The sequence below is a fragment of the Spinacia oleracea genome, chromosome 6 (assembly GCF_020520425.1).
Source record: "Spinacia oleracea cultivar Varoflay chromosome 6, BTI_SOV_V1, whole genome shotgun sequence".
Taxonomy (NCBI): Eukaryota; Viridiplantae; Streptophyta; class Magnoliopsida; order Caryophyllales; family Amaranthaceae; genus Spinacia; species Spinacia oleracea.
The window spans coordinates 88,123,886-88,195,974 of record NC_079492.1 but is presented as its reverse complement, the minus strand read 5'-3'; the positions used below and the strand labels follow the sequence as shown (position 1 = coordinate 88,195,974).

General features: G+C 36.6%; 1 protein-coding gene across 1 annotated transcript; it reads right to left on the bottom strand.

Moving 5' to 3' along the window:
- Positions 1-28,322: 28,322 nt before the first annotated feature.
- LOC110788079 (imidazole glycerol phosphate synthase hisHF, chloroplastic) lies at positions 28,323-56,244 on the bottom strand. Its single transcript, XM_056830605.1, has 19 exons — positions 55,453-56,244; positions 55,273-55,355; positions 54,136-54,230; positions 53,263-53,366; positions 51,926-52,095; positions 51,725-51,839; positions 49,886-49,941; positions 49,751-49,789; positions 49,323-49,421; positions 48,887-48,949; positions 48,740-48,802; positions 48,425-48,507; positions 47,201-47,309; positions 47,062-47,115; positions 40,910-40,997; positions 36,824-36,861; positions 31,690-31,795; positions 30,806-30,972; positions 28,323-28,663 (listed from the first exon to the last, which is right to left on the bottom strand). The coding sequence occupies exons 1-19, from the start codon at positions 55,637-55,639 to the stop codon at positions 28,604-28,606; spliced, it is 1,779 nt and encodes a 592-aa protein (XP_056686583.1). The 5' UTR covers positions 55,640-56,244; the 3' UTR covers positions 28,323-28,603.
- Positions 56,245-72,089: the final 15,845 nt, after the last annotated feature.

The window sequence follows — 72,089 nt, the reverse complement described above, 5'->3', positions numbered from 1 at the left end:
GATCTGGCTCGAGTCGAAAGATTCGAGACTCATAGACAAATTCTTGACACCAAACTCAAGAAAGGCGAGCCCGTAAGTCCACATGTTCTCAAGATGATTGGATTAATTGAGAATATTAGTCGGCTGGATCAACAATTCTCTCAGGAAATGGTTGTAGACACCATCCTCCATTCTCTTTATAGCGGGTATGATCAGTTCAAGCTGAAGTACAACATGAATAGTCTCGACAAAACGCTCACTGAGCTTCACGGTATGCTGAAGACCGCTGAAAAGACGCTCAAAAGTGATAAGAAAGATGTACTTATGGTGCGTGGGGGCAAGTTCAAGAAATCTGGCAAGAAGAGGAATGCTAAGAAAGGTGGCAAGAGGGCCAGCCCAACTAAGCAAACTGGCGACACCAAGTCTGAAAAGAAGAAGGTGAGCCAGCCCACTTCTAAATCTGAATGCTTCTACTGTAAGAAGAAGGGGCAGTGGAAGAGAGATTGCTTGAAGCTTAAGGAAGATTAGAAGAACGGAACGGTCGTTCCATCTTCAGGTATTTTCATTATAGACTGTATACTTGCAAATTCAACTTCTTGCGTATTAGATACAGGTTGTGGCTCACACTTATGTTCCAGTTCACAGGGACTAAGAAGAAGTAGAAGGTTAAGCAAGGGTGAAGTCGACCTACGAGCGGGAAATGGAGCAAGGATTGCTGCATTAGCTGTTGGAACTTATTATTTGTCGTTGCCCTCTGGGCTAGTTTTGGAACAGGAAGAGTGTTTCCATGTTCCAAGTCTTACTAAAAACATCATTTCTGTTTCTTAGATGCTAAGGGATTTACCTTTTTAATAAAAGATAATAGTTTCTCGTTTTATTTAAAAGAGACGTTTTATGGATCTGCTAGATTAGTCAATTGACTTTATTTACTAGATCACGGCAAACAAGTTTATAACATAAATACCAAAAAAGGCCAAAAAGAATGATTCAGATCTCACCTATCTGTGACATTGTCGATTAGGCCATATTAAAATGAAGCACATAGAAAGACTTCAAAAGGAAGGAATTCTAGAACCATTTGACTTTAAGGATTACGGTAAATGTGAATCATGCTTACTTGGCAAAATGACAAAGCAACCTTTCTCTAAAGTTGCAGAAAGAGAAACTGCTCTATTGGGTTTAATCCATACAGATGTATGTGGACCAATGAGTTCAAATGCTAGAGGTTGTTTCAGCTACTTTATCACTTTCACTAATGACTTCAGTAGATATGGTTATGTCTACCTAATGAAGAATAAGTCTGAATCCTTTGACAAATTCAAGGATATTCAGAGTGAAGTAGAGAATCAATTAGGCAAGAAGATTAAAGCACTGCGGTCTGATAGAGGCGGTGAATATCTAAGCTATGAATTTGATGACCATTTGAAAGAATGTGGAATCTTGTCAGAATTGACTCCTCCCGGAACACCTCAATGGAACGGTGTGTCAGAACGGAGGAACAGGACCTTGCTAGACATGGTTCGATCAATGATGGGTCAAGCCGAACATCCAGTAAAATTTTGGGGATATGCACTAAACACAGCTGCACTCACACAAAATAGAGCTCAGTCTAAAGCTGTCGAAAAGACTCCATATGAGTTATGGTTTGGAAAGCCTCCAAATGTGTCTTTTCTTAATATTTGGGTTTGTGAAGTATACGTCAAATGATTAATTTCAGACAAAATTCAACCAAAATCTGACAAATGTATCCTTGTGGGCTACCCAAAGGAGACAAAGGGGTATTACTTCTACAATACATCTGAGGACAAGGTGTTTGTTGCTCGAGATGGTATCTTTTTGGAAAGAGATCACATTTCCAAAATGACAAGTGGGAGAAAAGTAGACCTCGGAGAAATTCGAGTCGAACAACAAACTCTAGAGAATGCTCAAAATGACATTCAGGTTGAAACTCAAATATCTTTAGAAGTATCTGGTGAGAATCAAGAACCAACCAGAAATGTAACCCAGCGTAGATCGCAGAGATATAGGTCTCAACCGAAAAGATACATAGGTATTTTGACAAACGAGAGCCATGAAGTTCTATTGCTGGAAAGCGATGAACCTGCTACTTACAAACAAGCTATGACGAGCCCTAGCTCCAAGCAATTGCAAGAAGCCATGCAATCTGAATTAGACTCCATGTCTGAAAATCAAGTTTGGGATTTGGTCGATTTTCCAGATGGCTACCAAGCCATAGGAAGCAAATGGGTTTTCAAACTGAAAAAGGACAAGGATGGGAAACTAGAAGTTTTCAAAGCTAGATTGGTTGCAAAAGGTTACAGGCAAGTCCACGGTGTGGATTACGATGAAACCTTTTCACCAGTTGCAATGCTAAAGTCTATTCGGATAATGTTAGCAATCGCTGCATATTACAATTACGGAATATGGCAGATGGAGGTCTAAACCTCTTTCTTAAACGGCATTTTAACAGAAACTGTGTATATGGCACAACCTGAGGGTTTTGAGGATCCAAAGAATGCTAAAAAGGTATGCAAGCTTAAGAAATCCATTTATGGATTGAAGCAAGCATCAAGGAGCTGGAATATACGTTTTGATGAAGCAGTCAGTGACTTTGGCTTCGTTAAGAACGCAGACGAATCTTTTGTATACAAGAAGGTCAGTGGGAGAAAAACTGTTTTTCTAGTATTATATGTTGACGACATATTAATTATCAGAAATGACATTCCTATGTTGAACTCTATCAAGATTTGGCTTGGGAAATGTTTTTCGATGAAGGATCTAGAAGAAGCACAGTACATACTGGGCATCAAGATCTACAGAGATAGAACTAAAAATATGATTGGACTTAGTCAAAGAACTTATATCAATAAGGTGCTTCAAAGGTTCAATATGGCAGACTCAAAGCGAGGCTACCTACCCATGTCTCATGGAATGACTCTAAGCAAGACTCAGTGCCCAAAAACACTGGATGAGCGTAGATGAATGAGTGGGACTCTATATGCATCATTGATTGGTTCAATAATGTATACTATGATATGTACACGCCCGGATGTTGCGTACGCACTCAGTGCTACGAGAAGATACCAGTCAGACCCAGGAGAGGCACATTGGACTACTGCCAAGAATATTCTGAAGTACTTGAAAAGGCACAAAGATGATTTCCTGGTCTATGGTGGAGATGATGAAGTAATTGTTAAAGTCTATACGGACGCAAGTTTCTAAACCGACAAAGATGATTTCAGATCACAGTCAGGGGTTGTCTTCTGCCTCAACGGAGGTGCAGTAAGCTGGAAAAGTGCTAAACAGAGCACCATTGCGGATTCTACAACTGAAGCGGAGTACATTGTTGTACCTGAAGCAGCAACGGAATCTATTTGGCTAAGGAAGTTCATAGGTGAACTTGGTGTAGTCCCCTCCATTAAAGGACCAATAGCTCTATATTGTGACAATAACGGAGCTATTGCACAGGCAAAGGAGCCTAGACACCACCAGAGAGTCAAGCATGTACTTCGTAGATTTCACCTTCTACGAGAGTTCGTTGAAAGAAAAGAAGTCGAGATAAGCAAGATTGGAACTGACGACAATATCTCAGATCCATTAACTAAACCTCTACCGCAAGCGAAGCACAACTCGCACACTGCAGCTGTGGGAATCAAGCATGTTGGAGAATGGCTTTAATGTCCTTAATAAATGTTTTAAAGTTTTAGAGTTTAATACTTTGTAAAACGTTATTGGTTAACCATTCATATAAATGAATAGAAGTTAATTTTTCCATTTAATTTTGTGGTTTATTAAATGATGAGTCCTTTGAATTTGACGATATATTCAAGATAGACTGTCAGGACCAGTCTTGTGACTAAGAAATGTCTATCAGGTGAACTTGAATATCAAAAGTCGAAAATGGTCCCTAGTCAGAAGTTTTCTATAAAGGTGGACACATAGAAAACGCTAGACGACTAGTATGCAAGATGACTAGTAGTTCTGTTTCTTGAACTATGTGGACATGGCAATGTCGCAATCATTTGCGTAGATACTTACTTGAGAATATTAGTATTGGACAGACCTATGAAACTTTACTGTAAGAGATGAAAATGTTTAATAAGTAAATTTCATTACATTATTAGACACTAATCCTCAATACCTGAGTGATTAGAGAATACTTGTTTGAGAACTGGTTAGTTTGACGTTGTCAAGCGTCGCACCGTAAAAGGAGACTATAACGGCAACACTCAGGTAATCACCTATCAAACGAAGTCTAACCTCAAGATCACAAGATTAGGATTGTCCTCCCATAAATTGGGATGAGATGCAGAAAGTTGTACAAGGCCACTCGGAGAGCTAGAAACCGAAAAATGCATGGCCGTGCCCAGATGAATCATAGGCTATGATTATCTGTTTATTTGATCAGTTGAACTTGAAACCGAGAAATACCTCTGGACATAATAAGGATGACTACTCTTATGTTCATGAGCAGGCATCAAACGACAAAGGAATTAGGAAATGCACACTTGTCCCTAAGGACAAGTGGGAGACTGAAGGAAATAATTCCCTTGGTCCAAGTATGCATTCAATGCTAAGTCTAATAAATGCGGTTCATTATTAAATAAACAAGTTAATAATCTAGTGATATCAAGTGAGCTGAATGCCTAGCTAGAGGCCGCTTTAGTTCAAGTGGAATTGATAATATTAATCCACAACTTACTCTTCACTGAACTCGTAGGGTCACACAAATAGTACGTGAACGGATCAAGTATTTGAGTGAATATATTATTTATTAAATACTCTATTTATGAACATTCGGAAACGACGGATCTCGGTTCTAGTGGGAGCTGAAATCGTCAAAATGCAAAATATAGAATGCCCCGGAAATGATGATATTGCCGGAAACGGAAATATGGATCATGACGGAAATATAAATATTATCAAAGTCGTAGATGTTGCCGGAAATGAAAACATGGCTCGTATCGGAAAATATTATCGGAAATAGAAATATTGCCGGAAACGGAAATATTGTCGGAATCAGAAATACTATCGGAATCGGAAATAAATTCCGGAAACGAAAATATTAAATATTTGTTCGAATCGGAAATAAATTCTGGAATCGGAAATATTAAATATTTGTTCGAATCGGAAAACAAATCGGAAGCGCGATGTGCTTAAATATTTTCAGATTGTTTATAAGCTTTAAAAAGTTGGTTTTTAATGGTTTAAAAGCTAAAAAGTCTATGTTTTTATGTTAGGGCTTGAGTTGACTATTTGAGACTATTAAATTAATGATTAATGAATGATTTCTAATTATACTAAGAGTTTTAGTTTCTTAAATAGTTGCTGGAAATTTAGTAAACATGGATAATAATTTAGTTTCTCCTTTTGTGTTTATAGGAGTTGATTTCTAGTGAGTCGTGATTCGCACAGTGGCCCCCGTACTTAGGTATTTCAGGTACGTACAAGACTAGGGTGACCACCCATCCCTTGAGGACTTTGTGAAGTGTATTGAATGCGAATCATGTGAACTTATATGTTGTTGTGAATTCATGTTTGATTTTGAGAACGAGCATGTGATTATTATTATTGAATCTATGTGAACGAGCATGTTATGAATTGAATTATGCCTTATAGATTCTATTGAACTATCATGTTATGGACTTTTATAATCGTTGAATTATGTCAAACATGTTGTTCAAGTTGGTTTGCATGTATGAGTATTGCGCATGCAAGTTGTTATTATTATTATGCTATAGTACAGGATGTCTAGCATAATTATTGAGCCAGTCGAATATTGCCAGTGAGCAATATATATTCTACCAAGGGGTAGAATATGTTAGAGAATCTATGTGAATTGAATTAAGGACAATTCGTACTAAGGGCACACCCCGATTGTTAATAGACAATGTCGGGTTATCTCAAACAGTGTTTTTGAGAAGGAACAATGGGAGTAATTTCACTTGAGTCTATGTTTGATCACAAGTCCTAAAGAGGTAAAATAATGAAGTGTAATTGTTGAATTGTTTAGTTGTTCAATTGTTTGTATGTTGTGTCTTGAGTAGAGTCTTGAGTCGCCTTGAACATAATATACTAATTAACGTAAAGTGGAACCCAAAGAGCTTCAAAACTCTTGGAACGTATATACCTTGAGTATGAACAATGGGGGGAGTCTTGCCGGAAAACTTGTACTCCTAGAATGATACAAGACGTTGTTTCATTCTCTTTTATGCCGTTGTGCATTGGAATTCCTGTCGGTATGGCCCGACTGTCGGTAGTAGCCCGACTTATTTTGGTGTATGGTTGGCTCCCATCACCCTTTCTTTCCTTTTGAGGATACTTTACTTTACCCGTTCGAAGCTACTTTTTATAAATCTGTGAGTCAAGAGTCGTGTCAAGTGTCGAGTCTTGTCTCCATGTTTATCTGTTTATTATATGGCTTTTGCATGTGGATTAGTTAATTTGTCGAGTGAAGCCTGTTAGGATAGAATGTTATTCTAGCTTGTTTGTACTCAGCTTTCGCTGACCTCGTGCTTCATGTCTTCTGGTCATGGCCTTTTCCTTAATGACCCTATGATGATCCATCAATTGCATTTGCGTTGTTGGGGAGTAGATTTTTATAAAGCATGTTTGTAGAGATAACTTGCGGGAGAGGTTATCATGGGATTCGAGTTGAGTGTTTTATTCTTTCGTATTTATAAACTCTATTTTTATTTACAGTCATGACTAATACTATTTATAGTTAATGAATTTTAAATGATTTAATACTTTGGATTTGGGCCTCAACGGTTCCAACTTGTTTTAATAACCATTAACTATTTATTTAACGTGTTTTAAAAGTTAGTTAATTCCGCTGCGTAATTCTGGTAAATAGCCTTAGCCGTTATCACGGTGGCGGTAATATCTTGGTAATTCCTGTGTTTTAAGTCGGAAAATGTTTTATAAAAAGCAAGGAATCATTAGGGTGTTACAAAGTGGTTATCAGACGCTTTAGGTTATCACGTAAAAAGTGGTATACTAAGAGCTAAGTTCAGTCCTTCTTTGTAGTAAGTAATACTACAAAGTGGTATTTGCAGAGCTCTAGTTTGAGAGCTGCTTTGCATTAATTAATAGTGCAAAGTGGTAAATCCTTAAACTACGATTGCGGAACTTTAGGATTTTCGAAAATTATTTTCCTAAAGTCAAAATGTTGTTTTTGAGTACTCAAAATTTTGAAAAGCCAAATACCAATTATTTCAAGTATTTGAAAGTCATTTTAATCATTCGAGTTTTATTAAAATTTGAATTACTTTTTTATTTATTTCCGAAATACTTTCGGATTTTTCAAAAAAAAAAAAATTAAAATTAATTTTAATTTCGGATTTTTCCAAATTTAAAAAAATAAATAAATAAATAAATAAATAAAATAAATATCGGAATTTTTAATTATTTATTTACTTATTTATTTATTTATTTATTTAAATTATTTTGAAAATAATCGAATTAATTAATTAAATTATTCGATTACTTATTTTTAAATTTTCGATTTTAATTTTAATAATTTCGTGTATATTTGAAGTTATTTATTTAAATTAATTTCAAAAAATTTTATTTACTCTAAGTGAGGAAAGGGTAGATTAAGAAGGGCATAGTTAGACTAAGTATGCATTTAAGTTAAGTATGCATTGTAAATCAAGTGTTTGTGTGATTATGCCTTGACTATGTGATCTTTTATTTAAAGTTTGATCATGTCTTGTTTTGCTTTATGTGATTAATTGCATCATGATTCATGATTAAGCATGTACTTGTGCATTGAAATTGTATGGCTCAACGAACTTACTATGTTTTTGGAACACTTTAGTAAGACTTTGTAGTTGTTAATTTTCAGGATTTAAGATGTTGATTTCAAAGTACGCAAACCTAGGAAACCTAGAGAAGTTAGACTGTGAAACCCCACACATTTATGTGAAGAAGATCGAATTTGCTTGCAATTATTTTGCTACAGTGAAGAACCTACCTAAACTAAGGAAGAAAGATGTTATGGCAGAGATGGTTATTCATTGCTTACCTTCCAAGAACCCATACATAGAGCTTAAGAATCGATTTCCTGATATGCATATGGAAAATGGTATTCCTAATTACTACAAGTATGGCACTCTAGATGGTAGATGGAGATATGATTTGGAGATTATGACCACAGTTATAGAGCTGGCGGAGGAATGTTTTGTGGATGGTAAGATAGTGTCAAGTGTTCAAAATCAGGATTAGATAATGAGACAGAAACTCAAATGGATGAGGATAGTGATGATGATGTTGTTGAGATTGAGATTGAGAACCCTAATCCTATCATTCCTGAGCCTACTATTGAGATCCCCAGTGATACAGAAATTGAGCCTGAGACTAACAATGATGAAGTGAACAGTGAGCTACAACAGAATAATGAGGATATGGAGTATGAGTCTGATCTAGAGGAAGATTTTGATGACTTTGAAGGCCATGAGCACTCTTCACCAATTTGTGAAGGAGGTTGGATAGTAGAGTAGCAATTTAGAGACTTTACTAATGTAATAGCTAATGCTTAAATTTTAGTGAAGTAATAAAGTAGTAAACTACTATTTATGGTTTTAGTAGTTCAGTTTTGTGGTTTTTCGAATAAAGTACGATCCAAAGGATGTATTATTTTCCCATTGAAGTAATAAAGCTTAGTATTCTTTCTTTTGCCTCTAATTCTAAGTTATGTTCTCTTTGAGCGATTAACGCAAAAGAATTTCGTGTATTTCTTCAATTAAATTATACTTGCAACGTGGTTCAATTTTCACCACTTGAACTTTGTGATGCGGACTAAGGGAGAAAACGGCCATAATAGGTGCCTATCTTGCTTAGGGTCCGAAAATTTCATGTATGTGTACTAATTGTATGGCTAGCTAGTGCAATGTTTTAGCAAGGCAGTGTCCAAACTCAGTTGTTAAAGTCAGTCTTTTGTTTTATTCAGGAGAAGGGAAATGACTACCCAAGGGATTGCCGATGTGGTTAGGCAACTAGCTGAAGTAGTGCAGAACTTAGCACAGAATAGGAATAACCAGGGAGTTGATCCAGCTGGTGAGATGTTTAAGAATGTGGCCCAAATTAAACCTCCTTTGTATCAAGGGGAGATAGACCCAACTGTACTTGATAACTGGCTAAGGGAGTTCGATAGGCTTATTGTAGCTGTCAATTGCCCAGAAAACCTTAGGGTTAATAGTGTTGTGTATTACCTTAGGGGAGAAGCTGATTTGAGGTGGCAGAGGTGTGAGAATGCTTTGAGAGCTACACCTGGATTTGGATGGGAATCATTCAAGGTAGCCTTAAGGAACAAGTTTTACCCACCATACCTGAAGAAGCAGAAAGCCCAAGAGTTCATCGAGTTGAAAATGGAAGGAATGTCTGTAACAGAGTACTATTCCAAGTTTATACAGTTGTCTAGATTTGCACCGGAAGTGGTGGCAACGAAGGAGCTTAGAGCTCAGAGATTTGAGAGTGGATTGACTATGGATTTACAATTGATGCTTGCTGGAGAGACTTTTACATCTCTTGAGACCCTGTATGGAAAAGCTTCCCATTTGTATGGCCTGCAGCAAAGGAAGAATGGAATTGGTGAAAAGAGGAAGGATGTTGGTAACCAAAACCAAGGTGGTGGCCCACAGAATCAGGGGAACTTTAAGAAAAACAAGGGAAACAACCATTTCCAGTTCAGGGAAAATTAGGGTGGAAACAGAAACAACTTCCAAAATAACAATGGAGATAAGAATCAGTCTGCAGGGAATGGAACGAGAGTCTATGAGTGTAGATGTTGCCATACTAATCACCTAGGCCGAGACTGTAATGGAAACCAAGTTGTCTGTAGGTTTTGTGAGAAGCTAGGCCATAGAGAATTTGAGTGTTGGGCCAAGAATGGGAAACCCAACCAAGTCAACCAAGGCAACCGCCAGAACAACAATCGGAATAACCAAAACCGGAATGGGGGGAACAATGGTGGAAACCAAAAGGGTTACCAGAATGCTAACAATGGCAATATTGGTCAGGGTAATGGAAAGCCCGGAGGGAACTATCAGCAGAATGGGAACCGTAATGCTAATGGAAATGCCAATGGAAGTGGCTATAACAAGGGAGTTGCCCAAGAGAAGCTGAATGTGATCACTAGGCAGGAAGCCGAAAACTCGTCTGACGTCATAGCTGGTACTTTTTCTATAAACTCCATTTTAGTTAAAGTACTATTTGATTCTGGTGCGACTTATTCATTTATATCAAAGGGTATCTTAGAGAAGTTAGGATTGAGAGAACCTGAAGAGATTGAAGTACCCATAGTGATACCAATCGGTGAGATTGTGAAATGCACTAAGATCCATAGGGATGTACCTTTAACCATAGCCAAGACCATATTCTTGTCTAGCCTAATTGAGTTTGAGTTAGGAGATTTAGATGTGATTTTGGGAATGGACTGGTTGGCAATGTTCAAAGTTAAGATTGAATGTGAGAAGCAGAAGATTCACTTGAAGTCTAGTCTAGGAAAAGTTGTATCGTATCGCCGTTTTGGGAAACCTAGGAGTGTAGGAATCGTCACGACAATGGAGCTTGTGAAGTTAATACACAAAGGGAACCATGTTTTCTTATGCAACGTAAGAGACCTAGACCATGTGATGAAAGAGCAACCAGGATATATTGCAGTGGTGACTGAATTTCTGGACGTGTTTCCGGAAGAGAGCCCGGGAATGCCGCCCAATCGACCAATTGATTTTACCATAGACCTAACACCTGGAACTGCACCTATCTCGAAAGCCCCATACCGGATGGCTCCAGCAGAAATGAGTGAGTTAAAAGGTCAACTTCAAGAATTACTAGGGAAAGGCTATATCAGACCAAGTGCATCGCCTTGGGGAGCGCCAGTCTTGTTTGTGAAGAAGAAGGACGGAAGTATGAGACTTTGTATAGACTACAGGGAGCTCAATAAGGTCACAATCAAGAATAAGTATCCTTTGCCTAGGATAGATGATCTATTTGACCAGTTGAAAGGAGCGGGAATGTTTTCAAAGATTGACTTGAGGTCAGGTTATCATCAATTGAGAATCGCAGAGCACGATATACCAAAGACTGCATTTAGGACTAGATACGGTCATTATGAGTTCACAGTTATGCCTTTTGGGTTAACCAATGCACCTGCAATCTTTATGGACGTAATGAACCGAGTATTCCATGCATTCTTGGACAAGTTTGTAGTGGTTTTCATAGATGATATTCTGGTCTACTCTAAGAATAAGGAGGATCATGCGGAACACTTAAGGTCAATGTTGAGTACCCTAAGAGACAACCAGTTGTATGCCAAATTCTCAAAGTGTGAATTCTGGCTGGAGAGAGTTGCGTTCTTAGGACATTTTGTATCCAAGGAAGGAGTTGCAGTGGATCCTGCAAAGATAAAAGCTGTTAGTGAGTGGCCTACACCTAAGAGTGTAACCGATATTCGGAGTTTTCTTGGTTTAGCGGGTTATTATAGACGCTTTGTGCAAGACTTTTCTAGAATCGCTAAACCAATGACAACCTTGATGAAGAAAGAAGCGAAGTTTGAGTGGAATGACCAGTGTGAGGAGGCGTTCCAAGCTTAAAGACGCGATTGACAACCGCGCCGGTGTTAACTTTGCCAGATGAGAGCGGTACTTATGATGTATATAGTGATGCCTCTAAGAATGGTTTAGGGTGTGTGTTGATGCAGAACGGGAAAGTGATTGCGTATGCATCGAGGCAGTTGAAGCCATATGAATCCTATTACCCTACCCATGATTTAGAGTTAGCCGCCATAGTGTTTGCATTAAAGATATGGAGACACTATCTGTATGGTGTGAAATGTAGGATATTCACGGACCATAAGAGTTTGAAGTACATTTTCACACAGAAGGATTTAAATATGCGCCAACGAAGGTGGTTGGAGTTCATCAAGGACTATGATCTGGATATTCAATACCATGAGGGAAAAGCCAATGTAGTCGCAGATGCCTTGAGTAGGAAATCAAGCCATAGTGTGAATGTGTTAGTAGTTGCTAACGAGCTGTGTAAGGACATGCAGCGATTGAATTTAGAGATAGTGAGTGGAGAATGCCTTGAGGGTATAATGAATGCCTTAACCATCCAGTCGTCGGTGTTTGATGAAATCCGAGAGAATCAGGCTGGTGATGTTAAGTTAGAGCGAATCAAGGAAAAGATTTCGCAAGGGAAGGAGATTGATTTTAAGATCCACGAAGATGGAAGCTTGATGTATAAAGGAAGGTGGTGTGTACCCCAAAAGTATAGTGAACTAAAGGAAAAGTTAATGAGAGAAGGTCACGATACACCATATTCTGTTCACCCGGGAGGTGAAAAGCTGCATAAGGATCTGAAGAAGGTCTATTGGTGGCCAAGGATGAAGAATGAAGTGGCTGAATTCGTGGCAAGATGTTTGACCTGTCAGAAGGTTAAGATTGAGCATAGGAGACCTCAGCGAAAGGTCCAACCTTTAGATATTCCGAGTTGGAAGTGGGATTGTATCTCAATGGACTTTGTCACTTGTTTACCCAAGTCGAAAAGTGGAAATGACACCATTTGGGTAGTGGTGGATAGGTTGACTAAGTCGGCAGTGTTCATACCAATGAAAGAAGCCTGGAAAATGGAACAACTTGCCAAAGCTTACATCAAACATGTAGTGAGATTACATGGAGTTCCTAAGGATATCGTATCAGATAGAGATTCTAGGTTCCTTTCGAATTTCTGGAAAAGTGTGTAAAAGAACTTTGGTACCACATTGAAGAGGAGTACAGCGTTCCACCCAGCGACAGATTGACAAACCGAAAGAACTATTCAAACCTTAGAGGATATGCTAAGAGCTTGTGTGATTGATTTTTAAGGTGGATGGGAATATAGCCTAGATCTAATTGAGTTTTCATACAACAATAGTTATCATGCCAGTATTGGAATGGCACCATTCGAAGCCCTATATGGACGGAAATGCAGAAGTCCACTATGTTGGAGTGACATTAATGAAACCGTCGTACTAGGTCCCCAAATGATAGAGGACACTATGAATCAGGTTAGGACTATTCAATCCAAAATCCAAGCAGCGCAAGATCGCCAAAAGAGCTACGCAAATTTAAAGCGTAGGGATGAAGAGTTCCAAATAGGTGACAAAGTATTGCTTAAGGTTTCACCAATGAAAGGTGTGATGAGATTTGGGAAGAAAGGAAAGCTTAGCCCAAAATATATAGGCCCATATGAGATCCTAGAACGGATAGGGAAGGTAGCATATAGATTAGCCTTGCCCATGGACTTACATAGAGTGCACAATGTGTTTCATGTATCTCAGTTGAGAAAGTATGTCCCGGATAAGTCTCATGTACTGCAACCGGAGACCATAGAATTAGACCAAAGTTTGACATTTGAGGAAAGACCTGTCAAAATCCTTGATAGTAAAGTGCGTAGTACACGGACTAAGGATGTTAAGATTGTTAAAGTGTTGTGGTCTAACCAAGAATCTGAGGAAGCTACCTGGGAAGCCGAGGAAGAAATGAGAAAGAAATATCCCGAGCTTTTTCCCGAGGTTAGTTGAGTTACGGGGCCGTAACTCGTTTTCTTTAAGTGGGGTAGAGTGCGGTAGAATTTCGCGCTTTTTACCTTATTTACCTAATTTATCCTTTAAGATATGCATGAATCGTTGTTTCCAGTGAAGTTTCACTGTTTATTGTCATGTTGAATTACTTAAAGAGTACAACAACTAAAACTTTTTACAAAGAAAACGCACTAAAGTCTCATAATAGTCTCAAGTCTAGTTTTAAAGTTGTGATTTCCGTGCCCAAGTTTCGGGACGAAACTTCTTTTAAGGAGGGTAGACTGTAATACCTCGTATTTTTCTATAATTATAAATATATTTTATTATATTTATAAAGCATTTCGTTGAATTTATAAAGTATTTTTATAAATAATTCCATTTAATGAGAATTAAATGCATTTTTATTTTTAATTAATTTAAATATTAATTATTTCAAAAACCGTATTTTTATTAAATAAATTTAATGAATTTATTTAATCGGGATTTGTTGGGTCGTATTTCGAAAACGAATTTAATTTAATTAAAGCCCAGTTGATTTTCCATGATCAAACCCAACAAAGCTTGCAAGGAGTTTAATGAATTGAGCCCGGAAATAAGCCCAACTCAAACTACCATAACCTAGCCCACATAGGAGAGAAAAACTATAAATAGACCCTCTCATTAAACCCTCACAAAAATTTCAGCACTCCCTCTCTCTCCTTTCTTTCTCTCTCCTTGCGTCACCCTCTCCTCTCCTCTCGTCCGATCCCTTTGCTTGCAGCGCAAGGCACGCTGTCGTGCCGTGTGTGTGCTCGCCCAGCCTCACGCGTCATTGCCTCGTCCCGTAGTCCCGCAGCGCAGCGCCCTTGCTGATGTGCTGTGTCGCGTGCCCCTTCGACCCGCCCCGCAGCGCAGAGCCTCGTGCTCGCTTGCTGTTGTGTCGCGCGCGCAGCGCACTCGTCTCTCGCCCTTTTGTTGCGTACTCGTGCGCGCTGCCTGCTGCGGTGCGTGCGTGTGTTGTCGTTGTTGTTGCGTTATTTGTTCGACGCACACACACACAACACAATTAATTGTTGTGTGTGTGTGTGTGTGTGTGGTTTTGAATTGGGATAATCAAATTATATTTTCAAAAACATTAATTTTCAGTTTTAAAATGTTTAATTGTTGTGATTATTTTAAATATTTGGGTTATTTAAATTGATTAGAACGGTTATGAACACCGTATTGGGTTAGTGTTGTATTTTAATTAAAGAGATTGGTTTTGATGATTGAAATTATTATTCTCAGATTTAATAAGTTCATAAAGTGTTGATTTTTGAAGTCAAAACATGTTTTTATGATAAACTATTATTAGGGTTTTGATTTCAATTAATTAAGCGATTGATTCACATAATTTAATGACAATTTAAATTATGGGAATCAACTTAAATTTTCAGATTGTTTATAAGCTTTAAAAAGTTGGTTTTTAATGGTTTTAAAGCTAAAAAGTCAATGTTTTTATGTTAGGGCTTGAGTTGACTATTTGAGACTATTAAATTAATGATTAATGAATGATTTCTAATTAAACTAAGAGTTTTAGTTTCTTAAATAGTTGCTGGAAATTTAGTAAACATGGATAATAAGTTAGTTTCTCCTTTTGTGTTTATAGGAGTTGATTTCTAGTGAGTCGTGATTCGCACAGTGGCCCCCGTACTTAGGTATTCCAGGTACGTACAAGACTAAGGTTACCACCCATCCCTTGAGGACTTTGTGAAGTGTATTGAATGCGAATCATGTGAACTTATATGTTGTTGTGAATTCATGTTTGATTTTGAGAACGAGCATGTGATTATTATTATTGAATCTATGTGAACGAGCATGTTATGAATTGAATTATGCCTTATAGATTCTATTGAACTATCATGTTATGGACTTTTATAATCGTTGAATTATGTCAAGCATGTTGTTCAAGTTGGTTTGCATGTATGAGTATTGCGCATGCAAGTTGTTATTATTAGTATGCTATAGTACAGGATGTCTAGCATAATTATTGAGCCAGTCGAATATTGCCAGTGAGCAATATATATTCTACCAAGGGGTAGAATATGTTAGAGAGTCTATGTGAATTGAATTAAGGACGATTCGTGCTAAGGGCACACCCCGATTGTTAATAGGCAATGTCGGGTTATCTCAAACAGTGTTTTTGAGAAGGAACAATGGGAGTAATTTCACTTGAGTCTATGTTTGATCACAAGTCCTAAAGAAGTAAAATAATGAAGTGTCATTGTTGAATTATTTAGTTGTTCAATTGTTTGTATGTTGTGTCTTGAGTAGAGTCTTGAGTCGCCTTGAACATAATATACTAATCAATACCTAGTATTTAAAATACATAACCACACATATTATACGGACACGTGTCTCCTTCCTCTCTTTTGTTTTTTGATTACACGTGTCTCCTCCTAAAACTTCTTTTCATTTTTTTTTTTTCAGAAATACAATCCTGGTCCAGGGTCATCGGTTTACTGTTCTCTCATCTTCTCTCATTGAATGCTCCTTCTTTAATCCCATTCTTTTGCTCTTCATTCTCCTCATCGATCATTAATCATCATTCAAGTCCACTTCAACCTCATCATCACTAATCCTTCAAATTTACGATTCTTAGAAAATCAAAAGTCATCAGTTTTACCTTCAATTGAAATGGAGAATCTTGATTGTGCATCAAACTAAAAAAAAACCTCACATAAACCTTCAATTGAACCATCTCATCTCTTAATCCAATCTAAATCTATTTAACACAGTTAGGGAAGACAAGAGTAATGATATGATGGTGAGCTCAAGCCAGGTATGATTTCCTTTTCAGTCCCTATGTTTTTATGGGTTTAATTTACCATTTAGAATTGATGTATTTTTTTAATTAGAAATTTCCCCTTTTTAGGCCTAACATTCATCCATCTCAATCATTTTCAATTTCTAAAAGATATAATTTAATCATGAATGATACATTGCATATTGCCATATGCTAATTCATCTTTTCGTCGAGTGGGAAATGTTGTCATGTTGGTAAATAGTGGAGGATTTGGACTTAATTAGCCTCTGGATTGTTAGTTTCTCAACTATTAGTTGTTATCACTTTATTGTTCACTGAATGTATTCATCATACGAAGGATAAAACTCCAGTGGATAATTGAAATTCTCCAAGATGTAGAATTTGGTGTATATAGTAAACACCAACATTGAATTGGTTTTCTCAGATACATTTGAGGTGTATTTTACAATTATTATTAATCGTTTATAATCCATGATATTGCCTTGAATTGGTTTGCTGAAGTACAGTCATATTTGACCATTAGATAGTGCAGGGCCCAATCGTTTATTAATGTTTGAGCCATTTTCTCCTAAACTTATCTGATTGGTAAGAGGTTTGATAAATTGCAGCTTATTTCGTTTTATTATGATTATACCGCAACATAATAGCAAGGTTTAATAAATTTAATTGGGAAGTTTCAATCTTGACTTATTAATACTTTGTTAATGAAACAGGGGTGGTGGCGTAATCGCATAACCAGAAAAGAATACGAAGCACACTGGTTCTTCAGATGCAAGGGTATATATAAATTTAATCAAGGGACTCCAAGTTCACTCACATTAAAGTCATATCAGATGCAACTCAAGCAAGGGCTATCAAGTCATTCTTACACTCCTACTCACCTGCGGCTAAACCATCAACTAACGGTTGTTGTCGAAGGTTGTGCTCGGATTTAAACGATACAATATTGAGTTTCATCTAATTGTTATTTTTACTGTACAACATATGATGCGGCTATTGTATAATATTGTGGCATGTCTTTCTGATCATTAATTGGAATAGACTATGAATGTTTAAAGTGGCAAAGTGTTATTTTTAAATATGTAGGAAGTTGAATCATATGGATTTTGTGATGGCCACATCCTACAGCTAACAAATGATTTGATTGTATAGTGAGCATAACCGACAATGCATGCCAGAGACTGTAAATGGCTTCTACCACATAACATTTGCTTGTATCGTAAGCATACTCGACAATGTCTAGAGTGTAAAAGACTGTTATGAAGCTCTTGAACTGCATAGTTGCATGTACTCATGTAATTATATTTATTAGTTGTGTAGTTGTCTTACTTTCTCATTTAGTTTACAAAAAGATGGTCATCAACTCATTATCGAAAAAGTAATCCTATACTTTGTATGTTTATTGTCTAACTTATAATTTCATTAAACAATATGCACCGTGCGTCGCACGGGCCAAAAGCTAGTTAACGTAAAGTGGAACCCAAAGAGCTTCAAAACTCTTGGAATGTATATACCTTGAGTATGAACAATGGGGGGAGTCTTGCCGGAAAACTTGTACTCCTAGAATGATACAAGACGTTGTTTCATTCTCTTTTATGCCGTTGTGCATTGGAATTCCTGTCAGTATGGCCCGACTGTCGGTAGTAGCCCGACTTATTTTGGTGTATGGTTGGCTCCCATCACCCTTTCTTTCCTTTTGAGGATACTTTACTTTACCCGTTCGAAGCTACTTTTTATAAATCTGTGAGTCAAGAGTCGTGTCAAGTATCGAGTCTTGTCTCCATGTTTATCTGTTTATTATATGGCTTTGGCATGTGGATTAGTTAATTTGTCGAGTGAAGCATGTTAGGATAGAATGTTATTCTAGCTTGTTCGTACTCAGCTTTCGCTGACCTCGTGCTTCATGTCTTTTGGTCATGGCCTTTGCCTTAATGACCCTAAGATGATCCATCAATTGCATTTGCGTTGTTGGGTAGTAGATTTTTAATAAAGCAGGCCAGTTTGTAGAGATAACTTGCGGGAGAAGTTATCATGGGATTCGAGTTGAGAGTTTTATTCTTCCGTATTTATAAACTCTGTTTTTATTTACAGTCATGACTAATACTATTTATAGTTAATGGATTTTAAATGATTTAATACTTTGGATTTGGGCCTTAACGGTTCCAACTTGTTTTAATAACCATTAACTATTTATTTAACGTGTTTTGAAAGTTAGTTAATTCCGCTACGTAATTCTGGTAAATAACCTTAGCCGTTATCACGGTGGCGGTAATATCTTGGTAATTCCTGTGTTTTAAGTCGGAAAATGTTTTATAAAAAGCAAGGAATTATTAGGGTGTTACACGACCATTCTATTAAATACCCCTTAGGTGTTTTAGAAGACGTCCCCGTGAGAGTAGGTAAATTCTATATTTCCTGTAGACTTTGTTGTGCTTGATATAGCAGAAGACAACCAGATTCCAATAATCTTAGGAAGGCCATTCCTTCATACTGCGGGGGCAACCATTGATGTTAAGAAAGGGAAGCTAACATTGACTGTAGGGATGACAAGGTGACCTTTAACTTGTCTAATGAAATGAAAAGTCCAATGCAAGAAGTGCCTTGTTCTTTGATTGCCTCTAATGCTAAGTTGCCTCATTCTTATTCTAGAACTCTTCAAATAATGCACTTGTTTTGAAAGGGTTTGCAGGTGATGTAGTTGATTCTAGTCCAACAGTTGGAGCAAGATGTCCGGTGCTCGATGGCACCAAGTTCAAAGCGAACGACCAACGTTTGAAGTTATACACTGAAGGAGAGTTTATTGGAAAATTGGAGACGATATATCTCTCTGATCCACCCATCGACGCTTGATTTTTGAGGTTTGGAGTCAAGCTAATGACTTAAAACGAGCGCTTATCGGGAGGCAACCCGATTTCTAACTCTCCATCATTTCAACTTTTTCATTTATTTCTATTTTAATTTATTTATTTTCTATTTAAATTTATTATTTTTCATTTGGTTAATTTATTGAAGAAAAAAAATGATAAAAAAAATAGAAACAACAAAAGCACAAAAATATTTTCCTTTGAGTTCTCTTGAATTCATAATTTTTTTTTTCCGCTTAGTTTTCGTTGATCGTATTTATTTATTTATTTGTTTATTTATTTTGTGCGTTTAATTTTTACTCACGGTTATTTTCCTTTGAAATCACTTGGATTCATAATTTTATTTTATTTTTAGATTAGTTTTTTGTTCATCGTATTTATTTATTTTATTTATTTATTTTTTGCGTTTAATTTTACTAACGGTTCTAACTTTTAAGTTTAGTGGTGCTTGATTTTATTTTATTTAAGATGTATAGGTGCAAGTTCAAGTTAATTTGGAAATTCCGATGCATCACACGAGCTACTTGGTCGCTGCTCCCTTGTGCGAGAAAGTGTGAAACCCAGCGCTTGCGCTGGCCTTGACCTCCTTATTCGCGCGCATTCCAGCGCCTAGGCAGCGGGCCCGCTGGCCTGTAGACACCACGAAACAACAACTCTGCCATGCCCGCTGGCTATCCAGCACACTCGCTGGATTTCCCGCCCACTCTTTTTCAAAAAAAAAATTAACAAAAAAAAATCACTCAGCCTTCCCTCACCCACGACACCACCCTCCCCTCTGCCTTCCACTGGCGGCACACCACCTGCACCACCGGCGGTCGGCGCACCACCCCTCTGTCGTCCACCTTCACAACCGGCGGTACGCCGGCACACCACCACCAGCCCGCGCACCTTCCCTCCAACAGCACCAACCGACAAACACCACCCCTCCTCTCGTTCACCCCAGCGACCACCTTCCGTCCGCCGCCCTCTCCCTCTCCCACCGCACAACCAGAACCACCCCGTCCCCCTTCGCTCGTCTTGGCCCAACCACCATCACCAACCAACAACCTTCCACGCAACAGCGAACCACCCCCCCCCCCCCCGACGCCAGTCATCTCCCTCGCCGGCCACCATAAACCGCTGCCACGGTGGTCGGTGCACCCTTCCAACACTGCCACCTTCCCTCCTCCTCTACCTCTCAATTCTTCCACTTTCCCTATTATTTTGTTAATGAATTTAAACCCCTAACTTTTGAAATCCATTTGGAGTTTGTTTTGTTTTTTTTTGTTTGTTTTTGTTTTTTTTTGTTTTTTTTTTTTTTTGGGTTCTTTGTGGGCCTTGACAAATTATGTAGTATTAGTGCTCGTTTGCGGAATTCATGTGAGTTCGCAACCAAATTCTGGTCTTTGTGGTGTACAAATGGTATGAAATTTCAATTTTTCCTAAACTTTTTTCACTTGAATCGATTTTTGAAAAGAAAATGAGAATTTTGATATAAATATTGGTTGTTGAATTCGAATTGTTGTTTTTGGTTGTGAATATTATATGAATTATTTGTTGAGATTGGTTAACGCTCGTTGGTTTTTGAGTTTGAATTATTAGCATTGAGCGAATATTGTTATTGATTGGATTGCTCGTTGGGATTTATCGTGGAATCTTGAAGTATGCACCGTCTTGGTTGATTGGAGTATTTTAAATCGTGGTTGTTGCATCATGAAAGCAACTAAACCAACTAGCTTTCACGCAAATCCACCACATCTATGGAGATTGGCTCTTTGCGTCGTCAGTTTGAAGCTTCTGGCCACACCGCTTCTACTGTCGACAGTCCTACCGAGTTATACTCGGCAGAAGAGGCTCATCACGAGTGAGCATTTTCTATCTCTCCCTCTTGTTTGAGTTATTTTGTTGCTATTTTCACAGTGAGGGCACTGTGTTTTGATTAGCTTGGGGGAGGGATATCTATTTTTATTGCTTTCTCGTATAATTTTATTGTTTTTTTAGGTGTTGTACGCTTTGTACCATCCATTAGAGGTGGGAGTTTACGTGCAACGAAAAAAATGTATTGCTTTCATAGTGTTATTGTTCAATTTAGTTGCATTCTCTCTTTCATTCATATGTCTTTATACCCTGCATTATGCAATTGACTTTCAAACTATGTTCGGGCTTTATTTGACTCTCTTGAGCTTCTTTTGAACTTAGTTATGATTCTGAAATTCAGTCGGTCATGTTATACATTGATAACTGCTTGGCATTGTGTGAACCAATTGAATGGTATGCGGTAAGATGTTGGTCTCGTGTCAAGAATAGATGGCCAATTATCTTGTAGGTCACCTTACTATGCGTTTGTGTGATTGATGTGACTTGTTATCGTATGATTTTGGCTCGAGATTCATTAGTAGTTTAGTTGCAACTCACGCATGCCGCGTATGACAGAGGCCATTCTCTTCGGAAGCCTTCAAACGAATTTAGAAACATCAGTTCCTGCCTTTCATACCCATGTTGTAGCCTTGTCCTTTTATTCTTTTAACTCCACAAAATTGAGCCTTATTAGCCCCGTTGGTTACTTGTCCCGAGTCTAACTTGGGGGAGCTTCGGTGTTTGTAATGGTTTCATTGATGTTTATTGATTGGCACACTAAGCCAATAGTTCGTAGTTCGAGGCTATGGTTGGATATGTGGTTTGGAGATGGTGCATATTATTGTTGGCACCCAAGCTTGTAACAGTTAGCATTAGATTTATTTATGTACTTTTGATTTCATTATTTAGTTTCATTTTTCAAAAAAAAAAAGAGAGAAAAAAAACAAAATAGAAAAAAAAAAAAAAAAAAAAAAAAAAGAAAGAAAAAGAGAAAAAAAAAAAGAGAAAAATCAAAGGAAAATAAAAAAAACGGATATTTCATGAAATGCCCCCGAGTTTTGCCATAATTCACCAAACGCCCATTAAGTTTCAATAATTCATAAAATACCCTTCACAATTCGTACAAATACCCAACATACCCTTACTAATAACGGACCGTTAGTCTGCCGTTAGCCAAGTTTCCAATTCACCCAAAAGCCCCTATTCTGAAACTTATTTCACCAAATGCCCCTATTGTGAAACTTATTTCACCAAAAGCCCCAAACTTAAATATAGCTATTTTGATGTTTCAGCGACTAGTTTTTGTGTTTGAAGGGTAGTTGTTGGTCACGGTTGACTATAAAAGCCCCTTTGCTGAATGGTTCTTGTAAGTTAGATGTTATTTTGATTTGCTTTGCTAATTTCATAAGATTTTTGTCATGAGTTTTCTTTCAAAATCATCATCCACACCCAATGGTCGAGTCCACATATATTAGAGTACCTACCAAATTTTATTATTGTGGTAGGAAATTTGTCATTCGAAGCTCTGATACAACACTCAATCCACAAAGGTTGTACTACAAGTGTGATCCTTGAAACGATCTGAGATGGTGCAAGGGAGTAGTTGAGCAAGAAAACAAGGGGCAACAACACGAAGGACAATGCGGGGGAAGCTTAGACGAAGGAGAAAGTATTGAAAACAGGCGAAACAGTAAGATGCAAGAAGAATTGAAGCAAATGAAGAAGAAGCTAAAACAACAACAAAAAGTAGTCAAAGTTGTAATACAAATGGGATATTGATGTTTGTAATTTTACTATTTGTAATTATGAAGTAAACACAAGTAATGAGAAACAAATTCACATTTCATAAATAATTGATGTTGCATAATCTGCAAAAATACCAAACTGGGAAGCATTTCTGTTTTTAGCTTCACTTACAAAACATCTTTGCACCAACTACATTTAATGTTATTTTCTACTCAATGAATATGTGCAAGATCAAAACAGATGTGCAAAAAACTACCCCAAAAAGCATTAGCAGCTATCCAGAAGAGCTTGTGGAACACCACTTCAACCTCCATTCCTACTACAATAACAAAATTTGTTAGGTACCCTAATATATGTGGACTCATTGGGTGTGGAAGATGATTTTGAAAGAAAACTCATGACACAAATCTTATGAAATTAGCAAAGTAAAGTAAAATAACATCTAAAATACAAGAACCATTCAGCAAAGGGGTTTTTATAGCCAACCATGACCAAGAACCAGTTTTCAAACACAAAAACTAGCCGTCGGAACATCATAATAGCTATATTTAAATTTGGGGCATTTGGTGAAATAAGTTTCATAATAGGGGCATTTGGTGAAATAAGTTTCAGACTAGGGGCATTTGGGTAAATTGGAAACTTGGCTAACGGCGGACTAACGGCCCGTTATTAGTAAGGGTATGTTGGGTATTTGTACGAATTGTGAGGGGTATTTTATGAATTATTGAAACTTGATGGGCGTTTGGTGAATTATGGCAAAACTCGAGGGCATTTCATGAAATTTCCGTAAAAAAAATATATGTTTTTCGTTTTTGTATGTAGTTTGAAAGCAGGGAAAGGGGAATGAAGAAAGATCATTGACATTATATTATGTTTTTCCCCTTGGTTATAACTTGGTTGATTGTTCGGGTTTCATGGTTCGATGGAGTTGGATTTTCGGCATTATCAGGCCGACGCATGCAGTTCACCTTTTCTCCCCAAGTTGGACCTTACTCTCACTTTTCCCAAATTATACCCTACCCTTTCTTTGTACCTAGCCCCATTACAAGCTTATCTCTTGATCGGCATGTTTGTTTTGTGATTGAATGAAAATTGTTTCTTGCTATTGTCATCTTACCCCATGTTGCATCATATATTTATATTCTACAAGGTATGCGGCGACGACTAGCTTGATTGAGAATAGTTTGTTGCTAAGATTGGTTGGTTCAATTATGGATCATGATGTTTTGTGGTTCTATTTGTATCCGAGCTAGATTTCTGTCTCAATAACTCTGTTTGATAGTTTGCTCGAGAATTAGGTTGGTCTTACCATGGTTTTATGAAAGTCATGTGCGTCTTGTTTCTCTATCTTTGGTTTAGTGTTGCTTGGGGACAAGCAACAGTCTAGCTTGGGGGAATTTGATGAGTCATATTTGTATAGGGTATTTTAGGCACATTTAGGTTGCATTATTAGGCATTTATATCATTTTAGTTGCATTTAGGGTCACATTTGCATAAGTTATCGTTGTCGTACTCTATTACGCCCCGTTTGTGTTTTCTTTAATGTTTCAGGTGATTTCACGGTCATTTGGATGCTTTCGGAGTGTTATAGGTTGATTTGGATGATGAACGGATGGAATGTTGACTCGAGGATCATTGCACTCTCGGGATAATTTTGAGTCAACAACGAAGCTAAACGCTATTTTTCTAAGCATCAAAACGGATAAGCGTTCACTCTTTTGATGATATCTCAAGTTCTACATGTCGGAATGAGACGATTTTGATTGGGCTAGAAAGTAGGCTTCAAGAGCTTTCCAACGACAGGTCACACGTCCCTATAAGCATTGTAGAACAAGAGTTATGACATAAACAAGGTGGCTCGACTATCCGATTCGCCCACGACCCACAACGCAAGCCCGGCTCTTCCCCTTGGGCGAGAAAACCAGCGACCCACCAGCGGGCCCGCTGGTTTCTCCGCCCAACTGTATTTCGTGCGGGCTTTTCGTTCGTTTTGGTGATCGTGGAATTAAATTATAACTTATGTAATTATTGTTATTTCCTATTTTGTTTAGAATTTAGGAAGCATATAAATACTTAAAGGGAATTAATTTATTCCCCTTATGTTTTTATTTCCCTAATGTTTTTTAATTCCCTTAGAACTCTTTTTCACGTTATTTTCTATTCTTTCTTTTCCATTGTTGAACCCTAGATTTTCATTAATTCAATTCATCAATCGAAGGTATTTTTCATAATTTCTTTTGCTTTAATTCTTTCTTATTATTTTCGTTTCTTAGATTAATTCGTCCTTTGATTATGAATCTCGTTTTTATTATTTATTTCATGCTTGTTAATTCAATTATGAGCGAGTAGTTATATTCTAGGGCTAGGTAAGGAAGTCATGTTTATACCATAATTGTTATGCATTAAAATTTGTTAATTTATAGATTATTGCTTGAGTAATTCCAATTGATTTGTTTTAATTGTTGATTCATGTTATCGGTCAATTTCATGGATTGATTATCTATCTAATAGGAATTAGAATCGAAAGATCGTATTTTTTAGAGGCTTAGTGCAATTGGCAATTCTGATTACGTTAGCGATCGTACTGCATATGTTGAATTGAAAGTGCAATGTTAAGACTCGACCGTAGGATTAGCATGTACTTTAATTACTCGGCTTAGTTTATTCATTTCCGAATTGATTTGTGTTCTTGGATTGGTATAAGCATGGTGAACCGAACAGACGCCCTAGACCTTTTAATTCATTGATAAATTCACATTTACATTATTGCTTTAGCTTCATTAGTTAATAATATTCAAAATCAACTTTCGTTTACTGAAATAGTTTATTTAATTGGGCAAAAACTAATAGAACTTGTCTCCCTGTGGGATCGACCCGTATTTGCTAAGTATCTGCTAACAACAGACACCGTGCACTTGCGGTATCACTTTTTAATTCATCAGAAACTTTCTCATAATTATTCATGAGCAGCGACCACCACGAGTAGAATCAATAAAAACCTTGAAAAGGGCCAAGAACTTTAACGGATTGGAATAAATCTAGATTGAATTTGCAAAAACAACTCAAAGAAATTCATTCAACAACTCCAATTTTGAATTTGAACACAGAAATACATTCAACAACTCCAACTTTTGTTCATTACCAGAACGATTTAATTCAAACTCTAGGAATTAAATGAAATGTAACGATTAAGAACATAAAATCAAAGATTTAAGCTTCACTTTTATATATTTAAAACTCAACTTTTAATCATCGAAGCTCAGCGTTTATTCATTTTCAAGTTTTATACGTATTACTTTTTTTTTCAATAATTACCACGTTTATTATGGGGAAAATGAATAAACGGTGAGTTTTAATGAATAAATGTTGGGTTTTAAATATACAAAAGAGAAGCTTAAATGAGTAAGCGTGGAGCTTAAATGAATAATAGTTGATCTTAAATGAATAAAAATCGTGCTTTAAATTAGATCTCAAGGATTTTTCCTGGTCTATTATTCAAAATTGGAGTTATAAAATTAATTTTTTTTTTTGTTCAAATTCAAAGTTGGAGTTGTTGAATGTATTTCTTTGTTCAAATTCAAAATTGGAGTTGTTGAATGAATTTCTTTGAGTTGTTTTTGCAAATTCAATCTAGATTTATTCCAATCTGTTAAAGTTCTTGGCCCTTTTCAAGGTTTTTATTGATTCTACTCGTGGTGGTCGCTGCTCATGAATAATTATGAGAAAGTTTCCCCATAATAATTAATAATAAGTCATAAGATACCAGAAAAGTATGATAATAAAAATAAAATTAAAAGCTGTTGAAATTAAGTTTAAAACGTCAAATAAAAACTAAAAAAATAAGAACACGTAGCATTTTGGGTGTAAAATAAAAATTAAGTTTTTTTATAGATGGGTATCGAACCCACGACCTTGGAGACCCAAAATCTCTACAGGAGATGTATCTTCCAACTTCTCCAACTCTTTACATGTTAATTTTATACAGAAGATATTTGTTAACTATTAATTTTATTCTTCAACTTCTCGACCACCCTCACCGCCCAGGCCTTCGATCTTCACCGTCGTCTTCCCCGATCACCAGCCGCCGCCGCCGCGCCTCTCTCCCCTTAACCGACCACCCAATCGCCGCCCCTTCTCCCTCCCCTTTAGCCGACAACCCAATCGCCGCCGCCCCTCCTTTCTCACTGTTTCCCTTCCCCGATCTCCCCTCTTCTCCTCAACTGCCGCCCCTCCTCTCTCCCTCGTCCCCTTCCCCGATCTCCCCTCTCCTCCTCAACTGCCGCCCCTCCTCTCTCCCTCGTCCCCTTCCCCGACCACCAGACCACCAAAGCCACCCCTCCTCCTCTCCCCCTTCGCCGACAATCGAAGTTACCCCTCCCCTCTCCCCCTTCGCGGACCACCAAAGCTACCCCTCATCCTCTCTTTCGTCGATCTCTGACCATGACGGTGATTTCCAGGCCGGATGCAAACTTAATTAGGGTGGGGATTAGTGTTTTAATTTTTTGGGATTTTGTTTTTACAGAAATATATGTATTTTAGAAAAATATTTTCAGATATTACAAATCATTTATCAAAAATAAGAAATTGTATTTATTGAAATAAAAAAAGATAAAATAAATAAAACACTATGGTGATCCTCAATAGGAGTATCACCTCAAAATTCTCAATACTTTTTCCCTCGAAATTAGTCATATGTAGACCTGTTCAACGGGCTGGAGACCCGTTAAAAGCCCTAACCCGGCCTTTTTATTAAAGGGTTCAACCCTTTAGATTATTAAATGGGTTGGGCTTTTAAAGGGCTCCATTTTAAAGGGTTATTAAAGAGTTGGGTAGGGCTTTTAATGGGCTTAGTTTAAAGGTTTATTAAAATAAAAAAAGGCCCATCAAACTCTAAATAAAAAAAGGTAAGAAAATCCTACATCTAAAACCAACAAATCATAAACTTCAGATCGACATTTTCTCTCTCCTATATTTCCCCAAATTAAGAACCCTAATTTTCTCTCTCCTATTTTCCCCCAAATTAAGAACCCTAATTTTCTCTCCCCTTTTTCCCCAAATTAAGAACCCTTGTGTATCAGTTCTTACTTCATACTTCGTATATCTTTTCGGAGCCTTTGCTTTGATATGATTCGACAAGTTAAGTTCCATTATCTTGGCATTACTTTATTTGTAATTTTTCTTTGTTGTTCCTTGTTTTGTATATCAATCTGAAGACCGTTTATAGTGTTGGTTGGAGGAGATATGGAAACCTGAAGAAATGCACTGTTGCTTTATGTAGAACGTTTAATGTAGGTGTCTAGGGAGGGGTTGGTTGTGTTTGATAATGGTAGAGTTGATGGAAGGATGTCTAATTTATAACTGTTATTTGATTGATTTCTTGACTAGCTTATCTAAGTTGACAATTTTACAGGGTTGGAAAGGTAAGATGGCATATATTATTGTCTTTATATTTATAGGAAGGTTTTAACAGGTTCAAGTAAAATGGTGTAATAGTTGGTGAAGATCTAGCTTATTTTGTGCATCATTCAGTGTTATGCTCTGTGTATAATGTTCATTTTGAATGTATCTCAAATAGAGATTACATAGTGTGATCTTTCGGTACATGGAAACTATGTGTATCTCAAACAATTTTGGTTAAAGTAACTTATTTTGGAATATATTCAACACTTCAGAAAGCACAGACCATACAGCCCGTTTAATATCCTGCCCAGCCCGGCCCGAAAATTTTGCAAGCTAGGTCTGGCCCCTTTACTTCTGGCCCGGCCCTAAACCGGCCCATTGAACAGGTCTAGTGACATGTAATCCACATGTCAAATGGATTCCCCTTCACATTCTGACTTCAATGCCTTCCTTTAACAAATGCTCTTTCACAGATAGAACAGGTACCTGCACAAAATACCATGTCAAAAAATACATATGGGACAAGGATTACGCACACAACAGCAGATTAAGATGTTAGCAGTCAACAAGGGAAAATCTCAACGAGATGCAAAAGTTTAAGGACCTTTGTCAGCTAGCTTTTACTACCCCTACCATATTTAGTGGTCTGTTTCTAATTAGACTATCAACGTGACTATTCTAGTTACACTATCAACGTGACTGTTCTAGTAACGTGACTATTATTTACAGGCGGGGGGAGCAAAAATCTTTGAGAAACATTAAAGGATCACCAATTCTGTAACATTTGAAGTTAATCATAACTAAAATATTAGTTTCAACAGCCTAGATTGTACAGATCTTATCAATTACACTTGAAACTATATAAGTATCCACCTTATTGAGTAAAACGTGTATTTAAGTATCTAAAGGTCTTGCATACAACAAATTTATTGTACATCAGAGTAACTTTTAACATTTTTTTTGATAACTTTTAACCTGTGTTGATTAACTTTTTATATTATGAATTAATTTTTGGTGGATAAACTTTTAAGAGAGTTACATGGTTACCCTTTATACAATGTGAGTGATTTTGAAGGGGTATTTTTTTATTGAAGTGAAATTTTATCACTAAACAAAATACTCCCTCCGTATTTTCTTTGTAGTTACTCCCTCCGTCCCGGAATACTTGACCTGTTTTCCTTATCGGGACGTCCCTTAATACTTGACCTGTTTCTAAAAATGGAAATATTCTAACAATATTATATTATTTCTCACTCCACCCCTATTAACCCACCTACCCCCTACTCCATACAAAAAATAATTAAAAATTCAACCCCTACTCTCCCCCAACCCCACCTTTCAACCCATCTCCCACTAACTACATTAAAATAATACCCCACTATCAACTACTACCTATTAAATTAAATAAGTCAATTCAAGTCCCTTAAACTCTGTGCCGATCAAACCGGGTCGAGTATTCCGGGACGGAGGGAGTATATGTTAACAAGATTAAGGAAGGTGAGCTGATTATCTTATAAAATTGATGTAAGTGCGCTAGTGGACAATAAAGAAATATAAGAAAAGAAAGTGGGGTAAATAAAGTAATCAAAGAAAAAGGAAAATAGACCCATGGGAAAATGAGAATAACAAACAATGGGGAGTGGAGACCTTGGGTGTAATATTTTAATGTAGAATTTACCAAAAAGGGAAATTAACTCCTACAAAGATACGGGCAAAATGGTATATGTAACTCTTAAAAAATACAGAGGGAGTAACTAACTTTTACATTATCTATTCGATTTATTTTGTCTGAACTAATGTTAACTTATCTAAATTTATCTTAACTTATCTAAATTTATCTTAACTTATATTATCTGGAATAAAAACTTATTTTGTCTTAAATAAACTTACTTATCTTATCTGGACTTACCTTAACTTATTTTTCAATAGAACATAGCCTTGAGCATTTTGATTTTTGAGATAACTTTACTGATCTTTCTATTGTGAGGGGAAAGGTAGGCTTATATATTAAATAATAGTTGGAAGAAGTATTAAGAATACTTGAAATGCATGATTTTACATAGCATTATAAAAATATTATTTCCACTATTTAGTAGGATCTTGTGATTCTACAATCCGATTCCACTGATCTTATCCTACCCAACTCATCGATCCAAGGTAAGATTCTGATCCTAACCTTGTTTATGAGAAATGAAGACTTTCACAATCTAATAAGAACATGTGAAATATTTAACCTAAAACCTAACCCTAATTATTTGGAGGAAAGGGAGGGATTCTTAGTGCTTTTGTCATAGATGTCAATTGAACCATCAGTTGGTCAGAAAACACTTTTGAGACCCAATTACTGCAATTTTTGACTTATTCTTTGCTTAACAGCTGAGTAATTTCTTTTCTTTTTTTAGTGATTAACTAATAGATGAATCAGCGTAAAGCTTGCATGTCTAGCAGAACAGCTAAAAATATACTATTTTCGAAGCCTGTAGTCTTGTAAGCATTTTTGCACCAGAAGTAAAAGGAGAATAACACGAAATAACTAGCCAACACAGGAAATAGTATACAAAGCATCATTTTGAAATGATTTTAATAAGCTTGAGAGATATTACATGAGGAATTTACAGCAAATATTACCTCCTTGCGATGGAATATTCCTGCTGCAAGTGCAGCAGAAGCATTCGTCTTCTTGAAAACTTCTGAAAAGTGTTCAGGAGAACCAGCCCCGCTACTTGCAATTACAGGGATGCTGACAGCATCGGAGATGAGCTTTACAAGATCTATATCAAATCCTTTTCCTTGACCTGGTGTAAAGAACATTAACACAAGAAAAGGAGGTAATGAGTATTTTAGCATGCCATGCAATTTTGATTCTGGTCAGAAAATAAAATACTGTCACTCCTATCATGCTGTAAAATTGCAAGAACAGGCTTCAAATTATAACTGTACATGACGATGTCAAGAAAAATATTGGGGCAAAAAACACATTTATGACAAAACCTAGCTGCAAAATTTACATAAGATCACCAATTAAGCCATCCAAGGGTTATTTGAATACGAAATGACTTTTAAGACAGTGGTAAAATGTGAAAAAAAAAATCTTTCGATGTAAAATGAATCGACGAATGGTTACATATGATTTTCTAGGTTAGAATTGATCCTACTCAAGAATGTTTTCAGTTAATAGCCCCTAAAGTAACAGAGCTCTATGTTATACACAAGACTGGTATGTCACAAACAACACTGGCTAGAAAGAAGAAAAAACAGAAAGCACATTCATGCAGGTACTATTATCTAGGCATGGACAAGACAAACGATAAATTCCAAACAGAAAAATACCATATCGAATATATTGGTAAGAGATGCCAAAAAAATTTTGTCAAAAGATTAACATCATGTCCAAATTACATAATAATACAGTTCAATTAGAGAATACATGTTTCTGTCAACTGCGTCCCTCCATGCGGTCAAGCATAGAGTTCACAATGACTTTCAACTCTCAGACAAGCAGGAAAGCTTACCATCACAATCTATGCAGTTAAGTAATATTTCACCAGCTCCTAGCTCCTGCACAGCTTTTGCAAGCTCATATGCACCAATTGGGCGGCCTTCTCTCCCACCGTTGACCTTAAGAAAGCAATTGCAGTTTTAAAGAAGAAAAAGAGACACTGAAAGAAAATCATATCGATGTTTATGAACAGGTCATAAGCCTATACACCCAAGATATATCAGCAAAATGACACCATGAAATGCAAACATAGGCAGTAAAGCTAAGAAAACTCTAGTCAACTAGACTTTTATGAATTTCTGCTTGGGATAGGACTATAAACATGTTTAATGCCAATTAACATGAGAAATTGCAATAGCTCTTTAATTGAGTGACCAAACATATAAGTCTAAACATGTCAGTTAGCTGAATAAGTGTTTAGTGTATCAGGTAGAGAATACAAAATATAAGACGCTTTCAGTGTCTGGAATAGTATTTCATACAGTATTGTTACTCCAATATATCCTCTCACATATTTCAGGTCCATCTATTTGGTGATTAACTACCATGTTCTACATCAACTTATTATAATCAACTAGATGAACCACAAACATTACCAAACATTTTCCATAACATCTACTAGCTAGTTAAGCTAAAGATACCTAAACAGTTGAATGTTCCGAACATAAAAACTTCCAACATGGAAAAACACAATAGGCTGATCACCGCTAACCCAAAAAGTACTCAGGTTATGCAAAAACAATGACCAACATATTTGTAAGTTTCCCCACAAACACAGAGAACAGCTATTCAACCTTCATGAAAAGTATACTAATAAACAAATGGATTACTAAAGCACAACCGGTAATCCATTTCAGATAGTTGAGTGTATTTGAGTAGGTAAGATGAAGGCAACCTTACACTTAACAAACAAAACGGAATTCGATCTAAACGCTGGGCGAAGCTATGTTGGGACAAAAGCTCCTCTGCCCAAAATTTACATCCCACTGGACCAAAGCAATATTACACCACATAACTATGCAAGTACTAGGCAATAGAAGATCCCATTTTGAGGTTTCAAAACAATTGGCACCACAACCAAGATGATATATAAACCAAGAGAATTGTGCCATTATTATTAAGTCTGTATTATGATGCATGTCACGAAACTGATGGCATGATACTGGGATGTAAACAAAAGAAGAAGAGAAATAAGAAAGAGAGAGAGAGTCAAGGATACCCTTTTCTTTTCTATAAAATCTGTTTTCCCCATAATATTTGCTACTAAAATGAAACCCTCTTCATTTGGATTCACACTACCAATGTTACGCGGATACACACTACCAATGTTACGCGGAACACGGGACGATGGGAGCGTGGTACGGGAACGTGGACGCTGCCTCTAAAGTTCCCGGAACGTTGGGTTCTTTTTTAATATATACTTCCTCTATTCATAAATACTTGCAACGTTTGGTAATTTTACACTATTCTCATATTTCACTTTGACTATTGTTGGAGATTTATATGTCAAATAAAACATAGTCATGTGGGATCTTGTTAGGTTCGTCTCAATACGTATTTTCAAAATATCAACTTTTTATAATTTTTGCTCGGAGAGAATTTAACATATTGACGATCTAAATTGTGCATTGGTATGCGTGAAAGTGACAAACGTTGCGAGTATTTATGATCGGAGGAAGTATTTTTTATTTAAATGAGCGTAATCCATTTGAAAGAGTAGAAGCTTGGTAAATACCAATCTTATAAAAATCAGCAGAAGCCCAAAGTAAATATAAAAAATAGAACAGTAGGAAATATGTTATGGGCTTTAACCCACAGCCCAACACTGTTGACAAACCCTAAAGCATGTCATTTAAGTGATTTACACAAGCAGCCCCAGCCGCCAGCCACGTGATAGAAAATAAAGAGAACAGAGAAAATTAAGGAAACCCTAAAGCATGTGACTCAGATGAAGCAGCCATGCAGAAAAGAAAGAGGAGAGAGAAAAACAATGTTAAAAAAAAGAGGTGAGAGGAAAATAAGGAAACCAAGCAGCCGCGCTGAAAAGAAAGAGGAAAAAGAAAAGAAAAAAAGGTTAAAAGAATGAAAAGATGGAGAAACGTTGAGCAGCAGCCATGACTGAAGCCATCACAGCAGGCATGATTTTCTCTTTCTCATCCTTCTTAGATCTTCAATTGGGTTCGCCGAACCGGTTAACGAACCGGAGAGCGAACCGCAGCGACCCGAAACGAGCGAACCCGGGTCGCGAAACGTGGCCGCGCTCCACGTTCCGGGTAACACTGCACACAACACATAGGACTCGCACAAAACTTCTCCTACTTCCTCTGTTTTTGTTTTTTTAATACTTGCAACACTTTGACTTTTGCACTATTCACATAGTCTAGTTTTACTTTGACTTTTGCACTATTCACATAGTCTAGTTTTACTATCTATAATGTTTATCCTAAGAAAAATATAGTCATGTGAAGTATTGTTAGATTGGTCTCAATATATACTTTTAAATATCAACGTTTTACAATTTTTACTTATTGCTTGGTTATTGAAATAATGCACTGGGGAGTGTGAAGAGAAACGGGGGAAGTACAAACTAAGCCACCAACATGACACAGATGTAACATAACTGTACAACACTAGTTTAAAGTACGAAACTTGGTCATTGAAACAACGACCAAAATGCTCTCTAATCAAACGGACCAAAATGCTCCCTAATCAAACGTCAACAAATAAACCACTTCAAAATACATGACCTAATATTAGTACATATATGTAGAGTTGTCAATTCTCAACCCCAACCGTAGAACCCGCTGGGTTGGTCCGATCGTTTAAAACCCGAACCGTTAATAACCCAGGAGCTGGAACCCTACACCCAATCCGATACGATTATATTCAACCCGAATCGGCCCGAAAATATAAACCCGATTAAGATCCAAAACCAGATAACAAATCGTTCTGCAGCAACCCGATCCGTTTCAACTCGAACCAAATGGATCCAAATCATGTTAATGACCCGATCCGTTACAATCCAAACCGTTTCAACCCGAGAAAACCCGTTTAATTTGAGCCGTTTACACCCCAATTGTTTCAACCTGTAACCCATTTAATCCGAACCGTTAACCGTTTAATCTGAGCCGTTTACAACTCGCAACCCATTTAATCGCGCTACTGATCTTAAATTATTAACACTTTTAAGGTTAGTTATCGCCCTTGTTCCTCAAATTAAGGCCTCAATATTATAATTTATAAACATATTGAAAATTGTAATTTTAGTAATAATCTGATATTCTAATTTTATAATTTGGAACCGAATTGACCTCACTCGAAGTACAACGCTTTGATTTTAGTATGAACCCAAAACGATAACAACTGAAATGATAAGAACAATAACCAATATGAACCTGAACTCGATGTAACCCGACTAAACTTGTACAACACGATTCATTTCATACCATTATCCGATGAACCCGACCTGATATGAGTCGGACCCAATATGATATGAGAACCTGAACCTGTTTGATCTGAACCTGTTACAATCCAGCTAAACCCGTTTGAAACCCGGCATGTTCAAACCCGACCTGATCTGACCTGACCCAACTATTAACCGACCCGAACAATCCGATCCGATATGAACCCGACCCGATATGAACTCGTGCTTAATTAACCTGAACCGATCTAAAACATTAATTTTTTATCCCGACCCGACCCCTTAGCAAACTAAACTTGTTTCAACCCGAACCGATGAACTCCACCCAAACCCGATCCGTTTGTCCGAATTGACACGCCTACATGGCTACATATATGAAAATACATGTCAAAGCTTTGAATACCAAATCATTACCTAATGTCTTTAACAAGTTCAAGTATAGGGTAAGAGACTTCAGACTAAAATGGTTAGCCGTGGAGATGGCCAAAGTGGCGGGTCATAGGCGGATTTAATGGGTCATTGGTCAGAGATGGTTGACCCAAGGACCAACACGGAGGAGGTAGAGGCAGGTCGGTTTGTGGGTTGGGTCGGAAAAAATGGACACAATACGAGCTATGTCGTGGGTTACATGGGTCGCAGGTCGAGGTGTGTTGTGTGGGTCAAGATGGGTTTTGCGAGTCAAGTGGGTTTCAGATATTACCTTAGCACTACGAAAATAACAAAATTAATTAATTTTATATTATTAATTTGACATAAATAGAGTTATTGTTTAAATAGACATTGGAAAAAAAATTAAAAATTGAGTATACCAATGTAAGAGCAATGTGGGACAAAGAGTAGAGAGGAGTAGCAATGGAGACCCTGAAATTGGAGTCGTTTCTAAAGTTGACGAGGTAATTCCTTTTTTTTTCAATTTTATTATTAATTGTGTTTGCAAATTGTTGAAATTATAAGGTTGAATTTGGTAAGAAAGGTTGAGATGAGGTAGCGAAAAAGATTGATAGAAGAGAAGAACGATTGAAGAAGCGAAGTGAAGCAAGCTAAGCAACGGCAGATTATACAAAGTGAACTTTTTCTTTCCTATTTGTCTATTTGTATTGTGAGTTTGTAACCCTAAAAGTATTATTAGAAGAAAATATCTTTGGTTTGTATTTTATTATAAATGAATAAAGTCAAATATCCTTTGTAATCCTTGGTTTGTACTTTTGTAATAAATGAATAAACTTAATGACTCATAAAATATCCGATTGTAAATCGGTTGAGTGTGGTGGGTCGGGTTAATGTGTTTGGTGGGTTGGGTTAGATGGGTCGGGTGTGCTGTGGTGGGTCGTGTTGGGTTGGGAGGGTGGGTCGAGATGGGCTGTGTTTGAAAAATTTGACCCACGAGTACCCATCAAAAATATATCAGGGTTGGTCGGTTGTGTTACGGTCATAAGTGGGTCCGACTCACATGACCCATTATGGGGTGGGTTGGGTCAGACCCGACCCGCTGCCCATCTCTAAGGTTAGGTTATCAACAAAGAAAAAGAGTATATTTTGCATCTAAAGTAAAACCATTGAAATGCACATCTATTTTCCATAAAGTCCCTTATGATGTGATTGTGAGCATGATAAAAATACATCAACAACTACGTATAAACATATATCCGAATCCTAAGTGGCATTTCCATTAAGATTGAAATTATAAGCAATCTAATATTGTTCATGTAGAAGGTCAGAGAATTACCGTGCACTGATACCAAGCATATGCTTCTCCATTTGGCCCTGAAATCCATCATGGCAATTTTCTCAAAAAATTGTCATAAAATGAATGTAATATTTGAGCACGAGAAAAATCGAACATAAAAACTTTTAAACATTAAATTATGCCTAACAAATGGTACTTTAGACAGTTTTAAACCTTAACTAAGAAAAGTCTTAGTTTACCCGTTTTTCACATTACATATATTGTTTTAGAGGAAGAGTCCAAGGCTACTCTGCTTGTAAAGCTAGAAGTACGAAGATTAGAGTTGGAAATTCAAACATTTAGCCCTTATAAAATACTTTTAAACATACTTCCTCTGTTTCCAGTTGCAACGTACACTTTTTCACACACTTTAAGAGAAATGAATCAAACTTTTTTTTATTACCAGGGCGTAAATGGAAAGTTCCATTATTTATTTGGTGGGTAAGAGGTTAAGGGAAAATAGAGAGAATAAAGTGAGGATATAAATATCATTGCACACAAAACCGTTTTCCATTTATAGTGTGTTGCAAGTATTGTGATGTTTCTGTTTTAGGAAAGTGTTCTAAGTAAAAAGAAACGGAGGAAGTTAAAGTGTGAATTGGATATAGAGGATGATCTTAATCAGAATATTGTTAACCACGGGAGACATTGTACTAACATGAGAAGCAGAATGGAGATAATGACCAAGATGATTCCGATAATTGACTGACGAGTCAAATGGAGAGTAACAAATGTGTTACCAGATTTGTTATACATGTCTTAATGTTTGCCTAAGTGTTACCTAATTTCCTAACACACACCCCCCCCCCCCCTCCCCCTCATGAACCAAACAAGGTGAATCATAACATGAAAGTGGTATACTCATAACACGAATCCCACGATAATAAATTGAAAGAGACCATGGACAGATAGAACCCACAATAAGAAATTAACTCGTAGCTCCACAATAGAAGTTTAACCGATTGCAGTGGTTTAAATATGTCCAACACTAACATCAGGAAGCATCAGTTTGAGAATGGAGAGTTGGAATAACAAAAACTAATGTTTATGCATGCGATGCGTGCTTGAGATTTATATGAACGGTTATAATCCTAATAAAAGCATGTGGTCTTGAAAGTAAATTATTAACATAAGAGGATTATTTATCGAAGGACACTAGTGATGTAAATGACACTTCCTCCGTTTTCTAATAGTTGCAACATGTATGGGCACGGGGATTAAAGAGGTAAATAGTGGGTTTTGGACCTTTTGGTCCACACTTGGTTAGTAGATTAAGAAAAAGTAAAGGAGGGATAAGGGCAAAGTAAGTTATCAAAAGTAATGGTGTAACCAAAAGAAAATTTCCATTTTCGGAGAGTGTTGCGACTATTAGAGAATGGAGGAAATATGATTTGCATAATATTAAGGACGAATAATAAAGGACAATTGAATTAGTTTATTTTACTTTTTAAACAATTTAAATGCTCCCTCCGTATTTATTTAAAAGATAAACTTTGACCAGCACGTAGTTTTAGGAGGGTGAGTTGAATTTATTAAAATAAGATGAAAGTGGGGTATTGAGTTATTATTTATAGTAAAAATTTGATAGTGGGTGAATTATTTATTGTAGTAAAAAGAGGATATGAGTAAGTGTGGGGACCACATGAGGGAGAGAAAGATTAATATAATTGGAAGTGGGACCACGACATGCCAAAAATAGAAAGTGTATCTTTTAAATAAATACAGAGGGAGTATTATTGATGAGGGGTAAAATGAACAATTTAGGTGAACAGCATACTTCTCAAAAGTTGACTTATAGAAGAGAGATAATAAAGAGAAGTTGAAAGAGACCATGGACGACCTGAATGGAAGGGGTAACAAAAATAACAAACAAGTGGGTCTCCAATATCATATTGCAATACATAGGAAAGGAAGGTTTGTGGGAATGACTAACGGGGATGGCGTCTTAGTTCATGTAGCCAATCCCAAACTTAAGGGGGATCAAGGCTTTGTAATATTTGTTACAATAAACTTACAAACTGGAATTCCATGAACAGCATATGCTCACTTATAGTGAGTCGTGGCCATTGGAAAAACAAACATATTCTTCACAACTTTTCCAGTTTATACTGTAATATATAGGGATTCAAAAATAATGAAAACATGGGATGAATGACCCACTACAACAACAACAAAACCAAAGCCTTATTCCCAATGGAGGGTTGGCTGCATGAACCAAGAATTTATTTCCGTGGAAATCCACAAAAGTCCTACTGATACATGCTCTTACAAATAGAATTTCTTCCTACTATTCTGAAGTATCTTGACTCACTCTATCCAATTAATATTTGGCCTCCCTCGGCTTCTTTTGAAACCTTCATTGTCCCAACCCTCCACCTCACTTACCGGTGCATCGTCTAGTCAACGCCTCACATACACAAATCACCAAAGCCGATTCTCCCTCATTTTATCAATATTCCCAACTCCAAGGTCTCCAACTATCCTCCAAATATCTACATTCCTAATTTATCCCTTAAGATATTCCCACGTATCCATCTCAATATACACATATGTGCAACACTCAACTTCATAGTGTTCTCCTTCCTGAATGTCCTATAGAATTTTCCATTTCAACCTTAAAGGCACACTATTATCGCATAATAAACCAGTCGGTGATCTGCACTTTTACCACTCAAACTTAATTTTATGAATTACATCCTGGTCAATACTTAGTTTTAAAAGGTGTGAGGCGCACAAGGTGGATGAAGCCTAGGCGCAAGGCTAAGGTGTTCGACATTTGTATACAAGGCACACTTTTTATTTAAATTTTTATTTTGTGGTATTTAGTTCCCATTAAAAGAGCCTAAATCTAAGTTGATACAAGTTTTTCAAAAATAAAAACACTATTTAAAACAGAATTCTCAGGAAAGGGGAGAGGTCAGGTGACAACTTCAATCACTACTAAGGGGGTGGAGGCACCAATCCAAGACACAATTAAAAACAAAAAGGGATGTAGCTTATACCGATCATAAAGAGAAAATGTAGGTGAAGCTAAAGGTTCCAGATTCACTGTACATGGGAAAAAAAAAAAGGAAAATGAAAAAGGTGACAGAGATAAGAGAAAGAAAGAGAAGAAAAGAAATGATCGAAGAGAGAGAAAAGTAACCTTGAGGATCTGGTCCTGGCTGTCACTGGAAATGGCTCGCTGGCAATCTCTGTCATGAGTTCATGACCAGCCCAATGGGAAAACACAATAGTTACCAAGTTTGAAATTAGGATTTTTTCTTACCAAATTGAGGATTTATGGTGAAATTCAAGATAATTCATGCAATTGAATGAGGGGCTTTGCACGAAATTGTAATTTAAAGCTTAGGTAACATTTAATTTCAAGTATTCTTTGGCGTTTCTTCTATTTCATCTCAAACTTCCACTCTAACATAGTTACATGCACTCCACCAAAGGCGGCTTGAGGTGCGGGCCTTGGACGGATTCTTAAAATTAAGGATATGTATCCCTATTTCTTCGATTGATGTGTGAAACATAAAACATTCACTAATAGGTTACTTCTCACCATCTAAAGTAACAAATCCTCGCTTCACCCCCCTCCAAATGCTAAAATGAAACTCCATGTACTCTGTTTCACTACGACTTAGCCTAAACCCTCGACATTCCAACTTTTGTCTCCAACGCTACAACTTAGCTTTAACCTCAGACGTGGTCTCATCAAACAACACATACCATCCACAAACAACAAACACCACGACATATGAGAATCACCCACTTTTGATCACAAAACCATTAAAAAAACGTATACAAAGGCAATAAAGCTTATACTTGATTTAAAATATCATGACATAGATTAGGCAGAAAAGAGCCTTGGAAAGGCCAGAAGATTCAAGTTTCAAAAATATTGGTTACAACATATAATGAAAAATACCAACCCATAAATTCCAAGAATTATACTAAAAATTAATTCTAACAACTCTAAGACGGAAAATCATCAAGGACTAATTAGGTATAACTGCAACTGTTCAGTGATTTAACATACCGAACATGTAAATAGACGTAAAATCAAACAAATAGTATATGCTGTAGAAGATATCCTACCTGGATTAGTCACATTAACAGACTTGAATGGTACATCATTAGGAGTATCTATGTATACTCGGCGAGGATCAATGCTTACCACAACTGCCTGCGAAATAATTATTAACATTTAGATACCGCGGTATTGCTAAAAAGAACAAAGAAGACACTTGAAATGAGATTTTGTTACAACACCACGGTATCTTAATAAAAATGTCACGCTACTCACGCAAGTGTGCAAAAGCTTCTATAATAAGATGCCACCAATTTTCCAAAACCTTGGTCAAAAGAAAAATGACATTAATAAAAATGTCACGCGGGTGTGCAAAAGTTGTATCTTTTGCATGCATACGACATTAATAAAAAATGTCATGCAAGTGTGTAAAAGCTTCTATAAAAAGATGTCATCAGCCCACCAATTTAACAAAACCTTGGTCAAAAGAAAAATGACGATAGGACTATCCATTTTATTTAAAGAAATACTTGTATCTATGTATCCGTTTATGATACTAAACACATTTGAGTTCCAGCTCATTAACCCCTTCACTACATGAATCTAAAGGCAACGCCTAAAGTACTACCTATGTTCCAAACACTACAACTAGAAAAAAGTACAGGGGTATGAGGCCATGAGGGTATTGTGCATTTGGCAAAGTACAGGGGTATCTCATGAAATTTCCCTTAACTTGATTAAGTTGCCAGTAAGGAATACTACAGGCACACAAAAAGAATATAGCTAAAAAACTTAAACTATGCAACGCCAAGAGGACAACAAGCATACATGGGTTAAAGGCCTAAAACACAGCACAACGGAACATATACAAGGAAGATAGGGACTAACTAAGAAAAAACGCATGGGCACCACCTGTCCCTAAAGAAAATTAACGGGCCCAATAATAGGCAATACCCCCCCCCCCCCCACTACACATAAACACCAAAAAAAACTCCAATTTTTTGGTTTTTAATTTTCTATATGACCTTCAATTGGTACTTGATAGATTTTGTGTTTTCAAGTTTTCTAACTCAAAAACCCTATTTCCAGTAGATTGTGTGTTTTCAAGTTTTCTAACTTAAAAACTTTGTATCCTGAAATTTCTTTAACATACAAATTATAAAAAAAATTCCAAATTTTCTCATCCGTGCTTTTCTTCAGGGAGATCACCCTTATTTCTTGATAGTGGATAAAATTTCACATGCTAGTCCTACTTTCCAAGGCAAGTGAACATTTTTTTCGTAAACTCTCTTATATAGATGGTGAACAACCCCTTGACGTCTAACAACAAAATTAATTACTTATCAAATAACAAATAGATAAGCTCCAGTCAAACAAAATATTAATATAAGCAGAAGATAATAAAATATGACTGAGAAAACAGCATGATTATTTTTTTCTTTTTTGTTCACTTGTGGAGCCACAAGTTGTGGGTTGACCCAAAGATCAACAGGCACCCAATTGTTTTAGGTACTCAAAGGCCAAAACAAGCCCACCTGGGTGCAAAGGAAAAGTAGATCCTACTACTTCATACTAATAGGAACCCCCTACATAACAACTTTATAAACTCGAACTAAGTTGCTTTTGAGCTATGATGTAAAAATGGCCATTCCTTCTGTCCCACAAATCCATAATATACTTCACACTAACCACTTCAGATGTCCCAAAATGATAATACATTTCCCTTTTATGTTCAAGTTTATTTATAAAATAATTTCTATATCAAATTATGTGGTAATAGTAAAACTCTTAAAGCTCTCTGCAATGGCTAGGGGTGTTAATGAGCCGAGCCTGCTCGTGAACTATTCGATGCTCGGCTCGGTAAAGCTCGGTCAAAGTTCGGCTCAGGCGGGCTCGACTCGAGCTCGGGTTCGGCTCGAGATCTTAACGAGCCAAGACTGAGCTATCGTAGGCTCGGCTCGAAAGCTCGTGAACAAGCTCGAGTTTTTAAGAATAATAATGTTTACTACGTGAGACTATCCCACTTTGGTTGTTTGCAACAAAATAAAAGAGTTAGTGCTTATAAATTAAACTCATATTGAATTAATCATTCATTATTTGGGTCATCTCGATTATTCTTTGCAATAGGCTTATTTGATTTACCAACTTCTAAGAATATGTAAAACCAAAAAACTAAAAGTAATCATATATTCATATCATTGTTCTGAATCTTCTATGTTCTCTTCCAATTTTAACTCTCTGCGTCTCTCCATGCGTCTCTCCATTCAACTGAAGGATATCCATTGTCTTCCATTCTCAACAACAGTTCATTGGCATCATTCAACAAACTGCCACACATGATCATATGTGGTCGTTCTAGTTGTTAATTTGTTTGTTGTAGATGATTGCGGTACCAAAACTCCTAGCAGGGTTGATACCGGTGCCGGTAATGGGGATGGTGCCAAGTTAACCAAGAACACAGCGAACCTTCATCTAAAAAAAAAAAAGAACACAGCGAACCCGATTGGGAGGGAAGCCAAGATCTTTAACACTGAATCATACCATTAATTTAAGTTCATATTTAACAAATAAATGACATGAATTGAAGCAAATCACAAGATATTAGAAACACGGGAACATGAGAGTCCCACATCGACTAAGACAAAAAGAAGCAAAATATTGATACCTTGGGGGGAGGTGGGTATGAGCCAAACCCATGAACTTGGAATCAATTTTATTTAAAAAAATAAAAATTAAAGATAACAACCAAAATCACTTATAAAAATAAATGCCTAGCAAGTAGTCTGAATAATGCATCAAAATAATACTATATTTGGGCCCAACTAAGTTTAATACTGGGCCGAGTAGATTTGGGCCAATTTGATTTAAAATCGAGCCACCAGTTAAATACGAGCTTATTTTTCCAGGCTTGTTAAACTTCGAGCTCGAGCCGAACCGAGCTTAGTTTCGAGCCCGAGCTCGAGCCCAATATTCAAGGCTCGTCGAGCTCGAGGTTGGAAGTATCGAGCTCGACCGAACATGCCTAAGTTCGGTCTCGGCTCGGCTCGGCTCATTAACACCCCTAGCAATGGCGAGTTAGGTGTATGATAAGGTGCTCAGCTATTCTACGCCAACTTCATCAATGGGAGAAAGAAGAAGGTAGTAACTTCTCAACCAGCTTCCCGTGGGAATCATCTCAGCAACAAAGTATGAATACATCAGCGCCTGATTTGGAGAAACACCAAAGTAAATCAACACCCACCTCCATGAGTACTGTTCCGACGAAGTTACAGACTTGCAGGAACCTGAATCTATGGCTGATTCGGCGCTGGTCCACCCTAGCGCAGGACCTGTGCCAATTGATTGCAAATGGTTATTAAGCAATTTAATGATAGCTTGTTCTCAACATCGAAGGAAAACCACAATTGTACAGTATTGGGGTCTGGTATGCTCGATGCCATGACGGATGGAGGTAATTCTGCTTCTCTCCCTTCAAATAAAACTGTCAATCGTAGGTTGAACCTTGGAGGGGAGAATATTGAGGGTGATAAGAGAGGAATACAGGTGCTTGGGTTAAAATATTTCAAGGGAGGGAACTTGCAGCCAAAGGTCTAACCAATGAAATTTGTAGCTCAAATAGTGGAAGGGGGAAAACTGTAACAAATAGAAACTGATAAATGCACTGAAAGATGGTCCGCAGCTATTGTGATATTTGTACTAGGTGATACACCCATGATTGCTTTTGTTATGAGGTTTATGGCTAAAGAGTGAAACTAAGTAGCTCAACCAAAAGTGTTTTTACACGAAGATGGCTACTTTGTGATTAATTTTGCAAGTGTTTGAGGATAGGAATGAGACTCTCTTTGCACAACCTCAGTTCTTCTATGATAAACCAGAAATTATCAAGCAATGGATTAAGCTCCCTAAATTATCAAGCAATGGCTAATTTCAACTTCCATACTGAGATATTGAAAGTAATACCATTTTGGGTTAAGCTCCCTAACTTACCGTTGAACTGTTTGGGGAGAGGATTCCTTAAGTAGAATGAGTAGTATTTTGAGAGTTCCTCTTTATGCAGATGAATGTACAACTCATACAACTCAACAACTCAGAGTGTCTTTTGCTAGGGTTCTCATTGAAATGGATGTAACTAGGCCCTTAGATAAGTAATTCTAGTAGAGGATCCCGAGGGGAATATTTTTGAAGTACATCAGGTTAGTTACGACCAAGAGCAACCACAATTCTGTAAAGCATGTGGCATGGTAGCTCACGAGTCACGACTGTGATCACCAAGGCTATAAGCACAAAGCTCCAACTCCAGAGAAGAGAGTGACAAAGAAGTGGGTGCCTAAGCTTGTTCCAGTTCTTGCAGGGGTTAAGGACAGACCATCTAAAGGAACACAACCTATCTTCACTCCTATAGGCACGGCTGCTGTGGTGAATTCTGATGATGATTTAGGTTGGAAACTGGATACAAGGCGGGTTTAAACTAAAGTGGGTGTTAGAGAAGGAAGAGGGAAGAATGAGACACGTACCCAAAACTCCTATCACATACTGCACAATAACGCTCAAGGGAAATTTGGGATGAATTAGCCGAGAAGGAAGCGGAAAGTATACCAGGAGAGCATATTCCTACGCCATCCTTACTTATTTGATGATTATTTGTTCCTGGAACATCAGAGGGTTGAATGATCCTATTAAAAGTAGAGATTTTTAAAGAGTGCTTTACATAAGAACAATGTTGTATTCTTGAACATAGAGTGAAAGAGCATAAAAAAGGAAAATTTCAAAAAAAACGTTTGGCACTACTTACACCTGATAGACTAAGTTATGGGAGTTCAGTGCGCCACTAACTGCGTCTTTGTAACAGATATCCCGAAACTATTCAACATCATTTTTTGAGTGCAGTTTCTCTTCGAATATCTGGAGCAACATTTTGCGATTACTGTTTATTACTAGGCAAGTGGAAGGGTTTGAGGCAGAGCTGATGGGAGCTTGCAAAATCAGTAGAAAAGCAACTAACAAAGGAAAGATGTATGCCATGTGCTTCACTGAAGCATTATATTAGATCTGGTTATGTTGGAGCTAGGTTGTGTTAAAGAAGCAGAATATGTCGAGTGACCAGGTGGTGAAGGAAATTGTTTTTAGAGTTTCATGTAGGTTACGTGCTTCTTGTGGTGCAGTTAGAGACTTAGAGCTAGCTAGACTTTCTAGTTCATGTGTTTTAGAGGTTTGGTTGTAATGAATCCTTGTAATTCTTCTTGCAAGGCCTTTGGTTTTTAATAAAGCTTTATCAATTGCCAAAACAACAACAACAAAAAAAGTAATTTCTATATCAAACCCATCAACCCTTTTTGTCTCTCTTTCCACAACACTTTCTCTTACCTTTTCACTCACTCTCCTTCCAAATATTTATTATACCTCTTCAACAACGATTAATCCTCATGCCTAACAAAAATGTAAAGTTCATCAACAACGATTAGGGTCTCAAGCATAAATAAAAAAATGCGGTATCGGTCGCGGTCACCGGGTCACGGGATCGGTCGCGGAGTTTCGGTAACGGAAATAATACGTTAGTCGCGGACCTTGTCGCGGTTGTCGCGTAGGAATTTGAAATTTGAAAAAGAAGCCCCATGTCGGCCCCACTCACTACCTACCCTAGCCCCCTCCCCTAAACCATACACGTGACATGATTAAATTGTCCACCTTCTCTCTCCTCTCTTGTTTTAGATCTGAAAATGGAGTTCTCTACTCTATTTCAGTGGAGTTTCTCCATTTTTTTCCTTTTTCCCTTTCTTTTTGTCGAAAAAATGGGGAATTCAGCCGAAAACGGAGTAGATGTAAGGCTAATAACATTTGATGCGGACAAAATTGGTTAGGATTGGTTGAACCGGCCGAGATCTCGCCGTTTTTAAAAACACCTTTAAAACTCGGGATATCTCATATCGCCAGCCTCCAAAATCTAGTTAACTCGGGCGATACGAGTTAACTTGGGTGAGTTTTTATACCATGGTCTCGAGAGACGTCTCCATTTTTCCATTGCAATGAATTAAGAAAGATAGCATGATAATTTTCTTTAAATTTATAGTTGTAAATCAGTAGTAAAATACAGATATGACTAAGATATACTGCCTCCATCTATTAATAATTACCCATGGTACTATATGATCTAGAAATATGGAAAATTGGAAACTAGGATGAAGGCCATATAAGAAAATCACAAAACTAACTAACAGGATACCTGATTGCCATAAACTCTAGAAATCTGTTCCAAGCTGCTCCTTCCACTTTTTACCTACACAATCCACAGTAAAAAGTTACTCTAAAACCGACAATAAGCAAAAAACAAATCACAAAAGTAGTCTTTAGACATGACATACTCCAGTTTGCAAATACTCTTCAGCGGCATAAACAGCGTCACTACCGATAGAAATTTTATCAGCACCTGACCTAAAATATTCTGAAGCAACTTCCAAACTAGTGTAGTGCCTGAACAGAGAAAAATCTTTCTGAAAGTCAGTGCACAAATCTAATTTATCTGCTCGAAAAAAATCTTCTTTGAATCTTATTGGGATCAATGGCATATTTACACTTTTAGCTTCTATTTGGGTTCATGCTCATGGGGGAACTCCCTAACGATCTATTCTGATGTAATACGAAATGGGAATTCTTTTTTCCTTTTACACTGATTTCTGGTGGATGTCTGTACCCCTATGTAATTCTTCTATATCGTTTTCGAAAGGAATTTCTTTCCTTATCCAAAAAGTATTTAATGCTCTCCATTTAATTTTCTTGCAAATTAGTTCAAAAGTATATATATATAGAGAGAGAGATTTAGGTTCACATGAGAACCACCTTAGGGTGAGAACCACGCTTATGGTGAGAACTCTAATCTTGACTGTTCATTATTAATATAAAGAATAATGATCCTGTGGAACATCTTACATGATCGAATGACTCTTGCCGGCCGCATGCAGACTAAGCAGTGTATGTTATTTGGAGAACTTTTCTTAGGGGTGAGTATCGTATGTGCATATTTTATGAACTAAAAGTGCATATATTTTGAACTAAATGTGCATAATATTTTAACCATATAAACCGTATATATTTTTTAAATTATGGTAGTGATCAATAGATTTTTTTTAAATTGGTGCACAATTAGTTTAAAAGTTATGCACATATAGTTCAAATAATATGCACATATAATTCATTAAACACGCACAAAGCAGGTTCTCACGATAAGAGAGTTCTCACCGTAAGAGGGTTTTTTATATATATATATATATATATATATATATATATATATATATATATATATATATATATATATATATATATACGGTTTTGAGGATGTAGCTTCCCCTCTTTAAGATTTCAAGTCCCTTTATCGAGGCTTAACATAGATGCAGTCAAGTATTAGATTCTGAGCACACTTCATTTATTAAAATTTCGTAAATATTATTTCATTATAGCTCCAGCCTCAAGTTCATGTGCCTTTTATCCTTAGGACCTTATCCCTACTTTTGTAGAGGGTGACTTCCTTGGTGTATGTCTAATATAATTCTTATTCAATATCAAAAGCAAAAGAATGCCATAAGCCACACCTTCCATTTGCATCAGTAAAATCCCTTATGCCACCTCCTACTGTCAATGGAACAAAAACATTCTCTGAAGCAAATCTCAGAACCTAAATGTATAAGAGAATCAAATTAACAGAAGAACGAGAACCACAGGAATGGAATATAAGGTAATATATAGAATCTCACAATGAGGGGATAAGGATAGCTACAGTTAAATAATTATATCCTCCGGACTGAAAAATAACACGAATTGAAAAACACAAATGAAAGAAAAGAAGGGAGGGGGGGGGGGGGGGGGGAGGAAACAAACAAGTCAGCAAAAGAGGCTCGAAACGGAACCTGCAACATTGGCAAGTCGCCCAATGGAAAGTCCCTAAAACCTGTGATGTTGAGAAAACTGATCTGCCAAAGAAAGTCTTAGCTTAAGCTTTAACCTGCCAAAGTACGATATCACCATCAAATACGTTCAACCACAGAAAGACATACCTCATCAGCTCCATCTTCATAATATTGCCCAGCAAGTTCAACGGGTTTGCCAAGATTTCTTACCTAAGATATAAGGAAAACAATATTCCATCAACCAACAGCAATCCCCAGAGTACTATAGGAAAAGCCAACTAAATTTAAAGAAAAAAAGAAAAATTAAGAGTAGGACAAATAGAACAAATTTCAACACCAAGTCTAAGCATAGTAGGCAATATTTTGTCCATCATTTAGAGTGGAAAGAACCTGGGACAAAAAGCACTAATATGGTGTTCATAAGAGAGAATCTTACAAAGAAGAAGCTTCAGAAACAATAGGATACATATATATGTGATGTGAGCATTAGAAGCATATCGAGTTGCATTATACCAGACACCACTCACCACAGAACCATATCGAGTTGCATTATAAACCACGATAAAGAAATCTTATGCAGTACCTCATTTTCTTCTGTCTGTTCTCTAACATCATATTGATCTCCTTTTGTCACAACAAGATCTCCTTTGTCATTAGCCCTCACATCAAGACAAGCAATCACCTTTAAAAAAACAAAGGTTTAAGTGTTTAACGATTTAGCATGTACAACAGAAGCAAAAGTAGACATTTAAATACTTATGAAGCACATAACTTTGATTTCTAGCAATACAACAATTATTTTTTGAATGGATATACTATTTGCACTTTTGCAGTAAAATGACTATCCATCAAAACCATTGTTTTGTTGTTAACAAGGTCCGGAAAATATAGTTAAATATCAAGAAATGTAATTACAGAGGATCTAGATTGAAACATTTCACTTGTAAACTTGACATGTGATCTTTAATGAAAGAATGTAATGGAAAAGAGTAAAAGATTTTAAGACCATACCCTCTTTGCCAATTTTGATGCTTTTCCTTCGGCTGGCTTCTGTCTAAGCAGCAAGCTTCGAGTTCTTAGTTTGAGAAACAGCAAAAGTATATAAGATAAGAAGTGTATTTAATTTTCAGAAGCACTAAAAACTACCTTTGATATGGAGGACTCCGGGTGTAAGAAACGTCTTAATATAGAGAGACCAACATCTGGAAGATCCAAAATGGGGCAGATAAGCATAAGAATTGCTTCAGTAAGCAATTTATCCTACTTATAAGCAATAAATTACAACCTTTGTGAAATTATTATCAACCATCAAATAATTTTGGACAACTAAATCCTTAAAAGGAGGAAAATCATCCCATAGATAATCAAACAATGAGATTCAAGTGATTCAACCAAAACAAACTGAAAGCATCCAAATCTAGAAGATAATTTTCGGGTTGATAATCAGCAAAAACTCAAACATAAGAATCATAAACAAGCTATAGGAATACAGTTACACAAAGGATGTTGCACTTGTATTAAATATAAGATGTGTTGTAACTTATAGAATAAATATTCCTCGCGGTTAACAATGTTCCTTCTGCACCAGTAATATTTGGAGTTAAGGGTTTTTAAGTATTACATCATTACAAAGAATGAAATGGTAGTTCATAATTACAATAACTACTTTATCCAACATGTTGTTTGGCTGGTGTGCTAATACACGAAATGGTGGTAGATATCTATCTTATCCAACGGTAGTTTAAAAAGACCTTCTTTGGATAGTGTATTTTAATTCATGCAAAGAGATCGCCACGAACAACTAGCCTTTTGTATTGATGAGTAGCCTCAAAGTCTCAAACCATCCCCCCAGAGCAACTAAGTTACAAATGAAGACATCCCACCAGCAAAACAACCCCGTATAGATAGTGGAGTATTTTTCAAAATAGGCCTCCTATGTTTCAAAATCGACGTCATTTGACAATACAAATGTACCAGTAAATAACTAAATATCACTTTATAATACATGTAAGATTTTAGGCTGTTTGAAACCATTAATGAAACCTTTTATGTCATTATGCATTACCTATCCAACTTTAACGAAATTCTTGATATGAGTAAAAGTTGGTATGCCTTGTTATTTAAAGCAGAGCGGGTAATTCCGTCTCCACTAAGTACTTCCTTTGTCCCAATTTTATCATCACACCAAGCTTTTCAAAGTGTTTCATGCGATAAGGTGTTCTTTGCTTATCCATTATATTTTAGTAGAAAAGTGGATGTGATGAGAGAAAAAGTGGAGAAACTTTTTTATTGAATGAGAGAAAAAGTGGGACCAAGTCCGTCTTAAACAATTTGGGGCCTGTGCCAATTATGCATGTATGCAATATCCTAAGATTTATCATTTTTTTAAGGATACAAGTCATATGGTTATTTCACGTAAACTGGAATGAGTAAAGAGGGGGGGGGGGGGGGAAACAAACAAATGCTTCCAATAGGAATCAAACCCCGTCCCAAAAAGTCAATGCTCACATCCTTGGCGCTTTTCTTAACCACCAAGACAGATTCTACTTAGTATCATTATTTGCATATTTTTATTTTATGTAGTGATTTTAATACGGACACGCTTTTCTTTTAAGAAAATTGGGACCCTTTGGGCCCTAAATTTTTTGGGGCGCTGTGTTGTACGTCTGTTTGCACAGGCTTGTAGCGGGCTCTGAGTGGGAACCATGCCATAAAAGAAAGTTTGACAATCAAATTTGGATGGACGTAAAAGTAAAATGTGACGATTAAATTGAGACGGAAGGAGTACAATCTTCTATCACTAAGTACCCATTAAAGTTAAGATAAATGTTCTTATATCATGACCAATAGTCACATCTAGGCATATTAGTTTAGTTCCAATGACAAATCATAGAAAATATCGCAAAAATAATCTCAGTTAGGAGGAAGAATAAATCATGAAATGAAATCAACAACAATATTTAAACCACAAAGAAAATATCTTGCCTCCACTCTTCTCTGGGTGAAATTGAACTGCATTCACATTTCCTCTTCTTACAGACGCAATGAAATTGTCTCCATAGTTGCAAGTTGCAGTCACCCACTCTTCATTGTTATCTGACTGAAAAAATATAACAATTAGGATAGCTTACGAAACATTTGAGCAAATGTACTTGTAATCACCAAGTAACAAGGAAAAAACCATACAGGCATGGCACGATAAGAATGAACAAAGTAGACATGACGGCTTGCTACGTCATTAAGAATTCCAGCATCCTTCTCAATTTGCAAGGAGTTCCAACCAATATGTGGTACTCTTAATCCTTCGCTGGAATCAAAGCGTCCAACAACACCGGGTATCAAACCTAAACCCTTCACTGAGGAAAAACAACAATAAACTAATGATAGACAAGTGGATATCTGTTGTTTAAAGTCATGAGAACGCATTCATCAAATTTCATACAGCATTAGCACAGTCCTTATAAAAAATAAGCCAACCTAATGCTGATGGAGTATTATCTCACCAATCTGATAGACGAAAAATTGAAGACATCAGATACAGAACTAATTTCAAATTGAGGAGATCAGCAACAAATAAGAAAATTCAAGGCTGTTTTTATCACCTAGCTTACATCATGATTCATGAAGCAACAATTTGCTAACGTTTGATCATGGCATTTGAACTTAGATAGATAGAAAGAGATATGATTTTACCATACACAAAGTATCATACTTCTGTATTTAATACTAGCAACAGCCTCAACATCCAGGACATTAATCAATTGAATGCTCTGTCGTGATTATTTCAAGAAGGCATCAACTAGCCAAACAAACGGGGGAAAGTATTTTACAGCTATTCAGGTGATGCCATAACAATAACAATAAGCCCAAAAAATTCTTCCATCAACGCCAATGGTGTATACATCCTCCTATAAAGCGTATAGCCATGAGAGTAGGCGTGATATATAAATTATGTACGCATCCCAATCTTTTAGCACTAGATACAAATGGTATATTGTTCAGGATTTTCCTTCTTATATATGCACAAAAGTCAAAGACTCTCTCGGCAATAATAGCTTTCTACAATGCATTAGTTTAATAGGAACAATAGTTTGAGTAATTACCTATACAGCCACAAGAGTTAAAAATCTTAAACATATGTTTGGTACCAAAAGCACAAGCATAAACATATTACGTCAAAATATATCCCTGGGCATTTTGTCGCGGTCAAAAGACAGAGTTTGCCTGTAATTTTGTTTTCTAAAACAGAGGACTTCTTGTTCTCATTGTTTTGCTCTCCTTTTTTCCTACTGTTACTATAATATAATCTTTTTGTTATCCAAAAAAAAAGACAGTTTGGCTATAAGAAAGGGTTTCATAAACCTAGGAGCGACTCAAGCATGCCCATCACATTGGAGAAATAATCTTACCATCCTTGACAAGAAGCTTTGAACAAAAATTGTCACAACCTTCCTACCAAAAGTTCAATTCTCATGCTTCAACAAGACAGCAAAATTTTCATAAATGAGGAATCAAACATTTACCAGGTCCATTTTCTTCGCTAGATTCAAAGAGCAGCTGGAGTCCCAAACAAATGCCTAAAAAAGGGCGATCATTGTTGATGTAATCACATAGAGCCTCAGCCATTCTGTGGACAATTAAGAAAAACAGACAAGAATTTATTGTTAACCCAACCATCTGAAATTCCGTTCTGGAAAAATGGATAACGAAAGAAAGGGGGGCAAGTTAAAGGACAAAAGCATTTTGCATGTTCAAGGTTGTGTATGTAGTACCTTGACATTCATACAAAGCTAAGACAAAGACATTAAGGTCCTATCATGAAGTGAAACAACCAAAAACGTAATGATTGGTATAACACCAGGAGAAAAAATAAAACCGAAACAACAGATATAGATGAACCCAAAAGTGAGAAGGGCATCAGTCACCATTCAGCATAAGATGAGGCTTGAAAACGCTCACTAACAGCTGGCCCAAACAAGTAGAATTTGGCATTTGATCATTTGCTACAAACCTCCATTCAAAGGTTGTAGTTTTTGTGTTCAGATGCTAAAGAATAAGCATCTGAGATGCACCTATGTTCAGACACCACCAGAGTGAGCTGAGCATGCATATATACATATAATTAAATATCTCAAGATAACATGATAATGGTAAGAAGAATAAGCATCCTAAATAAAAGGAGGAAATCCACGTAGTCCATAAACAACATGCAAGCACATCAGCAATCAGGGTCCAAATCCTGATCATCTAATTCAAAAGAACTATAGAACTTCTGTTTGTGAACTACAAGGAATGATCCATACATGATCTGTCAGATTACAATGGAACTGTAAAACAAATAGCAAAATGAAGCATAAAAAGATTGTTAAAAGCCTTCACTTTGCAAGACAACTCACCCTTTTTCATTGAGGAAGTTCATTGCTGCAGCAAATGCTCCGACACCAGGAAATATAAGACGGTTTGCTTTTAGAATATCATCAGGCGTTTGGACCTAAATATTTATTAGGAAAAGGTGGTAAATCAACCTAAAAGAGAGAGTCTTTGTTATCAAAGAGGAACATCAGATATTTGATACATATGCACTATCCTTGTAGAACATGCACAAACAACTTTTGGGATGGCAGGATAACTAAGGACACCAAATTAAAATCAGCTTTTGGGTTATATTTTTCGACTTCCCAGACAACTTTGTAGAATTAGACATCTTGTTTTTCAACACACATCTTTTAGTTGTAGGCTGATAGCTTGCATAGATTGTAGCCACTTTCTAACTCAGACTTATCTTCACATTACTTCACATTTCCCAATAAACCTTCATCGGTGATATATTTCTATACCTACTGGCTACTGCTTACTGTCTTCCAGCAACCATAGTCGATGGTCGATGCAATGGCTGCCAGTTAACAGCTGTTCAGAGCACTCGAGTAGCACTCAACTTCTCAAAATGTCTGAACACCAAACCAAAGAAAATGTCTACCCCTTTATATTTTTAGTTTACATAACATTTTAGTTATCACTGTCATCTTAAATAAACTAACAAAATGAAAAAACAGATTGATTGATTTCGAAACACATGGACATATAAACCTAATATTTCAATATAGTGGGTGGAACACAATAACCGCATCCCATAGATGTTTGACATAACCATCTTCTATTCATAATGTGTGCCCCTACGGAAAAAGACCAGATAGTATTTTTTTATACACTTCCACGTACATTGACACGAGTACGAGGGACATCGAATAAATTGATAAACTTCAATTCCAAACAACTCGGATTCAGTATCAAATTACACTGATTCCAAATTCACAGTGAGCTTAAGAAACGATAATATATTACCAGTATTTTCATCAATATAATTAAGTTTCTAAGATCCTCGATTACTCATCAACATCTGTATTGGTCCTGAATGATACATTATATATTTATATACTCTAATATCAAATTGATGGCACGAAGCTAAGCAAAAGTGCTATAAAGTCATAAGCAAACATAATGATCAAAAGACTGCTAGAAATTAATATGCTCACATCTTTGATATCGAAACCGAGGCGGCGAATAGCATTCCTCAAACTCCTTACATTTCCAGCGCCGTAATCAAGCAACGTCACAGCTGTTTAATCCCGCGACAATGGGCAAACAATGTGAGTCAGATAATTGATTAACTGATAAAAGGGAGAAGAATGCAAGAGAGGAGAGAGAACGAAAACCATTATCTCCGCCACTAGCGGCGGCGCGAATAGAGAATGTCGCCGATGACTTGACTCTCATATTGTTCTTCCGTAGGTGGACACAGCGGTGGAGGAAGATTCCGCTGTTGCCGGGAAATGAGGAGTTGGGCGATGACGAAGAGAAACCAGCCATAGTGGGAACAGTGAGAGCAGCCGCCGCCTCCATCTCTGTGCCTCTCTTTCGTAGTTGAAGCCTTGCTTAGTGCAAAAAAGGAAATATTGTCGGGGTTGCTTTGGAGTAATAAACAGAGAAATAAGGGTAGAAACGTAAATTTCCCTTCAACTGTGGTTAAGGAACGTTAACGTTTGAAGATAACGGTGGATGCTAACGGGGAATGCTCAAAAGCGCGCCGTCACATTTTTGAACAGTATTTGGGTTGTTCAAAGCCTAATTCGGGAAAATAACAAAAACCTTCCCAATCTCTGTTTCTTCATTGTGTTGAGTCCACTGTTTTCAATTTCTCTCACTTAAATCTTTGTCATTTGAAACTGTGATTCACCGTTCAAGCACCAAAATCTCTCAATTGGACGCTGGCAATTTCCTCAGCTTATCGGGTCTGATTTGACCTGCAATAAGTAATTAATCTACCTAAATATGTTGGATTGTTTAATTATTATTGTTATTTCTTCCCTCTAACTCTGGAAAACATTTTATGAATTACAATTTGTAAATTGTTTATGGAAATAGCACTACTTAGGCTGTGGAAATACTATTGAAAAAATTTCTGGGTTTCGTAATTGTAAAAAATGGTTGGATTCATAATTGGGTTTAGGATAGAATTCCGCCGATATTGGAAATTGTAAGTAGAATAGAACTCCGCCGATGTTTGTGGGTTGTCTTTGATTATGTTACTTGATTATGCTTATAATAATTAAGCAGAGAAATTGAATTTCTTGTTTTTAACAACTTTGGAAAAAATGAAGTGAAGTGTAGTTAAAAATATAAGTGGACTGGCCCAAAAGATTAAAGTGATGAAATGAAATACGAGAAAATGAAAATTGTTAAAAAAAAATTAGTTGAATGTGTAGGAAAATGAGTAGACACGATTAATTTAATTGAATTTTTATGATAAGGTATACTATAGTTAAAAACTAGTATAATACCCGTGCGATGCACGATTTATAATCTAAATATAAATTTATATGAAATCTAAATTGTTATGATAGACCATTATTATCAAAATAGAGCTTATATATGTGTATTCTCCTAATTAAAATTAATGATGGATATATGTGTTATTGCTTCACTTGATGTCTTATTTATTTATTTTTTTAAAAACAAAAAAGGGCACCTAAACTAAACTATTTCATCCCCATTCATGACTTGTGGCAAGCATAAAGTTATTATCATCCAACCTTAACTTCTATAGTAATACTCTCTTAATACTTGCCCTTATACTTCATTACCCGACCACCTAACACTTACTCCAACCATTTACGTTATTCAGTTATATATGAGTTTGAGGCGGGGCGTGGCCTCCAAACTCCTACCGCCTAAAATGCTCATTTTTATCCCCGCCACCCACAATTATAAAAACACCCCCACTCCTCCCAATCCCCTACTCATGGGGTAAAAAATAAATTTATCTCCGCTCCATCACCCATTCGTGTTCCAAATCCACCTCAAATTAACTCACTTCTAGGCTAAACATTTTCTTTTAGTAAGAGAGTTTTGAATTTTAGTATAGAGTCATCGATAATTCGATTGTTTGATTAATTAGAGTAATTGTGTGAATTAACAAAACATAGTAATGTGTAGGTTAGCAGTAAATGAAATGTTGATAAGTTCATAATCAATTAGATGAACGATAAGCGAGGCAGGCAGGTCCAATCTAGAGCTGATCGTTTGCGGGTTTGGACGGGTAATGGACGGGCAACCTTCCAAAAATCTGTCCAACAGGCTTAAAAATGCAGCCCTTACCCGTCCGCTAAATAATATATTTATTTCTCTCACCCGCCCTGTACATAAAATGCGGGCTGCCAGCGGGCTAATGGGCTTACGAAAGCGTAATATAATTTTTTCAAGGAAAAGTTGTCATAGAATAAAACATAAATTAATCCTGTTGTACCTACTGGTAAGCTACTTCGTAGATGGAGAAGGAATGGAGAAGAATGAAGATGTAGTGAAGAACGTAAGAGAGTAGGAGACTAAGGGTGGGTGGCGACTCTTTTGTGAAATGAAAGTGTTAGGTTGGCTCTAGGGTTTCCTACTTTCTTTTAGGCAATAGATAATTATTAATTAATTAATTAGATGCATACTCTAGAAGACCAAAATGTTCTACAATCAGATTATCAGAATTACAAGAAGTAAGTTTATTTAAATTTAGCGGGCTGGGCGGGCCTGCCTGTTAATAAATTTTGTGTGCCGTAACCCGTCCATTTTTATTAACTGGTCGGACCTGGCCCTCCCAACTTTCGATTTTTTTAAAAAAACATTGTCCAAGCCCGCTACTTTAACGGGCCGAGCGGGTCGGGTCTAGCGGGTATTCCCGCCCATGATCAACTCTAGTCCAATCTAAAATTCATCTTCGCTCCGTCACCCGTGACGAATACGTTTTGTAACCCTATCACCCACCAAATTTTCCTCCATCCCCGACCACTTCAAGCGAATGAGCGGGGTTTCTCCCAAAAATCCAGCCCCACTGACAATCTATATTCGGTAAATAATTTTGCCTTTCAGTTAACTTTTGAATATTTTAGACAATCATTGTCATATGGTTGTGAATATTTTTATATTGAAGTAGACTCTCAATCATTTAAAAGATTAAGAAACTATTAATGAAACGATAAGGAGAAAATTATAAATGTGAGAGAGATAAGATGCTAAGTAATTAAACAATTTCTTTTAAATAATCATGTTTTAGACAAACTTGTTAAAGACTACTTTGTTTATTGAAGCAAAAGGTAAAAATTCATTATACATATCCTCAATGACACAAATTCTAAATAAAAACTAATAGTACATACAGTTAGTCATTAGTAAAAAAAAAGGTAAATTATTTTAATACATGCTAAAAGATGTTTACGAACTTTTATTAATATGTTGGACAAATCATTATCGTATGGTTGTGAATATTGTGATATTGAGTCGAATTTAGTATAAAGACCTATTATAGTAATATTAATATCATATATCAGTTGTACATAAACAATAATGACAAAACTGGTGCATAATAATTTGACCAAATTGTCTCAAATAAAATAAATATTCCATACCATGCAATAGAGAGATAAAAAAATAACGACATAAATTAGGTGCATAATAATTTTTACATATTGACTCAAACAAAATAAATACTCCGTATCGAGATTTTATTTGTAAAATTAAAAGTGTATTCTACATTTTTATAAGACATTCACATTGTATATTTATTTGTTATACATCTTATACTTATTTGTTTTACAACCTTCATATAATAAGTTACTTACCCATATATCAAATAGATTCTTTCACGTTTTATATCTATAATGTATAAACGATCTTAAACTCCATATACTTATCTTAACTTTAGTATAGTATAATAGTTCTTTACTAACATAATAGTTCAAGTATATAGTTCTTGAGTCTGGATCCTCTAGAGTTTTGAGTTTTAATAAAACTCTACGATGTAAAGTTGTATATAAACAATACATTTTAAAATCAATGGCTCATATTGATGAGAAAAAATAGGAGGAATTTTGGAAAGATAATATATGAAATATTGATTTTTTATTCAGTGGTAGATATGTTCAAACTCTACCTCGTAGAGTTATTTTAAAACTATAGAGGATCCAAAACCATAGTTCTTATATTAGGATAAGAAATATAAATAATCGTTGAACTTAACATAATTATATCATTTTGTTTTTGGATAAGTTATATACTACGTATATTGTAAGAGTATTATTATAGCATATAGATTCATGAGATCACATTGATTTGATTAACTAATGTGTAAATAGAAAGAATAATTATTTAATGTAAACAAATAATTTATAAGGATTAATAATTGATTTGCTAGAATATTTACATATATTCTCTATATTTACATATATTCTATTAATTGATTATTTATATTATATATTTAATTATTTATTATATTAAAAAAGAGGCGAATCAATGAGTGACATTTGTCATCACCACATTGATTTCCTCTCTTTTAATATAATATATAGATATTAGTTGAATGGGCAGGAAAATGTGTAGACCGCGAAAATGTTTTAATTTGAATGTTAGTGGAGGGGATGAAAGTGAAGTAAATAGAAGTACACAAGCTGACAGTCAAGATGTACTGCAAATAACTCGTTGTTGCACAGTGTTTAGAAAGCAAGATATTATAAGAATTCTAAGTTATTGGAGGCAAGTAGAGGTTACGACCCGAGCTATAGATGGAGGAGTATTTGGGGGGCAAAGTCTTTATTGTTAGATGGTCACAAATGGAGGGCTGGAAATGACACGAGGATTAAGGTTTGGGAAGATGCTTGGTTACCAGGAGAAGGTACTCATTTTGTTCCAACTCGGAAGGATGACAACAACCCTGATTTATGATTTAATGACCTTATTGACTTTGTGAATGGGTGTTAGAATTCGGATATATGGTGGCTGCCACTTTCTCTGAAAATGAATGAAATTTAGTACTGGATATCCCACTCTCACACTATTGGCCTTGTGATTTGAGATATAGGTGGCCTACTGATGATGGTGAGTATACGGTGTGAACTGGTTAATAGCTTGGAATTTAAACAAGTCATTGTTAGGTTATGATACATATGACAATTCATAAATCATGCGGAAAAATCATAAAGCCAGGAACACATATTATTTACACATAATCATTTAGCATAGTTTAGATGCATACTCTTTGTTGCGTGCCTTCCCTAGCTGCGCCCGAACCGAACAAGAACAAGTCTTTAGGACTCCAAGTGTCGTCCCTCCGTAGATAGTCCACAGCACGTCCGGATCCGCCTTAAGATTGGCCAACTAGAATCGCCCTTAAGGTACTATTATTTTCGGCACTTTATAGGCAAATGTGTGACTGAATTTTTCTCTCAAAAACTCACTTTGAATACTTGAAAACTCGTTATAAATATGTGACCCTAGGCACCTATTTATAGAGTTATGGAAAATGATTTGGAATCCTATTAGGATACTAATTTATTTAATTATAATCCTACTAGGACTCTAATTAAATAAACTAAATCTTTTCGGATTAGATTTAATCATATGACAAATCCCGGTAGCTTTAGGATTCGAGTAGCACACAAACACACACGCACGCACAGCAGCCCACAAGGGGCGCTATGCGCGCGCGCGCGCAGCCCGCGAGCTTGCAGCCCACTGCCGCAAGCCCACACGCTGCCGCAGCCTTGGCGCGCTCTGGGCCTGCCTTGCGGTGGGCCTGGCGCAGCCTTGGCTGGTGCGTTTGTGGCGCGCTGGCTTGTTGGGCGATGGCCCGGCTTCGTGCTGGGCCTTCGTCTGGCAGGCCTCGTCCGATGCTAATTCGTACGATGCGCTTCCGATTAATTTCCCGATTCCGGAATTCATTTCCGATACGAACAATATTCAACATTTCCGATTCCGGAATCAATTTCCGTTTCGAACAAATATTTAATATTTTCGTTTCCGGAATTATTTTCCGATTCCGATAATATTTCCGATTCTGACAATATTTCCGTTTCCGGCAATATTTCCGATTCCGGCAATATTTCCATTTCCGATAATATTTTCCGATACGTACCATGTTTCCGTTTCCGGCAACATCTACGACTTGGATAATATTTATATTTTCGATACGATCCATATTTCCGTTTCCGGCAATATCATCGTTTCCGGAGTATTCATTTCTTGCCTGTGACGATCTCAGCTCCCACTGAAACCAAGATCCGTCGATTCCGAATATTCATAGATGGAGTATTCAATGCCATTAAATACTTGATCCGTTTACGTACTATTTGTGTGACCCTACGGGTTCAGTCAAGAGTAAGCTGTGGATTAATATCATTAATTCCACTTGAACTGAAGCGGCCTCTAGCTAGGCATTCAGCTCACTTGATCTCACTGAATTATTAACTTGTTAATTAATACTGAACCGCATTTATTAGACTTATCATAGAATGCATACTTGGACCAAGGGCATTATTTCCTTCAGTCTCCCACTTGTCCTTAGGGACAAGTGTGCATTTCCTAATTCCTTTGTCGCTCGATGCTTGCTCTTGAACATAAGGTAAGAGTTGTCATCCTTATTATGTCCAGAGGTGTTCCTCGGTTTCAGAGTTCAACTGATCAAATAAACAGATAATCATAGCCTATGATTCATCCGAGCACGGCCATGCATTTCACAGTTTCTAGCTCTCCGAGTGGCCTTGTACAACTTTTAAGCATCTCATCCCGATTTATGGGAGGACAATCCCAATCTTGCGATCTTGAGATTAGACTTCGTTTGATAGGTGATTACCTGAGCGTTGCCTTTATAGCCTCCTTTTACGGTGCGACGGTTGGTCAACGTCAAAGCAACCAGTTCTCAAACAAGTAATCTCAAATCACTCAGGTATTGAGGATTTAGTGTCTAATAATTTAATGAAATTTACTTATGACAGATTTTCATCTCTTACAGTAAAGTTTCATAGGTCTTGTCCGATACTAGTCTTCCCAAAGTAAGTATCTATGCAAATGATTATGACATTGCCATGTCCACATAGTTCAAGAAACAGAACTACTAGTCATCTTGCATTCTAATCGTCTAACGTTTTCTATGCGTCCAATTTTATAGAAAACTCCGACTAGGGACCATTTTCAACCTTTGACATTCAAGTTCACTTGATAGACATTTCTTAGTCACAGGACTGGTCCTGACAGTCTATCTTGAATATATATCGTCAAATTTGAAGGGACTCATCATTTAATACTAAACCAAGATTAAATGGAATATGAAAATATATTTCATATATGATAAATGTTCAACCCCAATGTTTTACAACCATGGGCCTCAAACCCATTTTTAAAACAGTTCATGGAATTCAAAGCTATGCTTGATTTCCAGTGCTACAATGTGAGTGTTGCTACAATGTGAGTGTTGCTTCTCACTTGTTGCATAGGTTTAGTTATCATGCTTTGCCAATCTTAATATCCTTTTCATCGAATGATTTTCGAGATATGATGATAAGATCTTTTGAGTTTGTTTATTATGTGATCTAGTCTTTCTTACTTAAATAGTGGTTCTACGCATTTTGCAATGAAGAACCATCAAGGTAGCAGACATGTGATCCACCCAAGTTCAATAAAGAACTCTTTAAGATAAACAACTCTATTTTATTGCTTCTTAGGCAATAATTACTTTTACTTCAACTGTATAGGTTGCTAGTGATGCTTTGTTTGGATCTACTTATCCAAGCAGTTCACATATATGTGGAAGACTCTCCAACTATATCTTAGAACATAGAAATTATTATTTTAATTTCCCACGCAACAACTCATGGTCTTCAATCCATGTTGCCATTTCAAAACACGATGCTCTTTAGCTCGTCCTTGTCAATGGTTAACTCCAAAGGGTCTTGCTTGATCCTTTGCCAGTGTTTATGCGTGTAGCATCAATATTTAGCATATCTTTATTTCCTTGAATCAAGAACTATTCCTATGTACCTTTTCAAGTACCATAAGTGTTCTTGATCTCAATCTAGTTGATCTTAACTTAGATCAATAGAGATTGGTATATGTTCGTCATGCCTAAAGTCATACGATACGTTTTTGGCGATCCTCATATTATATTATATACATGATAAATTCTTTTGCAGAATAATTCCCAATTGAATTCTATTCATGTAACTTTAGCTCATTCAGTTACAGTAGATACTGAATCCAACTAAATTCTTTGACATATAATATAGGTGAAGAATCTCATTAGATTCTTTGATGTTTAACTTAGTAAATGCTTATACATAGTTCAAACATTCATTACTTAGATCTATTCATATGGATCGAATATCTCCAATGGAGTCTTTCGTGTTTGATTTAGTAAATGCCATTACTAAACAATATCATAAGATCTTTGTAAATAGATCTTAATACCCAGTATGTACTAAGTTTCGCCTTGGTCCATCATTGATGAATAATTTCAAACCTAAGTCATTAGCATTTGAATGTTATTTCACAATAGAGAGATATGTGTGATACACATAGGACCAAATAAGTTTTACGTACTCCCACTAAACTTCTTATATATCTATAAGAATCATGTATATTTTATGAAACTAAAATGCTTATTAGCTTCACTAAAATACAGTTCCAATTCCCAATTGCTTGCTTAAATCTGTACTTAGATTTCATAAGTTAGCATTCCTTTTCAAGCATTTATTTGGATCCACAAATCCTATGAAATGCCATGTACATAGTTTTCTTCCAACATTTGATTGAGGAATACGTTTTGTCATCCAATTGTCATATGTACCAATATGCAATCATTGCTTGAGTTATAGACTTGAGCATTACGATTATGCATGAGGTTTCAACACAATCCATGCCATGAATTTGCTTGTAACCTTTAGCAACTAATCTAGCTTTGTGTGTGAACACAATTCCATGTTTGATGGTTTTTATCCTTAAAACAAACTTGCAACCAATAGGTGTGAAACTATTCTTGCAAATCAACAAAATTTCAATTTTGTCATCTAAACATTGAGTATGTTTTATGGCCTCTAACCATTTAAAACATTTGAGTCTATATATGGCCTCTAACCATTTTAGGGAATCTGGGTTTCGTCATAGCTTTCTTACAAGTCACAAACTCATTAATCTACATGATAATAGTTTGACTGCAAGTTGTAGGTTTCTTCACTATCTAATAGAAGAATTGCATAGTTTCAGTGACCTGAACTCCATGTTTCTTCACTATCCAATAGAAGAATCTCATAGTTTCAGTGATGTAAAGCGCATCCGCAGAAAGAACAGGAGCATTTGAACTCTATGCCTACTTGGGTATAGAACATCAAACAATAGAATATCAATAGCGACTTGAAAGTCCTTTGAATATTCTGTTCTCCTTGAAGCACTTGTAAAGTCTTCTAAGATATGTCTATTCTTTAAAGCCACTTCTAAAGTCCTTAAAGAATAAGTTCGGATTTTCGGAAGCACTTCGAAAAAGCCTCCGGAATGTCCGTTTATGTTTGTTGTTCGCCTCGAAGACTTTCGAGGTCTATTTTCTCCCACTTGTCATTTTGGAAACGAATCTCCAAAAGGACATCATTTCGAGCAAACAAACATTATGTTCTCAAAAATTCGTGGTAGAAACAATACCCTTGTGTCTCATTTGAATAAATCACAATGAAACATATATCTATACTTGGGGCCTTAGTTTGTTGAATAACAAACACTAAGCTCCCACTGAGTTTAGGAACTCTTTAGATATATTATGAAAAGATATTTTGAAATTACTTTTCAATAGCTTTGACGAATTTGGTTTAGTTTGGTGGTAGTTGAGCATTTTGTTTTAGAAATTATAGGAAAAGTCCTTATGATTCATCATTAATCGAATCAAGTACTAATTGACTTCGATTATTCCAACTAAGATATGCCATATCTTATGGACCTAGATTGTGAAATTACAACACACAACCATTGATGATCATATTTGGTCTCAAGTAATCATCAACATGATCTAACCTAGATCTTTATGATTTCTTGCCAAGTGGATTTTATACTTCGGAATCTTGGAACTACCCAAACAGATTCAACTTATATCACATTTGAGTCAATAAACCTATATTCACTCAAATCCATGTGAAATAATAAAGTCATAAAATCTTTCTTTAGCTTTGAACTCTATTGTCTAGGCGTTCTAACAATAGTTCATATCTTTTGTTACTTTCAACAAGTAAGACTAGTCGTCTTAAATTGATCTAGAAATCAATGAACTTTCAAAAGTCCATTAAAATAGAGCTTTTGAATGTTAACTTGTTGATATGGTCTAAGCAACAATGCCAAAGATTAGTGGAACTCAAATCAAGGGTTTGATTTGAACCTAGTAAAGTTTTTATTTTTAAATAGTTGTTTGTTTTAATCAAGCATATTGACTCAACCCGTAAATGACCATTTCATTCAAATAAACAAACAAACATTGTTTTTGTTTTTCTTGAATGTGAGTCTTTCTGTGTTTGAAAACAGAAATTTAGGTATGCTGATTATGGAACAAAATAGCCATTAAGTTCCAGCCTTTGAAAGGACTTAAAACAAACTAGATGACCCTACAACTAATGTAGCATTGCCATGCTTCATTTCCCACTTGTAGGTCATTAGTGTAGCCTAGCTTCCATTGTTTGAGTTATTACCGAAGTAAGAACCTCAAGCGGTATATGATACCAAGGAAGTTTGATTGCTAGGTCACTTCTCTTTAAACATAAACTTATAGGTAGAAACGGAATTATAAATTCCTTTCATTTGTTCCTTTGTTTTCCTATTTCTTGTACCCTTTCTTATAGTCTTAAGAATTGAATTCTTTAGTGTTGACTTTTATACTTTGTTAGACATGTCCAATGTCACCAACAAGGTTCTTTACCATTTTAATTTATGTTGAATATTTTGTTTCAACTAGATGATCTTACCAGAAGCTTCTAAAGTTCTCTAAGTATCGATCTATTCGAATGTCTAGGGACTAGACTCATTCGAGAATTAAATGGAAAAAAGATTTTAGGTTGTTAACCATTGGTAAAGCTGAGCGTTTAAACTCAATGCTTCATGATCTCAAAACTACATTGTATTTTGAATTCACAAGCACCAATCGGTTCGCCATTCGACTTTGATACTCGAAAACAACCATAAAAGTCGCTAAAAGAAACGTACATTTTAAATTGCTCATTTTCTCTCATTTCCGTGAATCGTTCTTGGATTCACTACCAATCGAGGAAATTTACTGTTACCTTTCTAAAAGGATTTATTGCAGTGCAAGATATTTAATTATAAACAATAATTAAAACATTCATTGAAGCATGCAAAGTCTAAACATTTATCATGAATAATAACTTGAAAATGAAAGCAATCATGCAATTTAAACAAGTCATTAGCATTTTATTCCAATTATGTGTTCCGGCAGGTGTGAATAAAATGATTCCAAGACCCTAAAACCATTGAAGAATTAAGCACAGTTTGTCGACTCAATTCTAAAACATTTTAGGTAAGCAAAAGCCTTTTGCTAATAGTCTAGAAACTACTCTTGGTTGATAGGTACGTCTAAGAACTTATTAGGTAAACCTATCGATTTTGCCACGACATAAAAGGACTCCTTACTTATATCGTTGAGTTTCACCAAAACTAACGTGTACTCACAATTATTTGTGTACCTTGCCCCTTTAGGACCAATAAGTAACACCTCGCTGAGCGAAAACTATTACTAGATTGATGTAAAGGATATCCAAGCAAGTGTATATTTTGGCATGGCACCTTTTAACTCAATTTTTAAGTTTGGAACTTAAGGCTCTTACTATGTTGGTTAGATTTTAAGTGAACTAAAATCCTTAATCATGCAACATAATCAAGCTTTTGATCTCATGCATTTTAAGACATATTTAAAAGCAATAAATAACTTAAAACATGCATAAGATAAATGTGATCTAGTATGGCCCGACTTCATCTTGAAGCTTTAACTTCAAAGTCCGTCTTGAAAATCTCCGTGGGAGGCACCATTTTCTTCAAATAGGATAAGCTATAATTAAAACTAATTACAACTATTTGATGGTACGCATACCATATTTGAATTGAAAAACAACTTTGGTACTTTAGACCAATTACATTCAAATTAATGGTACGCAGACCATATTTTCTATCCTATTTGGGCCATACTAGTCACTTCATAACCTGCAAAACAGTACATATACAATATATACCATTCACCCATTCATTATCATGAATGGCCCACATAGCTGGTTAGTAAAACACATTATGCATCACGTAAACATTTACAGCAATTAATCAAGGGCACCAATAATCTACCAATTATTCAGTCCTTATTAATTCTAATCAAGTTGTTTTAACCTTAAGGTTTTGTAGACCTAATCAAGAGTTTATGACTAAAAGGGGCTCCCACTTAAACCAATAAATTCATATGCTTTACTAATTTTAAACATAAAAATGTATTTCTAGTCTAACCGGAAACATACAAATTTAATTAAAATTTAAAGCTCATATAAATTTATAATTGAATCCACAAAGTTTAATTTAATTTCAGTCGTATTCAAATTAATTCATGATTTTAATTTTAGTAAAATAATTAGAATAAATAAAATTTATTATAATTACAATATTCAAAATTAAAATCCAAGAAAATAATTTAAATTATTAATTTTAAAATTGATTAAAATTAAGTAAACTGAAAATTTCAAATTAAAATTTCAAAACGATCTAATCGCAACGCAACAACCCTTCGCGACGTACGCCCATGGGCCACACGCATACAGCCATCGCTGGCCATGTGCGCGCAGCCCATGCGCTGCGTCGCATCGCTGCTGCTACTTTCCTTCGCAAGCCATTGCGCGAGCAGGTGCTCGCTGCGCGCGCGCCAGCGCTCGATGCACGCGAGCCATCGCTCGCTGCGTTCGCTCGCCAGCGCTCGCTTGATGCGAGCCAGCGCTCGCTGTGCGCGCTCGCCAGCGCTCGCTGTGCGCGCTCGCCAGCGCTCGCTGTGCGCGCTCGCCAGCGCTCGCTGTGCGCGCTCGCCAGCGCTCGCTTGATGCGAGCCAGCGCTCGCTGCGCGCGCTCGCCAGCGCTCGCTTGATGTTAGCCAGCGCTCGCTGCGCGCGCTCGCCAGCGCTTGCTTTGTGCGAGCCAGTGCTCGTTGCGCGAGGCATCGACGCTGGGCGCAGCACTCGTGGCACGCGAGCCTGCGCTCGCTGCGCGCAAGGCTGCGCGCGCTTGCGCGAGGCAGTGCGCGCTGTGGCGCAGCTCGCTTGCTGCCCACACGCGACTGCTGTGCCTTGCATTCGCCCTCGCCCATTCGTCCATTGCTCATAGCCCACGACACAAGGCAGGGCTGTTGCCTTGTGCTCGTGCACCATGGCCTTGCTCATTGCATTCGTGCCGCATGGGCGACGAGCTCCCTTGCTCGTCGTCACATGCCCGCACTATACAACACCCCTTAAGGGTAACACGTAGCGTCCATTGCTTTGTGCGTGCAAGCTAGTTATGAACGAATCGCATAAAATTTAAAAAATTTATATTTAAAATTAATGACAAATTAATAAATAATATTAATTTCATAATTTTAGGGCAAAAAATGGAAAATTTATTATTCAATTGATTTCCGATTAACATGGATTCAAGTCTAGGACATAAAAATTTAAAATTTATCATAAATTTACAATTTTTATGGTGGTTTTTAATCATAGGTATCTAATTAAATTATAATTAATTATGAAAATCAAATTAATTCTAAATTATTCTAATTTTCAACAAATTAATCATAATTAAAAATTAGATTGCATAATTAACAAGGCTAGGCATTCAAACTTGTTAAACATATACAGTAGGTCAATCAAAAATTCAAGATTTATCAACAAGAATCGCAAATATTTAATTTAACATCTTAAATTTACGAAATTTTGCATTCGAAAAACTAAAACCTTCGAAAAGTCATAGTTAGGCTTCGAATTTGAGAATTCTGGGTTCGGCAGAAAAGTACTATTTTTGTCAAAATTTTAGAATGCCTTTTACATGCGGAATTGACACAAAAATCACTCGATTTGGATGAGTAACGAAGAAACTGCCGAAAAACTGCGTACGTATAATTAAATAAACGCAATTTGCAATTAATTAACAATTACGAAAATTAATCACCCCTTTTAATTCTTACAAATTTGTAATATTTAACCATGTTCATGCAATTTAGATTATGAAAATAATAAGAGGCTCGTGATACCACTGTTAGGTTATGATACATATGACAATTCATAAATCATGCGGAAAAACCATAAAGCCAGGAACACATATTATTTACACATAATCATTTAGCATAGTTTAGATGCATACTCTTTGTTGCGTGCCTTCCCTAGCTGCGCCCGAACCGAACAAGAACAAGTCTTTAGGACTCCAAGTGTCGTCCCTCCGTAGATAGTCCACATCACGTCCGGATCCGCCTTAAGATTGACCAACTAGAATCGCCCTTAAGGTACTATTATTTTCGGCATTTTATAGGCAAATGTGTGACTGAATTTTTCTCTCAAAAACTCACTTTGAATACTTGAAAACTCGTTATAAATATGTGACCCTAGGCACCTATTTATAGAGTTATGGAAAAGGATTTGGAATCCTATTAGGATACTAATTTATTTAATTATAATCCTACTAGGACTCTAATTAAATAAACTAAATCTTTTCGGATTAGATTTAATCATATGACAAATCCCGGTAGCTTTAGGATTCGAGTAGCACACAAACACACACGCACGCACAGCAGCCCACGAGGAGCGCTATGCGCGCGCGCGCGCAGCCCGCGAGCTTGCAGCCCACTGCCGCAAGCCCACACGCTGCCGCAGCCTTGGCGCGCTCTGGGCCTGCCTTGCGGTGGGCCTGGCGCAGCCTTGGCTGGTGCGTTTGTGGCGCGCTGGCTTGCTGGGCGATGGCCCGGCTTCGTGCTGGGCCTTCGTCTGGCAGGCCTCGTCCGATGCTAATTCGTACGATGCGCTTCCGATTAATTTCCCGATTCCGGAATTCATTTCCGATACGAACAATATTCAACATTTCCGATTCCGGAATCAATTTCCGTTTCGAACAAATATTTAATATTTTCGTTTCCGGAATTATTTTCCGATTCCGATAATATTTCCGATTCTGACAATATTTCCGTTTCCGGCAATATTTCCGATTCCGGCAATATTTCCATTTCCGATAATATTTTCCGATACGTACCATGTTTCCGTTTCCGGCAACATCTACGACTTGGATAATATTTATATTTCCGATACGATCCATATTTCCGTTTCCGGCAATATCATCGTTTCCGGAGTATTCATTTCTTGCCTGTGACGATCTCAGCTCCCACTGAAACCAAGATCCGTCGATTCCGAATATCCATAGATGGAGTATTTAATGCCTTTAAATACTTGATCCGTTTACGTACTATTTGTGTGACCCTACGGGTTCAGTCAAGAGTAAGCTGTGGATTAATATCATTAATTCCACTTGAACTGAAGCGGCCTCTAGCTAGGCATTCAGCTCACTTGATCTCACTGAATTATTAACTTGTTAATTAATACTGAACCGCATTTATTAGACTTAACATTGAATGCATACTTGGACCAAGGGCATTATTTCCTTCAGTCATGTGTAGGAATTATCCGAATAAAGCTGCAATAAGATGCTCTTTTTCTTGTGTGTGTGTTCAAGGTTCCCAGGGAGAGGGGTATGGAGGATTAGGGAGAAGTTGTACTTAGCTACATGATTATTGAAGAAAATAAACTTTGTCAAGTCACTGTTACAAGTATTGGTAGCTTGAGCCGGATGCAACTTTATTTCCAGCTCCGCAACAATGTGGTGTAGGAGTTAGTGTTCTTATCCATTTGCATCACGTTTCCACTAATTTTATACGCGGGATTCTGAGCACTGTTTGTGAAATTGGATTTAAGACTCACATTGCCGGTCTAATTACTTTTCTTACTCTTTGGTTTCTTTCAGTGAATAGTCGAGCAAAAGAAGGTCTGTGAGACATAGAGATATTAGAGATGTCGAAAAGGCATCATATTCTGCCTTTCAAGATAGAAGTTATAACTGAAGGAAATAATGCCCTTCCAAGTTTGCATTTAATGAATTTAATGCTAGGTCCTATAAATGCGGTTCAGTATTAATTAACAAGTTAATAATTCAGTGAAATCAAGTGATCCGAATGCCTAGCTAGAGGCCGCTTCAGTTCAAGTGGAATTAATAATATTAATCTCACAACTTACTCTTGACTGAACCCGTAGGGTCACACAAATAGTACGTGAACGGATCAAGTATTTAAGTGAATGTATAATTTGAAATCGAAATCAGATAATCAAAGTAAAACGCAGGAGATCTAATTAATTTGATGAAGAATTTGAACAAAACTGTGATTCCTTCGTGTTCGATTGAAGATGACTGCGCGAGAAGAGGAGGGAGAAAAAAGCAAAAAAAAATTAGAGAGAGAAAGAAAATCACAGAAAATAAAAAAAATGAAGGAAACAAAAAAATCTTCAGCAAAATTACAAAACTTGCCATTACTAATGGATAAATCTTAGCAGTTAGATTAAATTACATCCAACGGTTAAGAAGGTGTTCTTACTGTAAGAAGTGTTCTCACCGTACGAAGTGTTCTTACGTGAGCCTTTCTCTCTCTCTTTATATATATATCGGATATTTCATGAAATACCCCCGGGGTTTAAGTTAATTCACCAGGTACCCTCGTTGTTTCAGTAATCTACCAGGTTCCCCTCAGGTTTCATTTTCTCGCATGACTTAACCCTGCCGTTAAGTGCCCGTTAGAAACTTTTTTTCACCAGGTACCCTCGTAATTTATTTCACCAGGTACCCCTGAGGTTTTTTAGATTTTCACCAGGTGCCCTTGTGCTTTATGGTAATTTCACCAGATACCCCTGCTCACCAACGGCTAGTTTCCCCAGGTTTTGTTCTGTAACAGTTGCTG

Bases quoted from the DNA above. Each gene is read 5' to 3' on its own strand.
- LOC110788079 (XM_056830605.1), bottom strand. From the start codon at position 55,639: ATGGAGGCGGCGGCTGCTCTCACTGTTCCCACTATGGCTGGTTTCTCT. The intron at 54,231-55,272 runs GTGAGCATATTA...ATAAATATTTAG, and splicing joins TCGGTTTCGATATCAAAGAT to GTCCAAACGCCTGATGATAT. The intron at 36,862-40,909 runs GTAGGATATCTT...GATGGATTTCAG, and splicing joins TGTTAATGTGACTAATCCAG to GGCCAAATGGAGAAGCATAT.